The sequence below is a fragment of the Theropithecus gelada genome, chromosome 3, assembly GCF_003255815.1.
Source record: "Theropithecus gelada isolate Dixy chromosome 3, Tgel_1.0, whole genome shotgun sequence".
Classification (NCBI taxonomy): domain Eukaryota; kingdom Metazoa; phylum Chordata; class Mammalia; order Primates; family Cercopithecidae; genus Theropithecus; species Theropithecus gelada.
This window is the reverse complement of record NC_037670.1, coordinates 55,972,807-56,044,895: the sequence shown is the minus strand read 5'-3', so window position 1 is coordinate 56,044,895 and position 72,089 is coordinate 55,972,807. Positions and strand designations below refer to the sequence as shown.

The following is a 72,089-nucleotide window of genomic DNA, read 5'->3' as shown; positions in this document are numbered from 1 at the left end:
GAGGCAGAGGTTGCAGTGAGCCGAGATCGCACTATTGCACTCCAGCCTGGGTGGCAGAGCAAGACTTCGTTTCAAAACAAAACAAAAAACCTGTAGTACCTCTCCATCTCATTCAGAGTAAAACCCAAAATCCTTTCATGGCTTCACTTATCTCCTGCCTCTGTGCCTGAAACACACCAGGCACACTCCTGCCCCAGGGTGTTGGCACGGACTGTTCTCTCTGACTGGATGCTCTTCCCCTAGATCTCCAGTTGACTACTCCTCTTGTGTAATGCAAGTCTTTAAAAGTCACCTTCAGGCCAAGTGTGCTGGCTCACACCGGTGTAATCCTAGCATTTGGGGAGGCCAAGGTGGAAGGATGCCTTGAGGCCAGGAGTTCCAGACCAGCCTGGGCAACATAGTGAGACCCCATCTTCACAGAAAATAAGGAAAAAAATTAGCTGCGTATGGTGGTGGGTGCCACCTGTGGTCCCATCTACTCGGGAAGCTGTGGCAGGAGGATCCCTTGAGCTCAGGGGGTTGAGGCTGCAGTGAGCTATGATCATTCCATTGCTCTCCAGCTGACAGAGTGAGACCCTTTCTCTAAAATAAATAAAATTTTAAAAACAGTATTAAATAAAAAATAAGTCACCTTCTGACTAAGCCCATCTTCCAGCAGCCTTATAGGATTTTGCAACCCCTCCCCAGGAGCTACCTCTCACTCCTTACCTATACCCACAGCCCCTTACCCAGCTGGATACTTCCTTTTCCCATGATGCTTGGTACCCTCTAGCATGCTGCAGAATCTTTTTTTTGTTTTTGTTTTGTTTTGTTTTGTTTTGAGACAGTCTTGCACTGTCGCCTGGGCTGGAGTGCAGTGGCACATCTCAGCTCACTGCCACCTCCGCCTCCCAGATTCAAGCGATTCTCCTGCCTCAGCTTCCTAAGTAGCTGGGATTACAGGTGCTTACCACCACCCCCGGCTGATTTTTTGTGTTTTTAGCAGAGATGAGCTTTCACTATGTTGGCCAGGCTGGTCTCAAACTCCTGACCTCGTGACCTGCCCCCCTTGGCTTCTCAAAGCGCTGGGATTGCAGGCGTGAGCCACCGCGCTCGGCTGCTGCAGAATCTTTTTAAGCATTATGCTTTCTGTTTACTGGTTCTCTCCCATTGGAACATGAGCCCAGGAAGGAGGGCTGGCTGACTCTACATTGTTGTGTCCCAAGCACCTAGAACACTACCAGGCAGCAAACCCCCTCCCCAGTTGCACAGAATTTTCTTCCTGACACCACAAAACATCTTCTTTCCTAGCAGGGCACACTCTGGTAGCCACTGAGGACAGAGCCTCCACCAAAGCCACGATACTACAGGAGCCAGGAGACAGGACTACAGATGTGACAAGGCAGGCAGAGGAAGGGTTTGCAGCTGATGGTCAAGTCAGGGAGAGGGATCCTGCCCACCAGACACCTCACTCCTACCTTAGACTGGGCTGACATTATTTTTTTTCTTTTTTTCAGATGGGTCTCACTCTGCCACCCAGGCTGGAGTACAGTGGCACAATCATAGCTCACTGCAGCCTTGACCTTCTGGGCTCAACTGATCTTCCCACCGCAGCCTCCCAAGTAGATGGGACTACAGGTGCACACCACCATGCCAGGTTAATTTTTAATATACACTTCTAGAGATGCAGCCTTTCTATGTTACCCAGGCTGGTCTCAAACTTCTGGTCTCAAGTGATCCTCCTGCCTTGGCCTCCCACAGTGCTGGGATTATAGGCATAAGCCACTGCACCCAGCTAGACTGACATTTTTTGATGGAGTGAAGAAAAGGGAAAAAAGAATATAGCATCCACATTAAAACAGACTGAGGGCTCATATCTTGCTTAATCCATTGAAACTCAAGTGATAACCCCAGAAGAGTATATTGTGCTTGCTTTAACCTGAAAAGTAGGAATTTCTGACTCTGGGGGAAGATATTGGGAGCAGAGAGAACAAACGCAGCTTGACCACAAAGTATGTGCCAGGCCCTTTGCCTTCTCTGATTACATTTGCATCACAACCTTACGCTGTGACCCATCTCCCAGGTACGGACCCTGGGGCTCTGGCTGGCAAAATGAAGTACCTAAAGCCACCCAGCCAGTAGCATGAGAAGCTAAGAATTCCAACCCAGAACTCACTCCCCACATACCTGGGGTCTCTCCCCTAAGAGGCAGGCAGTCCCAGAGAGCAGTGTCTTTGTCATCTCCTTGTCGCTGTCCCACAGGCTCCACAGCAGAGTTCCCCTCAGATCCAAGGGCACCAACTTTCACAGAAGCTCATGTTTTATGAGGAAAGACAGGGCCCCATCTCCATGGAATAATTTAATCTCAGAGCAGCATGCCCTTGTCTAAGACGACGTCCAGTTGGCTTGCAACCCAATAAGGTCCTGACAAAATTAGTCTCTCAGGGCGGCAGCCTCGCTGTGTGATTTGGGACCAGGCTGGCAGCTGTGGTGCCAGAATCCCAGCCAGAAAAAGGAAAAGATGAGAAAGAAAGAACAAACAGCCCCATGCGGAGAATTATGGTGGAAGGTCCATGCTAGAGGGGGCTGATTCATCTCAGGAGTGCTGTATCTCTCGGTGGCAAGAGAAAGGACTTCCAGGGTCACGCCTGATTTTAAAACCTGGGTGATAGTGTTTGCCCCATGGGAGGCCCAAAATGTGTGCCTGGCAAAATAGCCTTGGGTGCACATGGACAAGCGGCTTCATCACCTTTACTCTCACTTCTGCTCAAGCCAACCACAGACATAGTACATCCACAGCCACATGCCCACCCCAAGTGAAGGACTGGAGGGTATTTGGAGAAAAATCTTCGAGTCTCATTTCTAGCTATCATGGTGCATGGTGGTGAGGCCAGAGAGCTGTGGTGGGGCACAGGGAGTGGTGGGGCATGGGGGAACTTGACCTTGACCTCTTCCAAATCTGCAAAGCTCTCTGCTCCCTTGGACCAGGCTCATGCCTTTGGTACCTGATGCCATCCCCTGCTGGCTACTAGAGATAAATATTCCCCTAGAACAATGCAAAGTGTGCATGAAACCCCTGTTTTCCCGTTGCCCACTGGAGAAATCTCACTACTTCACAAGACCTCACCAAGTAAGACAGGAATGGCCGAGAAGTAGTTCAGAAACTGTAAACAGCCTCATGTCAAAGTCCCACAGTGACCATAGCCAGTCCTGAGAGGCCACTCCCACCTTGCAGTTCAGCCTGACTCCTGCCAAGAAGACACCAGAGAAACCTGAAAAACTGAATTTTCAGCCATGATAAAAAGGGAGGTTGGACATGTCTCGTTATACCCCCTCCCTCTTGGGATTTAGGCACAACTGGCCAGCATTAACACTAAAATAGAAATCATAAGACTGACGGGACAGACTCTGTGGCAATAAGATCTCAAATTCCAACTTGACTCTGGTATAGCATCACATGACAGATAGTGGACTCTGAAGGACATCAAAATATTTTACCCCAAAATACATTTCTTTGACATATTTTGAAATGGCCCTGCAAAGCCATCTTTGCTGGGGGAAATTTGCATCATTAGAGAATCTCCATTAAAGAAGCCAGGACTTTCCCAGATCTAGGAGAGATCAACTCAGAGTCTGACACCTTTTAAGGTCAGAAAAGGGACATTTTCTACCTCTTCTCTCTGAGGGCTGCCATCCTTCATCTACATAACAAAAGCCTTGGTGTCCACAACGCCTGTGTATCAGTTCATTCTCACACTACTATAAAGAAATACCTGCTGGGAGAGGTGGCTCACGCCTGTAATCCCAACACTATGAGAGGCAAAGGTGGGCAGATCACCTGAGGTCAGTAGCTTAAGACCAGCCTGGCCAAGATGACAGGGTTTCACACCCTGTCACTACTAAAAATACAAAAAATTAGTCAGCCATGGTGGTGGGCGCCTGTAATCCCAGCTACTTGGGAGGCTGAGGCAGGAAAATCACTTGAACCTGGGAGGCAGAGGTTGCAATGAGCCAAGATTGCACCACTGCATTCCTGCCTGGGTGACAGAGTGAGACTGTCTCAAAAAACAAAAAACAAAAAACAAAAGAAAGAAAGTATACCTAAGGGGGTTGAGTTACAGTTGGTTTTATACATTTTAGGGTGGCAGGAATTGTAGGTAAAATTATAATTGGGAATAGGGACCGCTTGAACTCAGGAGGCAACCTCTGCCTCCTGGGTTCAAGTGATTCTTTTACCTCAGCCTCTTGAGTGGTGGGAATACAGGCTCCTGCCACCACACCTGGCTAATTTTTGTATTTTTAGTAGAGGCAGAGTTTCACCATGTTGGACAGTCTGGTCTCGAACTCCTGACCTCCTATGATCCACTATCTTCAGCCTCCCAAAGTGGTGGGATTACAGGCATGAGCACTACACCTGGCCCATAGGTACACTTTCTCAGGACCTTTTGAGGCAGTTCCAAGGGCCATGGTTACTCATACTGGCTTGTAATAAATGTTTTGGAATATTTTACAGGATTTGTTGTGCTTGTTTCTCTTTCTTTCTTTCTTTCTCTCTCTTTCTCTTTCTTTCTTTCCTTTCTTCCTTCCTTCCTTTCTTTTCTTTTCTTTCTTTCTTTCTTTCTTTCTTTCTTTCTTTCTTTCTTTCTTTCTTTCTTTCTTTCTTTCTTTCTTTTTCTCTCTCTCTCTCTTTCTTTCCCTCCCTCCCTCCCTCCCTCCCTCCCTCTGTCTCTCTTTCTCTTTCTCTCTTTCTCTCTTTCTCTCTTTCTTTCTCTCTTTCTTTCTTTCTTTCTCTTTATTTTAGATAGAGTTTCACTCTTATTGCCCAGCCTAGAGTGCACTGGCGCAATCTCAGCTCACTGCAACCTCCACCTCCTGGGTTCAAGCGATTCTCCTGCCTCAGCCTCCCAAGTGTCTGGGATTACAGGCATGTGCCACCATGCCCAGCTCATTTTTTGTATTTAGTAGAGATGGCATTTCACCATGTTAGTCAGGTGGGTCTCGAACTCCTGACCTCAGGTGATCCACCTGCCTCGCCTCCCAAAGTGCTGGGATTACAGGCATGAGCCACCGTGCCTGGCCTATTGGGGTTGCTTTTGAACAGAACTCTACCTGATCATCCACATGGCTGGGGACCTGGGGGCTGGGTGCTGTCTGGGAGATGAATCCATGGCACCTGTGCCCTATCTGCATCACGGGCAGGGGCTGCAGACCTCAAAGGGTGAATCAGAGCATGAGAGAGGTTGGCAGTAAAAGCCAACTGCACCCCAGGGTACGATCAGCCAAATCCAGCCAAGGGGGGCTCTGCAGGACAAATGACCTAGTTTCTTTAAAAAATTAAATTAAATTAAAATGTTAAAACCATAGAGGGTGAACCTATCAAGAGAGATATTTCCTTAGGTCAGGTCCCAGGAAGCAAAGCCTGAGTTGGGAATTGGAAAGGAGAGGACACAATTTATTGATGGAGGCCGGGGCAAGATGGGGCACAGGGGAAGTCCAGAAAGGATGTGACCTCAGGGCACAGCGAGATGGGATTTAAGGGGTCTGTGGTGAGAAAATTGCCCTACAGAGCTGTCCTGCTGTGAAGCAAGGAGTTGAGGAGGGTTTATACCCACAGGCTGCCTCTGGAGTGGAAGGTAACTCTTCCCCTCTACTCCCAGGAGGAAGAGAGGCCCTCGGCCGCCATGGCTGTAGGCACCAGCGCTCAAAGCAGCACCTTCATGCCCACTGATCCCAAAGTATGGCCCCACTGGGGGTTGAACCCAAAAAGACATGTAGAAGTCTCAACCCCCCAAACCTGTGCATGTGATCTTGTTTGGAAATAGGGTCTTTGCAGAGGTCATTAATCAAGTTAAAATGAAGTTGTGTTGGATTAGGGTGAGCTCTAATCTAAGGACTGGTGTCCCCAGAAGAAGAGACACAGAGTCACACACACACAAAGGAGAAGGCCGCTGGAGGTGGAGGCAGAGACTAGAGTGATGCAACACAAACCAAGGAACGCCAAGACCGCCGGCCACCCCAGGAGCTGGAGAGAAGCAGAGGATGACAGTCCCTCAGAGCTTCTAGAAGGAACCAGTCCTGTTGATGCCTGCATTTTGGACTTCTGGCCTCCAGACTGTGAAAGAATCAATTTTTGTTGCCTTAAGCCATCCAGATTGTGGTAATAGGTTACGTTGGCCCTAGGAAGTTTCCTTTTTGGAAGAAGAAGGGGGAGAAAAATGATGTGAATCCTGACAAGTTACTTACCCATATTGGAGATTAACAGATTTTTTTTTAAGTGAGATGATGGTATTGTATTTGTATTTATATTTTCTTAAAAATGCAGTCCTGGCAGGGTATGGTGGCTCGTGCCTCTAATCCCAGCATTTTGCGGGAGGCCAAGGCGGGCACATTACTTAAGCCCAGGAGTTAGAGACCAGCCTGAGTAACACAGCAAGACCTTATTTCTACAAAACATACAAAAAAGTAAATAAATAAGCTGGGCATGGTGGTGCACATCTGTAGTCCCAAATACTTGGGAGACTGAGGCAGGAGGATTGCTTCAGGCTGCAGTAAGCCATGATCGTGCCACTACACTTCAGCCTGGGTGACAGCAAGACCCTGCCTCAAAAAAAAAAAAAAAAAAAAAGCAATCCCTATTCCCAATTGCAGATGAAATGATATATGGATAAGGATTTGTTTCAAAATAGTCCTGGTGGTAGTAGGTAGGGGAGGAGAGGGGATGGGGAACTAATCAATGAACTGTCAACGAACTGTTGAAGCAAGGAGATGAGATCATGGGGCTCCTTCATTAACTACAAGACTCTCTCCTTTATGTGTGGGTTTGTATTTTTGTATAATAAAAAGATAAATATGTCAAAAATATATAGAAAAGGCCAGGCGCGGTGACTCATGCCTGTAATCCCAGCACTTTGGGAGGCCAAGGCAGGCAGATCACCTAAGGTCAAGGGTTCAAGACCAGCCTGGCCAACATGATGAAACTTTGTCTCTACTAAAAACAAAAATTAGCCAGATGTGGTGGCACATGCCTGTAATCCTAGCTACTAGGGAGGCTGAGCCAGGAGAATCACTTGAACCCGGAAGGCGGAGGCTGCAATGAGCTGAGATCATGCCACTGCACTCCAGCCTGAGCAACGAGTGAGACCCTGTCTCAAAAACAAAACAAAACAAACAAACAATATATATATATGTGTGTGTGTGTGTGTATATATATATATATATATAGAGAGAGAGAGAGAGAGACAGAGGGAGACAGAAAGAGAGAGAGAGCAGAGGCCATAGAACAGCCTGGGCACAGCTGAGGCAATTTATTAATCCCAGCTGAGCATGGTGGTGCACACCTGCTAGTCCCAGCTACTCAGAAGGTTGAGACAGGAGGATCACTTGAGTCCAGAAGGTTGAGGCTGCAGTGAGCTATAATTGCAACACTGAACTCCAACCTCAGTAATGGAGTGAGATCCTGTCTCAAAAAAAAAATTGGTTCCCCAAGAGCCTGTGCCAGAATGAGGCAGGGGTGGCATTGACCTGTGGCCCATGGAGGCTTCACCCCTAAGAGAAGTCCCCCTAGACCCCATCCACCAGCCTCCCATGGCCCACCAGCCCCCTGCCTTCTCCTATCCATGGACTCCCATGTCCTGGGGCTGCCACAAAAGCTGAGATGACCCTTCGTTGTTTGCAGCCACAGTCTGCCTGAGCCTGATGTTCAGGCTAGGGGTGCACAGGCTGCTCCCATCAGAGGAGATGATGTCCTTCCTCTGAAAGTCCCACTTATTTCCAGCCCAAGTGAAGAAAGTGAATGGGCATCATGGGATTTGCCTGCAGAGAGGGCCACACGCAGGCATATCACTGGGTGTGCAGGGAGCAGATATGACAACGCCTTGGGCTCCACATCAGGGTGCTTCATGCAGCCCCAAGTGTGTAACAGGAATAGGACAACAGAACACCCCCATCCCAGCCCATACCTGTCCCCAGGCCCCACCAGTAACAGAGGGCAGCACTAGGCATCTGGAGGACCAGGTGTACGGGAGGGGGCGAACCTGTTCTGGGGACACTGTGGGGTAGCTTCGGTGTCCCATCGGACTTCACTTACAAGACACAAATGCAAAGATGAAACTAGGAGAATTTCAAGATGGCGACCACAGAGCATTAAACCCCAAGAGAGGGGCCTTTCCAAGCACGGGGCTCCATGAAACTGCACTGGTCACACACCCAACTGAGCCCAGAAATGAGACCCAAGTGCCATCCACACAAACCTGCATGATGGTCAGGTCCTGAGCATGCTGGTCACTTCAAAGGAAGGATGGGGCGAGATCTAAGGGTGAGTGGAGCCACCCCATTATGGTCAGGGCAGCTTCATTCATTGTCAGCTCTGTCTTTGGAGGTGGCCATCTTTCCAGGATGCAGAGATCTTTTCCCACCTGGGAGACCCCGTTTTCCATGCCCATTCTTCTACCTGCACCAGCAGCAGCCCTGAAGCCCTGTCACCAAGTGTTGGCAAAGTCCCCATAGAGCTGGATGCCCCTTCCCTGGATCCTGCAAGTAGGATCCCTACCCCCACCCACAAATACACACACCTCCTCTCCCCAGCCCCAAAGGCATGTCTCCCACCCTCCCTTTCTGGAACACCAAGCACCTCTCTTCTATGATAATAGAGTTTTACAAAGACAGCAATAATGCAATTTTCTACACTGCATTTTGTAAATTCCTCAAAGCCAGGAAATGCAAATAATTTAGTTTGGGTTTCCTGGGGCCACTATAACAAAGTACCATGAACTAGGTGGTTTAAACAACAGAGATTTACTGTCTCACCCTTCTGGAGGCCACAAGGCCAAGATCAAGGTGTGGGCAGGGTTAGTTCCTTCCCAGTGCTGTTAGGGAGAATCTGCTCCGGGCCTCTCTCCTTGGCTCGTATGTAGATGGCTGTCTTCTTTCTGCATCTTCACACCATCTTCCCTCTATGCGTGTCTCTGTGGTCAAATTTCCCCTTTTTATAAGGACACCAGTCATATTGGATTACGGACCGCCCTAATAACCTTGTTTTATCTTGTTGCCTCCGTAAAGACTCTATTTCCAGATGAGTCACTTCCTGAAGTACTGGGAGCTTTCACATATGAATCTGGGGACTCAGGGAGGTGTAGGGCAGGGGTCCCCAGTCCCCCGGCCACAGACAGGTGGCAGTCTGTGGCTGTTAGGAACCGGGCTGCACCCCAGAAGGTGAGTGGCTGGCAAGCAAGAGAAGCTTCATCTGTATTTACAGCCACTCCCCATCACTCACATTATGGCCTGAGCTCTGCCTCCTGCAGATCAGCAGCAGCGTTAGATTCTCGTAGGAGCTCAAACTCCGTTGTGAACTGTGCATGTGAGGGATCTTGGTTGCACCCTCCTTATGAGAATCTAATGGCTGATGATCTGTCACTGTCTCCCATCACCCCACCCCTGACGGGACCATCTAGTTGCAGGAAAACAAACTCAGGGCTCCTACTGATTCTACATGATGGTGAGTTGTACAATTACTTCATTATCTATTACAATGTAATAATAGTAGAAATAAAGTGCACAATAAATGGAATGGGCTTGAGTCGTCCCACAACCATCTCTTGCCTCTGCCTGTGGAAAAATTGTCTTCCCCTAAGCCGGTCCCTCAAAAAGGTTGGGGATCACTGATACAGAGGACACAGGTAAACTTATAATGGAACCTGCAGGAAAAAACATATGGCAAATGCACACACAAATTAGGATCCCAATAGGTGATCCATTGTCTGTGAGTACCTCCCCTGCCTCAGTTTGGACAAAGACATGCTGATTAATTGTGTTCAAAGGGCAAACTCAAGGAGAGTGGGGACCCCCACCCCAAAAGTGAAGAGTACACAGATCATAAAAGAAATGGATGCTTGTTGATTACCAACCTGCTTGTTTTGCCACTAACAAAGTGAATTTCATGGCTCATTGGCCCTTAGAACTAAGCTTTTGCTATCAGTGACTTCACACATCCTGAGACACCAAAGCTTGACTTATGTAACTCTGCTTCCTCTCCGGGGAGGTAAAAGAAAACTATTGAGCTAGTTAGGCAAGGAGATAAAAGATCCCTTTCTGTTTGCCTTTTGCATTAGCTAATATTTGTATTCCTGGAAAAGTTGTTGGTCAATTGATTTTGCTAAATGGAATCATTTTAAATGCAGCAGGGAAGTCTGTGACTTAAAGGGAACCACACTGAGTTATTTGGAAAATTGGGGTGCTCAGTTGGGGTGGCTGTGTTTGTTCAGAGGGTGCAAGGTGTGGGAGAGAAATCCCACCGTGGGCCCCAAAAGTGATGGGAGCTGATACATATGGGACACTGAGCACAACGCATAACACATAGCAAACTGTCAGTGACTACCAAAGGTCATTGCCATGTTATGCTCAGTCTTCCCTTTCTGGCTACCCAATGATTCTCCACCCCTCTGCTATGGACTGAATGTTTCTGCACCTCCAAAATTTATAGGGTGAAGCCCTATCTCACGATATAATGGCATCTGGAAGTGGGGCCTTTGGGAGATAATTAGGGTTTGATGAGGTCTTGGGGTAGGGTCCCCATGATGGGATTAGTATCCTTACAAGACCAGCAAGCTCTCTCTCTCCCTCTCTCCCCACCTTGAGGACACAATGAGAAAGTGGCTGCTTGCAAGCCAGGAAAAGAGCTCTCAACAGAAGCTGTACCCTAATCTTGGACTTCCATCCTCCAGAACCATGAGAAGACAAATTTCAGTTGTTCAAGTCACCCAGACTATGCTATTTTGTTATGGCAGCCTGAGCTGACTAAGACACCCCTGTTTGGGGTGTTTGTGCATGCAGACCCCTGAAGGCATCTCCCAGGACTTGGGGATCCTCCTTTTTCCTCTTTTGAAAGGCTGTGTGCCAGGCACCATGTGAGTAACCCACAGGCAGCTTTCCGTTTGATCTGCATGAGGTGACGGTTGCTGATGAGGAGACTGGGGCAAAGGACTTTTCCATCTTATGCAACTGACAAGCAGCAAAGCTAGATTCTAGGTTCAGAAGCCATGGCCTCTCCCTGACCACACTTTCACACTTTCTCCCACAGCCCCCGTTTGTCCTCCCATTACCAGTCTTCCAACCACATGCATGTCCCTGCACACCCCTATCCAGGGCACCATCCAACTCCTCTCAAAGCACCACCATTTCTCATCCAGAGCCCTGCCCGCCCCCAGCCAGAGACCCACCCACTCTCATCCAGAGCCCCACCCAATCCAGTCAGGCCGTGTGAATCCTCATTCAGAGCCACGCCCATTATCATCCAGGGCACCACCAATACTTATCCAGAGCCCTGCCCACCCTATCCAGAGCTCCAGTCATCCCCATTCTGGGCCTTGTGCATCCTCATCCAGATCCACACCCACTCCCAGCCATAGCCCCACCCATTCTCATTCAGAGTCCCACCCACCCTATTAGAGCTCCACCCATTGCCAGCCAGGCCCTGTGCATCTCCATCCAGAGCCCTGCCCACTCTCATCCAGAGCCCCGCCCCTCACAGTCAGGCCCCACCCACGGAAAGCTGACAGTTTTCCTGTTCACACTCAAGGTGCCTCTGCATCACTAAGTGGGTGTTCCCAGGCCAACACTTTCAGCTTGATTCAATGTAGGATACCTCATTGCATTTCCTTGCCTTTCCTTCTCCCTCCCTTCCTCCTTCTTTTGACAGGGCCTCATTCTGTTGCCCAGACTGGATGGAGTACAGTGGCGTGATCTCGGCTCACTGTAGTCTGTACCTCCTGGGTTCTAACAATTCTCCTGCCTCAGCCTCCTGCGTACCTGGGATTACAGGTGACTGCCACCAGTCCCAACTAATTTTTGTATTTTTTTTTTTTAGTAGAGATGGTTTCGCCATGTTGGCCAGGCTGGTCTCAAATTCCTAACCTCAGTTGATCTGCCTGCTTCGGCCACCCAAAGTGCTGGGATTATAGGCGTGAGCAACCATGCCAGGCCCCTCATTGCATTTAGTTGTCATTTCTCCTTGATCTCCATGGAGTTCCACACAGCTCCTCAGTGTTGAACGGTTCCACTCTTCTCTTTCAACATAATTTCTCAGTATTTGCCTTTCATGACATTGGCAGTTTTAAAGAATCCTCATCCTTTATTTTGTAGAATGTCCCTGAAATTGGTTTTTAAGAAAATTTTTGTAGAGACAGGTTCTCACCGTGTTGCCCAAATTGGTTCAAACTCTTTGCCTCAAAGGACCCTCCCACCCTAGCCTCCCAGTGTGCTAGGGTTACAGGCGTGAGCTACTGTGCCTGGCTACTGAAATTGGGCTTGTTTGGTACTTCCTCATGATTAAATTTAGGATATGCATGTTTGGCAGTAATCCACAGGAGCCATCCTCTGTGTATCATGTCAGAAAAATCACATTACCTGGGTTAACTTTGATCTCTTGGCTTAAGGGTTTTGTAGAAATCCTTGGCCAGGTTTCACCTCTGTAAAACTGCTGTTTCTCTTTGTAATTAACAAATATTAATATATTGTGGGGAGATACTTGGAGACTACGTAAGTCTTTTAATCGTATTTAGCGTCTACTTTGCCTCCAACACTTATTAATGTGGTGTTTACCAAATGGCCATTTTATGTTTCTACCATTCCTTTTACATCTATTAATGAAAATTCTACTGTAAAAAAAAGTGCTGTCATTTTGTCCCATTCATTCAATTATTTGTTATATTAGTATGAACTTATAGCTATTTATTTTATTCTATGGGCTCTAAACTATTACTGACAGATATATGAAAGGTTAAAGAAGAGTGTTTTTGACTTGACATCTCAGGTTTTAAGGAATGAAAATAGGACTGTTGGATAGAGGGGAGGAGGAAACAGCCTACTACATACTGTTTCGAGGTAGTTTCTTATTACTTTGGGTACTTGTAAAGGTTGAGGAATCACTTAATAGAGTTAACAGAGTCCACCCCTCGCATCGGTAGGTGGACTCGGTGCCTTTGAGGTCTCTTCTATCTTTGAACTGCTCTCAATGGCTTAAGCAGAAAACACAGATGGCCACTTCATAACTAACTTAACAACTAAGCTTGCATAGTCAGGGTTAGCCTCTGGTGTATCAGTCACAAAATTAGTAAAATCCAGCAAGAACACCAGGCAAATAGGCAAGGCGTATAGAACTTCAGTGTAAATGATCGAAATAGGTCATTCCTGACTGAGGCAGGCGGACCACCTGAGGTGAGGAATTCTAGACCAGCCTGGCCAACATGGTGAAATCCTGTCTCTACTAAAAAAATACAAAAATTAACCGGGTGTGGTGGTAAGTGCCTGTAATCCTAGTTACTCAGGAGGCTGAGACAGGAGAATCCCTTGAGACTGGGAGGCAGAGGTTGTAAGGAATGAGACCACTACTACTCCTGCTGCCCTCCTCCCCCCACCCCCACCTTGCCTAGTTCACAAGACAGGAGGAAAGACAGAAGGAAACTAAAGAAGATAAATAACCAGACAACCTTGGCACCACCACCAGGCCCTAGGAATTAAACAAAGTAATAATAATAACATCAACCCCTGGCCTAAACTACTTGTGTTATCTGTAAATTCCAGACATTGTATGAAAAAAAGCATTGTAAAACTTTCTGTTCTGTTAGCTGATGCATGTAGCCCCCAGTCACGTTTCCCATGCTTGCTCGATTTATCACGACCCTTTCACGTGGACCCCTTAAAGTTGTAAGCCTTTAAAAAGGCCAAGTATTTCTTTCTCGGGGAGCTCAGCTCTTAAGATGCGGGTCTGCTGATGCTCCCACCTGAATAAAAAGCCTCTTCCTTCTTTAATCCAGTGTCTGAGGAGTTTTGTCTGCGGCTCCTCCTGCTACATTTCTTGGTTCCCTGACCAGGAAGCAAGGTGATTAACTGACGATTGAGGCAGCCCCTTAGGCAGTTTATGCTTGCCCTGTAGAGCATCCCTGCAGGGGACTCTGGTGAGCTTTAGCAATGCGGATCCTGAGAGCGCTCCCAGGTAGGCATTTGCCCCGGTGGAACACCTCATCATAGCAGTGCACAGCAGGCCCCCGTGGAGGATCAACACAGTGGCTGAACACCAGGAAGGAACTGGCACTTTAAGTCCAGACATCTGAAACTTAGTAAGACTAGTCTTTGGAACTTGCCCACTCCATTTGAGTGGAAGCATGGCCTGATCACCCACGGTGTGCCTGTACCGGCACTTTGGTCTTCGTTTTTGACTTGACTTGAATTGTTTGATACTTTGGTTTTGGTTTTGACCTGGCTCAGATTTCTGGATACTCTGATTTTGGTTTTGATTCTGGTTTGGTAAAAACTGAAAAGGTGTGTGTGCACCCTTTTTACCCGTTCTTTGTTTTGTGGTGTGCGTTTGGTGTGAGCGTGGTGTTTTGTCTCGAGGAAACATGGGTCAGACACAAAGTAAGCCCACTCCGCTAGGAACTATGTTGAAAAATTTTAAGAAGGGATTTAACGGAGACTGTGGGGTTACTATGACACCAGGAAAACTTAGAACTTTGTGTGAAATAGATTGGCCAACATAAGAAGTGGGTTGGCCATCAGAAGGAAGCCTGGACAGGTCCCTTGTTTCTAAGGTATGGCACAAGGTAACTGGTGAGTCAGGACACTCAGACCAGTTCCCATACATAGACATTTGGTTACAGCTGGTGCTAGACCCCCCCACAGTGGCTAAGAGGGCAGGGAGCAGCAGTGCTAGTAGCAAAGGGACAGATAGCCAGGAAGGATCCCGCTCCACTCGCTGAGGGAAATCAACTCCTCAAGTTCTGTTCTACCCAACATCGGAAGATCCATTACAGGAGATGGCACCAGTGATCCCAGTGGTGCCCTCTCCTTACGAGGAAGAAAGGCTCCCCACTCTTGAGCCCAGAGTGCTTGCGCCTCGGCAAGACAAACATATCCCTAGGCCACTCAGAGTAGACAAGAGAGGAGGTGAAGCCTTGGGAGAAACCCCTCCCTTGGCAGCTCGTTTATGACCCAAAACTGGGGTACAAATGCCCCTGAGAGTAACCAGTGTGCTTATTGTAAAGAAATGGGACATTGGAAGAACAAATGCCCTCAGTTAAAAGGAAAACAAGGAGACTCCAAGCACGAGGCCCCAGACAAGGAGGCCTCAACCTGGCAGAAGGGTTATTGGACTGAGGGGGACTGGGCTCAAGTGCGCCCAAAGAGCCTATGGTCAGGATGACTGTCAGGGGTAAAGACATTGATTTTCTTGTAGACACCGGTGCTGAACATTCTGTAGTAACCACCCCAGTCGCCCCCTTATCCAAAAAGACTATTGACATAATTGGAGCCACGGGGGTTTCGGCAAAGCAAGCTTTCTGCTTGCCTTGGACTTGTACTGTAGGAGGACATAAAGTGATTCATCAGTTTTTGTACCTGCCTGACTGTCCCTTTCCCTTGTTGGGAAGGGACTTGCTTAGCAAGCTGAGAGCCACTATCTCTTTTACAGAGCATGGCTCTTTGCTGCTAAACTTACCTGGAACGGGAGTCATTATGACCCTTACGGTATCCCGAGAGGAGGAATGGAAACTTTTCTTAACTGAGCCGGGCCAAGAGATAAGACCAGCTCTGGCTAAGCGGTGGCTAAAAGTGTGGGCGGAAGACAACCCTCCAGGGTTGGCAGTCAACCAAGCCCCCGTACTTATAGAAGTTAAGCCTGGGCACAGCTGGTTAGGCAAAAACAGTACTCGGTCCCCAGAGAAGCTCTTGAAGGTATCCAGGTCCATCTCAAGCACCTAAGAACCTTTGGAATTATAGTTTCATGTCAGTCTCCATGGAATACTCCCCTCCTGCCAGTTCCCAAGCCAGGGACCAAGGACTACAGGCTAGTACAGGATTTGCGCTTGGTTAATCAAGCTACAGTGACTTTACATCCAACAGTACCTAACCCGTACACATTGTTGGGGTTGCTGCCAGTTGAGGACACTTGGTTCACCTGCTTGGACCTGAAAGATGCTTTCTTTAGCATCAGATTAGCCCCTGAGAGCCAGAAGCTGTTTGCCTTTCAGTGGAAAGATCCAGAGTCAGGTGTCACTACTCAGTACACTTGGACCTGGCTTCCCCAAGGGTTCAAGAACTCCCCCACCATCTTCGGGGAGGCATTGGCTGGAGACCTCCAGAAGTTTCCCACCAGAGACCTAGGTTGTGTGTTGCTCCAGTACGTTGATGACCTTCTGCTGGGACACCCCACGGCAGTCGGGTGCACCAAGGGAACGGATGCCCTACTCTGGCACCTGGAGGACTGTGGGTATAAAGTGTCCAAGAAAAAAGCTCAGATCTGCCGACAGCAGGTACATTACCTGGGATTTACTATCCGACAGGGGGAGCGCAGTCTGGGATCAGAAAGAAAGCAGGTCATTTGCAATCTACCGGAACCTAAGAGCAGACGGCAGGTGAGAGAATTCTTAGGAGCTGTGGGATTTTACAGACTGTGGATCCCAAACTTTGCAATATTAGCCAAGCCTTTGTATGAGGTCATAAAGGAGGGGACCAGGAACCTTTTGAATGGGGATCCCAACAACAGCAAGCCTTTCATGAGTTAAAGGAAAAACTTATGTCAGCCCCAGCCTTTGGGCTACCCGATCTGACAAAGCCTTTTACATTGTATGTGTCAAAGAGAGAAAAGATGGCAGTTGGAGTTTTAACCCAAACTGTGGGGCCCTGGCTGAGGCCGGTGGCCTACCTCTCTAAACAACTAGACGGGGTTTCTAAAGGATGGCCCCCATGTTTGAGGGCCTTGACAGCAACTGCCCTGCTAGTACAAGAAGCAGATAAGCTGCTGACTCTTGGGCAAAACTTGAACATAAAGGCCCCCCATGCTGTGGTGACTTTAATGAATACTAAAGGACATCATTGGTTAACGAATGCTAGACTCACCAAGTACCAAAGTTTGCTCTGTGAAAATCCCCGCATAACCATTGAAGTGTGTAATACCCTGAATCCCGCCACCTTGCTCCCAGTATCAGAGAGCCCTGTCAAGCGTGACTGTGTAGAAGTGTTGGACTCAGTTTACTCTAGCAGACCTGACCCCCAGGACCAGCCTTGGGCATCATAGACTGGGAACTACACATGGATGGGAGCAGCTTCATCAACCCACAAGGAGAGAGATGTGCAGGGTATGCAGTGGTAACCCTGGACACTGTTGTTGAAGCCAGATTGTTGCCCCAGGGCACTTCAGCCCAAAAAGCTGAACTTATTGCTTTAATTTGGGCCTTAGAACTCAGTGAAGGTAAGACTGTAAACATTTACACTCTTGGTATGCCTGTTTAACCCTCCAAGTGCATGGAGAATTATATAAAGAAAAGAGTCTGTTAAACTCTAGGAAAAAGGGGGAAAAAAACCACCCAGAGAATGCAACTCAGCTTCAGTGTTTGCAGAGGTACTGAGAAGCACTTCTGCAGAGGCTAAGAGTTGGTAGAAAAAAGCAAGTAATATAAAAAAAGATTCCAGAAATGCTTCAAGGAGCTGACAAAAGCCTAAGTCAGCTTTATAAGAGACTCTATAAAGCATTCTGGCTTTATACCCCATTTAACCCTGAGGCTGCTGAAAATCAGTATATAGTGAATACTTCATTTGTAAAGCAAGCCCAGGTTAACATCAAGCAGAAGCTGCAGGCATGAATACCACCTAGTCTATAAAAGTGGCCACCAAAGTGTATGTTAACTGTAACTAAGGAACAAAACTGGGAAAGACAGGAAAAAAAGAAAAAAAAAGACTAAGAGTAAGTGTAAAAACAGAAAAATTAGCAATGTGAGAGGACATGGATGTGAATGTAAATGTGAAAGAAGTCAAGTTAGGCAAGGATTCAAGAGTCAGACAAGGCTAGAGAGATTAATGTGCGAGATGCAAAAAGAAAGGACACTAAAAGAGTAAAGGTTCAAAAGGCAATAAAGAAAATGGTCAAGGCCATAAGACAAAGAAGCCATCGGCCAAGGGCTGCCGCACCTTGAAGAAACCAAATACTGATCTGATGACTGACAGGAGCTGAAGATTATAAAGACTAGGGCAGACTACGCACCTTCTCATTAGGCTCCCAGGAGCCCATGGTCACATTAGAATTTAAAAGCAGTGAGCGATTCTGCCGTATCTGGATTCCAATTTCACACTGAAGGCTAAGCCACTATATAGAGTTACAAAGGAGGGGTGGGGAGAAGAACCCCTCCTCTAAGAAACTTAAACAGTAAAAAGAGCCATACCTTGTGAAAACTTGCTTATAGACTTTACAGAACTGCCCCGTGCTGGAAACTATTGTACATGCTAGTGCTTGTTTGCTCATTTAAGATAAAATCAGGTTTTTGCTTATGGTCCTCCTCCAAGTCAGGTGCACCCCCACCAAACAAACTAGGTGTTTACCCTATAAGATTTTGTTTGGTCGGCCACCCCCAAATCATAGGTCAAATTAAAGATGACCTCCAGAAACTAAAGAAATTAGCCTTAAGAAAGCAATTACAGGCTTTAAAAATAGCCATACAAAGTATTCATAATTAAATAAATAAATATGCCTATAAGCCTGACACCCCTTTAAACCTAGTGACTCTGTTTAAAGTAAAATCTAATTTTTCTAGGACCCGTATAGGATGGGCTCTATACTGTAACCTTGTGCACTCCCACTGCTGTTAAAGTTGCAGCTGTTGTGTCTTGGATCCACAGTCAGCTAACACTGGCAGTTCAGGACAAGTGAATCAGCCAGCAGGATGCAGATCATCCAACCCAGCTGATCCTGAGATGAGACCAAGCTGCTACTGAAGACAACAGCCCTGTTCTGGTCACTCTGGAGGCTGACCAGTCTATGCACGGCTGAAGCTTGAGGAGATAACAAGTCCTGCTCTAGTCACACACAGGCAGCTGACTAGCCTACGCACAGCCGAAGCTTGAGGACTCGTCAAGCAAGTAAATGTAGTTAAAAATCTTAATAGTTTTCCTGCAATACTAACTGTTTTCCTACTGTTCTGTCACTGTATTCAATCTTTTTCCCAAGTAAGGACCTCTTTTACCCTTGCTGGATATGAATATGCTGTACATTGTTTTGTTGTTGCTACTCCCCATAACTATGCTAGAAGAAATACCTATATAAGGTGTTCCCACTCTACACATACTACTAGGAAACCCAGACTTGTCCAGCCCAGCAACAATTATAAAATAAAATAAAATAAAATAAAAATACAAAAATTAGTCAGGTGTGTTGGTGGACGCCTGTAATCCCAGCTACTCGGGAGGCTGAGGTAAGAGAATGGCTTGAACCCGGGAGGTGGAGGCTGCAGTGAGCCAAGATGGCACCACGGCACTCCAGCCTGGGTGACAAAGCAAAACTCTGTCTCCAACAACAACAACAACAACAACAAAAATAAAATAAAATAAAATAAAAACACAAACATTAGCTGGACGCCTGTAATCCCAGCTACTCAGGAGACTGAGGTAGGAGAATCACTTGAATCCATGAGGCAGAGATTGCAGTGAGCCGAGAATGCACCACTGCACTCCCGCCTAGGTGACAGAGGGAGACGTCTCAAAAAAAAGTTAAAAGAACACCCAATCACCGTTAAGAAATAAAACATTGCCAGCCAGGGGTGGTGGTGCATGCCTGTAGTCCCAGCTACTTTGGAGCCTGAGGTGGGAGGATTGCTTAAGCCTAGCAGGTTGAGGTTGCATCGAGTTGTGATCAGTGATCGGGCCACTGCAATCCACCCAGGTTCACAGAGTGAGACCCTGTCTTAAAACAAACAAAAAACAAAACACACACACAGAAGAAATAGAACATCACCAATATTGTTGAATCCTCTATATATGTCATTGTCCCGTACTGTTTTCTTCCTAATCCATAAGAAACTTCTTTTTTTTTTCTTTTTCTGAGATGAAGTCTCACTCTGTCACTGAGGTTGGAGTGCAGTGGTGTGATCTCTGCTCACTGCAACCTCTGCTCCCGGGTTCAACCTATCCTCCTGCCTCAGCCTCCTGAGTAGCTGGGACTACAGGTGTATGCCACCATGCCTGGCTAATTTTTGTATTTTTAGTAGAGCTAGGGGTTTCACCATGTTGGCCAGGCTGATCTCAAACTCCTGACCTCGTGATCCGCCTTCCTTGGCCTCACAAAGTGCTGGGATTACAGGTGTGAGCCACCATGCCTGGCCTCCCTTACTTCTTCTATATAACGTTTTACCATTTCTTTCTTTTTTCTTTTTTCTTTTTTTTTTTTTTGAGACGGAGTCTCCCTCTGTCACCCAGGCTAGAGTGCGGTGGCTTGATCTCGGCTCACTCCCAGCTCTGCCTACCAGGTTCATACCATCCTCCTGCCTCAGTCTCCCTAGTAGCTGGGACTACAGGTGCCCGCTACCACACCCAGCTAATTTTTTGTATTTTTAATAGAGACAGGGTTTCACCATGTTAGCCCAGATGGTTTCAATCTCGATCTCCTGACCTCGTGATCCGCCCGCCTCGGCCTCCCAATGTGCTGGGATTACAGGCGTGAGCCACCACTCCTGGCTTTTTTTTTTCTTTCTTTCTTTTTTAAGACAGAGTTTCACTTTGTTGCTCAGGCTACAGTGTAGTGGTGATACTCCTGCCTAGGCGGGCGGATCACCTGAGGTCAGGAGTGCGAGACCAGCCTGGACAACATGACAAAAACCCCATCCCTACTAAAAATACAAAAATTAGCTGGGTGTGGTGGTGCGAGCCTGTAATCCCAGCTGCTCGGGTGGCTGAGGTGGGAGAATCACTTGAGCCCGGGATATGGAGGTTGCCATGAGCCGAGATTGCGCCACTGCACTCCACCCGGGGTGACAGAGCAACACTCTGTCTCCAAGATTACTGTTATTATTATTATTATTATTATTATTATTTTAGACAGGGTCTCTGTCACCCAGGCTGCAGTGCAGTGGTCCAACCTCAGCTCACTGCAACCTCAGCGTCCCAGACTCATGTGATTCTCCCACTTCAGCCTCCCAAATAGCTGGGACTACAGGCATGCACCACCAGGGCTGGCTAATTTTTAGTAGAGACAGAAGTTTCACTCTTGTTGCCCAGGCTAGGGTGCAGTGGTGCAATCTTGGCTCACTGCAACCTCTGTTTCTTGGGTTCAAGCGATTCTCCCGCCTCAGCCTCCCGAGTACCTGGGATTACGTACACCACCCTGGCTGGCTAATTTTATATTTTTAGTAGAGATGGGGCTTCTCCATGTTGGTCAGGCTGGTCTCAAACTCCTGACCTCAGGTGATCCACTTGCCTCGGCCTCACAAATTGTTGGGATTATAGGCATTAGCCACTGCGTCTGGCCTCCCATGGGAATATTTTTGTTGAGGAAACTGTTAATGAATAAACTTTACCCACCAATGGATAGCAAAGGGAACTTCGGCAAAGGGACAAACAGGGGCATCAAGTGTGTATAACTGCAAAACTAAGACTAAACAAACCTAGGTTTTGGGGAGAAACAGAATGTAAATGTTATCTACTCTGACAATATAGAAGTGATGCAATAGAAAAACTAGGAGGACAAAGATTACAGAAGAAGTGAAGTAGTAGGGTGAGTTTTTGCAGGCTGTTTCATCTATAATAACAGCATTAAAATATATTATTTAAATCACATTTAATTAACAGTGTAAGAAGATCTTGTTTTCCAAAAGGCCAATGAAGTTTTTACATTATCCTTGGCAAAAATCATGTAAACAAGAGGAGGAACAGACAGGGGAAGCACATATAGTAGCAGGGGTTTGAGAAGAGAGGAATTCAGTTGACTGCCAAGCAACTGATATTTAAAACTGATATTTAAGTTACACATACACTGATTTGAGGTCATTTAGAGAAAACACCTCAAATCAATGTATGTATACATATATAACTTAAATATCAGTTTAAATCAAGTGAACTTTTTCCTATAGAGCTCTAAATTTCATTAAAATCAGGTTTTAGCCAGGTAAATAGCAAAAATTACTGTTTCTTGGCTTTACCAGTCTGAAATTTACATCAAGAGGGAGTTTGGAGATGGGGCATATTTGTTTACTGGAGGTCTAGGGTAATCACTATTTAAAGTTGTTTGTCTCTGAAATGTTTGAATAAACAGTTTCCTTTCTTTCTGAGTATATGTTTTCATTTAACTTAGGAGAGAAGGCTAACCAAACAGAACAAAGAATTGCTATTACACTCTAAATATAAACCCAAATTTTAAATCAGAAGTATACCTGAGTAAGGGACTGAAAACCAACAGCAATAAACATGCATGAGGCCAAACCCAGAAAGTCTTTTAAGACTTTAACCAGGGCCTCCAAAGAGAGCAGAAAGTTTTAGCTCATTCTTAATCAAAACCTCTCCCAAGGACAGCTTACTACAAGTGGGGTGCAATTATTTCTGCAGGCCCTATCTTCTAGAGTCTTTACTTCTCAGCTGACCACAAAAGCCAGACAGAAGACTAAAAGAGACAGTAAAATGGGAAAACAAGGCTGGGTGCAGTGGCTCACACCTGTGATCCCAACACTTCAAGAGGCCAAGGTGGGCAGATCATGAGGTCAAGAGATTGAGACCATCCTGGTCAAAATGGTGAAACCACGTCTCTACTGAAAATATAAAAATTAGCTGGGCATAGTGGCATATGCCTGTAGTCCCAGCTACTTGGGAGGCTGAGGCAGGAGAATCAGTTGAACCCAGGAGGGGGAGGTTGCAGTTAGCCAAGATCATGCTATTGTACTCCAGCCTGATGACAGAGAGAGACTCTGTCTGAAAAAAAAAAAAAAAAGGAAAATAGGCGCTGTTCGTGGGGTTAGAGAAGATCACAAATGAAAAAATGAGTACCCCAAAGACATGGTAAGTCTCCAAGGGATATATTATAAATTTTGCTGCAAAGCCAAACAGACTATTTGAGCTTAAGGGTTTTCTTTTTTTTTATTATTATACTTTAAGTTCTAAGGTACATGAAAACAACGTACAGGTCTGTTACATATGTATACATGTGCCATGTTGGTGTGCTGTACCCATTAACTCGTCATTTACATTAGGTATATCTCCTAATGCTATCCTTCCCCCCTCCCCCCTCCCCACAATAGGACCCAGTGTGTGATGTTCCTCTTCCTGTGTCCAAGTGATCTCATTGTTCAATTCCCACTTATTAGTGAGAACATGCGGTATTTGATTTTCTGTTCTTGCAATAGTTTGCTGAAAATGATGGTTTCCAGCTGCATCCATGTCCCTACAAAGGACACGAGCTCATCCTTTTTTATGGTTGCATAGTATTCCATGGTGTATATGTGCCACATTTTCTTAATCCAGTCTGTCACTGATGGACATTTGGGTTTATTCTAAGTCTTTGCTATTGTGAATAGTGCCACAATAAACATACGTGTGCATGTGTCTTTATAGTGGCATGATTTATAATCCTTTGTGTATATACCCAGTAATGGGATGGCTGGGTCAAATGGTATTTCTAGTTCTAGATCCTTGAGGGATCGCCACACTGTTTTCCACAATGGTTGAATTTGTTTACAGTCCCACCAACAGTGTAAAAGTGTTCCTATTTCTCCACATCCTCTCCAGCACCTGTTGTTTCCTGACTTTTTAATGATCGCCATTCTAACTGGTGTGAGATGGTATCTCATTGTGGTTTTAATTTGCATTTCTCTGATGGCCAGTGATGATGAGCTTTGCAAGTAGGCAGCTCTGCAGCTTCACCACTTAGGGAACAAGAACTGGCAGCTGATGTGGAGTCTTCAACATTCATAGGGAAGAGGGGCCTGATGCCTCAGCTTACAGAGGCAACCGTGAGACTCTCATGAGAGGAGTTTGCCAAGTGCTGAGGTCTGAGGGTGTAGTCCTGCATTCTCTTCTCCCAAGCCTCAGGATCCTGGTTCCAGCCCTGCCCATCCCAGGCTCACTCCCATCCATATAATCCTTTCTGGCAGGGTCTCCCATCACCAGATAACTGGAAAATGTGCCCAGGATGGAGGCAACACCCTGTGCCATCAGGTGGTGATGGGGATGAGTATCTACTTTTGAGTGTCCATTCAAGGCCTGTCCCCTGAAATCTCAGAAGCCCCTGTCTCCTGGACCCTCCTATCCACATCTTCCATTTGAAAAAGCCAAAGACACTCAGCTGCCTCTCCCCAGCTCTCTCCCCTCCTCCTAGCTGGCCTCCAAAATCATGAAGCACCCCCTTGTTAACTCTGTGGTGAGACTCTAACAAGTCACAATGGTCCCCGGCTCCACCATTTCCCAAATCTACTCAGCCCAGCTCTTCCAGGCCTTTACTCTGATTTCACTTATAGAGGCATTTCAGGGACTGTTGCCACAGGAGGAAAGGGCTGGGAGAGAAAGGCCCCTTGCTCTTTTGATGTGGAGGCCTCCAGCTGGGAGGGAGGAGCTCTTCCTTCTGACTCCCTGGAGCTCCTCCCCATCACAGGGACACTGTCTTTTTGCAGCTTTAGCGTCATCTGGGCTCTCTGTGGTTTCTTCTCCAGGGTGGCCAACATGGATGTCTTCACCTGCCAGGGTCAACGACAGGGTCAGCGGGACTATGCTCCCTTCATCCAGTTATGCCCAGTTACACTGACCTGGTACCCTGGATAGCTGGTGTGAGTAAGCTGGTCCGGTGCCCCTGCCACCTCCAGTAAGCTCTGATTCTAGATTCACTCCCTGCTCCAACACTCACTGTGTGTGGACCTTGGGCATGCAGCCAGGCCTCCCTGAGACTGTTTCTCAACTTGAAAGTATGATGGGAACTACAGCTACCTCACTGGGCCTCCTGAGGACTCAGTTATATGTAACCGTCACCATTGTTCTCATCATGTCTCAGGAAGAGCCAGGCACAAGCACTCTCAAATTTCTCTTCTCCTTTGAAGCTCATCATTACCCTGTGAGGCTCACCATCCCTCCATTTTTTAGATAAGGAAACAGAGGCCGAAAGAGGGCAGTGACTTGCCCGGGGCCCTACAGAAGAGGCTGGCTCCTTCCCGCACCTGGAGGCCCTGTCCTAGCTGACTTTACCCCACAGCCCAGCACTATCCTAGACTAGGGTCCCATCTTGGTTCTCTATGCTTGTTTAGGTCCTCAGGCAGGCTCAGCTTTGGTGGGAAAGAGACAGGGTGTTTTGGGAGGCCTGGGTGAGTGGCACCTCTAACCAATCTGCTAGGCCCTCACCTCTCAGTCTTACTGAGCCACTCCATTAATTGGAAGCAGACCCAAAATTGCTTCACAGACTGAAGGTGATAATTGTCAGCTGCATCTCCTGGAGGAGTTTGATCTCCTGCAGCTAAAGGGAAAGACAGGATGCTGAGACAAGTCCTGCAGCATACACATAACTATAATTCAGAAAGTGATACACACACACATACGCATGCACACACGTAAATATAATCAGAAAGTGATATAATCTTATAGGTATGGTTAAATACAAATGTCCCTTACGCAGGGCCAGGCCCCTAACACAGGGAGGAGTCTGCTTGAAAATGCAGCAGGCAAAAAGTCGGTCACTCTTACCTCATTCAGCCCAGTATCTGACTACATCTCCTGTCAATCAGGGTCTAAATGGGTGAGGGCAAGAGCCCCAGCCAATCAATGGCGCTAGTGTGAAAATTGTCCAATCCACTGCTCAGCAAGAAATGAAGAGGCGGCCTTTTCAAGATGGCAAGGGTTTTTTCTCCTAACTTCAGGGCTCTGACTCGAGTTCCTGTTTGCACTATTCCACCTTCTCCGATCCTGGAGCTCCTCGGTGACTCTATTCCTGTTATCCCGTGACCTGCAGGTACTGGAAGATTCATAGGGAGGACGACAGAACATCCGGAGGCTGGGAAATGGTGAGTGCGCGGAGTGGGTGTTCCGAGAAGCGGGAAGAGGCTGTTTGAATCCGGCCGGAACCGCAAGCTGCGGTGGGAGGTGGGTCTTCTCGGGGTCGGTTCTGGAGTCTGCAGCTCTGAGTCCCCACGGGCACAGTTCGGTCCTCACTTCCCTCCGTTGCAGATTAGGGGCTGAGCCAACAGCCAGAACCCGAGCGTCTTGTTTTGTCCATCAGCGCGAATTTCTCCCCATCCACGAGCCCTTTTTGGGCACTCTGCGGCAATCTCGAGTCTCCTCCAGATTGTGCGGGGACGATGGGAGAGTCATAAGAGGAGAATCCTCATTTAGGGTCTGGAGTTCCTCCGTGGAAGAAGCAGTGGGCAGTAGGATCCCCAGTCCCTCCTTTCTCCTTTTAAAAATTGTGGGCCGGGCGCGGTGGTTCACGTCAGTAATCCCAGCACTTTCAGAGGCCGAGGAGGGCGGATCACGAGGTCAGGAGATGAGACCATCCTGGCCAACATGGTGAAACCCTGTCTCTACTAAAATACAAAAAAAAATTAGCTGGCCCTGGTGGCGCGTGCCTGTAGCCTCCAGGTACTCGGGAGGCTGAGGCAGAAGAATCGCTTGAACCCGGGAGGCGGAGGTTGCAGTGAGCCGAGATAGCGCCACCGCACTCCAACCTGGGCGACAGAGCGAGACTCCGTCTCAGGAATAAAATACTGTGGCTTGTTTTTATTTTTGTTTTTGTTTTGAGACAGTGTCTCACTCCGTGCCCAAGCTAAAGTGCAGTGGGAAGATTTTGCTTGACTGCAGCCTCGCCCTCCTCAGATGATCCTCCCACTCCAGCCCGGCAAGTAGCTAGGACTGGAGAGGTGCGCTTCCACGCCTGTATTTTTTGTTTGTTTGTTTTGGAGAGACAGGTTTTTGCCATGTTGCTTAGGCTGGTGTCCAACTCCTGAGCTCAGGTGATCCTGCCCGCCTCGGGCCTCCTAAAGTGCCGGGATTACATGCAGGAGCCACCACTCTAGCCTAAATTGAGGCATCTTTAGGATAGTTTGGATGTGTTTTCCAGCCCAAATCTCCTATTTAAATGTAATCTCCCATGTTGGAGGTGGGGCCTGGTGGAAGGTGGTCAGATTATGGGTGCGAATTTCTCTTGAACAATTTAGCACCATTCTTCTCGGTATTGTCCTCTCAATAGTGAGTTCCCTGAAGTTCTTATTTAAAAGTGTGTAGCGACCCCCCTTGCCTTTTCAAGCTCCTGCTTCACCTTCCACCATGATTTTAAGCTTCCTGGGTGGGGCCTCCCCAGAAGCAGGTGTTGGTATTATGCTTTCTGTACAACCTGTGGAACCTAAGCCAGTGAATCCTCTTTCTTATAAATTGCCCAGTTCCGGCATTACTATAATGCCGGAACGGATTAATACAAACAACTTAGTTGCACAAACAGCAATTTATGGATCAGAGAACACCCAGCTATGGTTTGTTGTTTGGGGGCTTAAAGGAGGGACTTGGAACAAAAGGCTTTTGTAAGAGGTATGAGGAAGCAAACTAGATTCAATATTTGATTGATTACAGTTACGTATTGCATTTGCATCCATCCAGTGGAAATGCCCTGGTTATGTAATTAGAGCTTTATTGGCAGCTTGTGGGTGGTTAAGCCTCAGTTTTTTTTTTGTTTTTTTCTCAAAGTTAGTAATTTACAAGAAATTCCTTCGACGTTGTTACGTTTCCTTAGGCAGAATCCCAGAGCACCATGCCCACTTCAGCCTAATTGCCAGCTATTTAGTTATTTTAATGCCCCACAGCGTCGTTGGTTTTCTCTGCAATTTTCAAATGTTTGGCAAGCAGGGTCTCAAATCCAAAACTTCTCCCAGCCTAACTGTTCTAGGGACTGTAGAAAATTCTACGTTTCCAATTTCTTTCCCACATTCCCAAATGCCAACTATCCCTCTCCAAATCACATTATCAGCTATTAGTGCTTTGTTTCATTTTAAAACGGACGTGGCATTTTAATTGTTTATTTTTGTTTAACAGAGCAGTAGGTGGCTCTTTTTAATATATTTGTCTGTTCGTGAACATTTCACATGACAGGAAAGCAAAGAGTAATCACCTGACACTCTGCACATCTCCTCTCATCTTCTCTAGGCACGCGCGCCTTCCCAGAATGTCTTTGGAACCTTTGCAGGGTCATGTGTCCTCAGCCATTCCCTTTTATTTTCCTGGTTCCAGGTGTTACAACTTTCTGGGGATGATGCAAGACACCCACAAGGACCATGTCTCTTGGAGTGTCTAGCAAACACTAGCCCCTGGGCCATCTCCTTTCACAGAAGAGGCAGAGGTACTGGGTGGAGCCTCTCAGGGGAGCAGCTGGATGCCCTTGTGCTGAGAGCAGTTTCCTGATACACCCTTCCTCTAAAAAGCTAACTGCTTTAACATTGTAATTTTTTTTCCTCTCAACCCTGGCTTTGATTTCTTGCAGACACATTGGTGGTCAACCAATCAGGTGCTGGTATTGAGGGGAAAAGGCACAAATGCATCTTGCCCTCTGGTTTCTCTCAGGCTTGTGAAGGAGAATAACTGTCCCAAAGTACAGGAAAGATCCACCCTAGTGAGGGAGTGTATAAATTTGCAAAGCAAAATACACATCCGCCACACAGGGGGCAAGTGCAGTGTCTTTTGGGAGAGTGATGATGAAATACTTTAGTGAGCAGAATGGGGGTGGGAGACTCTCTCGAGTGACTGACACATGAGTCTATTACGTCTGTGTTCTAGTCAGCACTGCTTCTTGTGTTTGTCGCCTTGGAATATATATGTTCACTTATTTCAACTTAGTTTTTCATTAATTGTATAATGGATTTTATCGTTAGAGCTTGAAAGATTAAAAAACACAAATGCTTTCTAAGAGAAAAGAGGCAGATTTCAGGAAAAAAAAGTTTATATTCCATTGGTTAAAAATTCTCATTTACCTTTTGTATTCTGCACAGTGAGTGTAGTAAGATTCTGAGGTCTGTTCTAGTTTAGCATGATTTCAAACAGAATCCCAGGGCTTAGCTTTGGGAATGCTACCTGGGAAAAGACATAGAGGAAATGTCTCTCTCATGATGGCTGCAGAAAAATAAATACATTTTTACAAGAAAATGTGGTAGATTAACGTGTAAATTACAAACATTCATGAAAACACTAGTTTCTCTCTTGTGCAGGGTGGAGAATTTGTGACAGTGGGCAACTCATTATTTTTTAGAAAAATTTCTACTTCATAGGAAGTATTTATGTGTACACAATAAAAAGTTATTTGCCACCATACATACATATCTTTGGTCAGGTAATATGTAACCTAAAGCCATATGATTGTCTAGTATAATCATAGTCAGTGAATCAGTAGCTTTTTTATTTTTTTAAGCTGCAATGGGTGCAACAATTTTATCAGTAATTTTTTCTAATCTTATAAAAATATTTTTAATCATATGTTCATGGGAGGGGACACCTCACCAAGGCAAAAGCATTTTTTCCAGTAAAATGCGTGAAGCTGTTTTTTTTGAAAGCCAAGGAGATAATTAGCAGATTTTTTTCAAATAGAATCTTCATCTAAAACAGATTGGTGGCCAAGCCTGCGGAAGTTAGAATTTGTCCAGTTCTGGGTTTTCTCAGAGCTATGTATAGAGAGGGCGATGACCAAATATTCTAAAAGACATTGGCCTTCAATTTAGCGGCACAGGTATTGGCCTAGAAAATCTAATATGGTTCCTTCCAACCAATTTGGAGTAAATCTTTTTCTTCATAAAAATCTTGTTTAAAAGAGAAAATCAAATTTTATTTTTGTATTATTATTATTAAAGCTAATTTTAAGAAAACCTTATAAACAGATGTATTCAATGTCAATCAGCTTTGACCATACAAGATAAGATTTCTATAAACCCTTTGTAACCCCTTAAAATTTTCTTTATTCTCTTTCTCCAGCTTTCTATATTAAGTTTACCTCATTTTTTTTATCTTTTATTCTTTCAGTTTTATGTATCCTTTAAATAACCTCTAAGCTCAGCAAAATTGCCTTTAAGAAAAAACACATCCTCATGTCTCTTTCTAAAATAAATTTTTTCACCAAGAAACATACATTATTTTCCTGGTACACTCTGTATGTAAAATTCCCTCTTTAACAATAGTTTTAGTTATCATATATTTGCCAGAATTTTAATTTTTAGTAATCTTAATTTATAGTGAAAGCCTGAGAAGTAAGCAATTTTAACTATTAGTCATGTACTAAACATTTAGAAATGTATATATTATAATTTTTAGAAACATAGGATTTTAAATGGAAACATTTTTAGTGTGGAATAGGACATACTTAAACAGATCTAAGTATCTTTGGTTTCTGTGAAGACACCAAAAATGTTTAGCTTAAACTTATATTTAAAAATTAGTATCTTAGCATTTTATCTTATTTGGAGATAATCTAGAAGTTTAACGAATAGCCATTATTTAATGAAGCTTAGAGTTTTCATAAAGATTTGAGAAACTGAACACATTACAAAACAATTAGTATTGTAAGTTTATAAACTTTTGTCCCATTTACATCTGCTTTATTATTAATTGTTTTTGTAAAATCTCATGAAACGTTAGACTAATACCCTCATCTGAAGTTAAACTTTCCATTATCCATTTTTATGTTACTGTGTTGGGCAAGTATCATAAAAGCAATAAACTTAAATATGTACATATTTGCTGAGAGGTCAGAAGACATTGTTTTTTTATTAAACCAACAATTAAACTAGTCATTTACCAAAATATTTACTCAATTCACATATTCTTGAAAAATATTTGGGCTTTTTTTTTTTTTAATTCATGAGCAGTTATCTTTAAGTTAATTCAGTACCACGTAGATAATATACAAACACATTTATAGATATATACATACATATAGACACAACATATAACTTACTCATGTTTGTATCTAAAAGGCCTAGAGAGGGAGTTCATTGTAAAAGGAAGTAGAGCTTCAGATCCCCAGAAAACCTGTTTACCCACAACTTTGGGGGCTTCATGAGGAAAAACAGAGGTACCCCACCAAAGAAGGAGAAGCCTATGGTGCTTTATCTGTGTTCTTCAAGGGGTCCCAGGCTGCTAGAAATTTTCTTTAGGTGTCCTTCCCAGTGACAAAAGGTTTTAAGTGGAAGATGAGACAGATAGAAGTAAATGGAATAATTCTAGAGGAGACAGTTTGAGAAGCAGCCAGTTTTTCGAACAGCCAGTAAAGTTTTACATTATCTTTGGCAAAAATCATGTCAGCAAGCAAAGAAACAGGTACATACAGATACCAGTTTAGGGAGAGAGAAATTCAGTTGACTGAAGACCTTATATGGGAAAACCATAGGCTTCAAATTTATATATATATAATATGTGTGTGTGTGTGTTTGTGTGTGTGTGTGTGTGTGTGTGTGTATATATATATTATATATAGCCTGACTGTCAATTTTAAATAAATGGACTTTTGAGCATAGAGCTTTTACATTTTTTAAAATTAGGTTTTACCCAGGTAAATGGAAAACATTTCTTGTCTTTTTCTTTCTAAAATTTACATCAAGAAGGAATTTTGGAGTTGGGGCATTTTTGTTTACTGGAGGCCTAGGGTAATCATTATTTAAAGCTGTATTTAAAATATTTCATATTAAAAAAATTTCTCTTTGAAATTTTTGAGTAGTTTTGTTTTTTTCCAAATCACAGTATATGGTTTTATTTAATTCCAAAGAGAAGACTAAACAAACAAAACAACAAAATTTCCATTACACTCTAAACATAAACTGAAATTTTAAATTGAAGACACACCTGAACTAGTGACTAAAAACCAACATAAACATTCATGAGGCCAAATCCAGGAAACCCTGTATGGCTTTAAAACTTCAGAGAAAGAACAAAAAAAAACTGTAGCTATTCTATAACGAAAACTTCTCCTAAGAACAACTTACTGCAAATGGGGTGCAATCTATATTTTCAGGCCATATTTTCTAGTATCTTAGCTTCTCAGCTTACCATCTGCTCACAAAGGCCAGACACAAGATTTTAGGAAATGTTTGGTCAAACAGGAGAAGAACAGCTGTCTATGGGAGTAGAAAAGTTTACAAATGTGCACTCCAAAAGGTCAAAAGTAATAATAAAATAATAACAAATTATTATCATGTATATAATTTTTTTTTTTGCTTAAGCTAGAGATATTCACTAAGAAATAACATTTTGAGATTTGGTCTAAAAAACTTCAATTTTTTCCAATTTGATCTCAGCTGGAATGCTGTTTTGCTAATTCTCTGGATGTTAACATTTCAAATACATGGTAAGATTTACATTTCCGAGACTGAGAAAAGACTGGAAAAAGTTAAATTATTGTATTGTAAACCCTGCAGCAAAGTCAAACAGACAGTTTGAACATCTAAAAGGTTTTTGTAGAAAGCAAAAGAGCCCTCTTAAAATTTACTTTGAAATCTCTTATTAGAATTTAGCCAGACAAAACAGAAAGAAGGCCTTTCATTAAATTTCATTCTAAAACCTGCCTTTTCCATTTGTGCATGGGAAGATGTTAATTTAGAAATGTCAAAAGACCTTCATTTTTGTCATTGCATTTTGGGGTCATCTGAAGTCATGTTGGTCCATTTACCTAGGCATTTGCAAGGTGAAGCTCCACAAGTATTATACATAAGTTCAGCTTACGTTTCTAAGGGATGTTACCTAGAAGGAAAAGAATGGTTTTGATGATCAGTGTTCCATAATTTAGAAGCTTTTCAAAGGTGATCATGGCCAGAGCAGTGTGCCAGGTCTAAGTGTGCTGTGTATGAGCATCACTCCTCAAGGTGCAACCCACGAGTTGCTGATGATAGTGCTGGGTGAGCAATGCTTATGTTTACCTTCCAGCTTAGCTAAAAGTCTCTGCAGGTGTTTTTCTTTTGGGACGACCCTGTGAGACTGGTACACATCACTGAAAATCATCCTAACATCTCTACAAAGTCTCTAGTTGCCTAGAGCACCCAAATGAGTCAGATAAAGAAATTGCCTTTTCTCTTTGGGATGAGAAACTTCACTCTCATGCACCTTTTGGTTTGAAGCTAACAGGAATTGGTCACAAAAAGTCAAGTTCAAATTAGAAGCAATAGAAAACAGCTGTTTTTTTAAAAGCATGTTACCTAATTTTAGAACAAAAAAAGTAAAACCACCAGTGCTAGACTGCCAATATTATGACCCAGATTTTCTATCCTGAGACAGAAGCAGAGAAAGCAGTTAAAAAACACTGAAATTGAAATCTCCTACCTTTAGCCAAAAATGGAAATCTTTTTTTCTAGAAAGTGAGGGTTGAAAAGAACAGCTCAAGCAAAATCTAGACCTCATGAACCATTAGGGAGATTTGAATTCAGTAGGACTCACCCCTTACACTCAGTGATGTACGGGGAGAGGGAAGAATACAAGGGCTTCTCATTGGCTAGTTTCTGAGTTCAAGAGGGATGTTGGCTGGCTGGGGGTGTCTCTTTGAATCCTGCTCACAGCACCAGAAATATCAATCTAAAGGAAGAAGCAGGAGCAAACAATAAAATTTTAAAGAATCTATTTGAGCCAAGGTGAGGACAGCTTCCTGAAAGACTCAGATGAATGTTACCTAAGATACGAACTTTGGCCTTTTTAATACGGTTTATAAAGTAAGAAGCAGAATAAGCAGTTGTCCAGTGTTGTCAGGAATTCTCATTAGTTTGCAGAAATAAAATTGATTAGTGATTAGCTGTACATCGTTGAACTACAGTCTATGAATTATGTTGTCTAACATGGCAGAATAGTTAGTTTATAGCTACTCATGGCATCAATAAGTCTAGACTTCACATAGCAAGTNTGTGTCCCCACCCAAATCTCATCTGGAATTCCCACATGTTGTAGGAGGGACCCGGTGGGAGGTAATTGAATCATGGAAGCAAGTATTTTCCATGCTGTTCTCCTGATAGCAAATAAGTCTCATGAGATCTGATAGTTTTAGAAAGAGAAACTCCCCTGCACACATTTTTGTTTTGTTTTGTTTTGCCTGCCACCATCCATGTAAGATGTGACTTGTTCCTCCTTGCATTCCACCGTAATTGTGAAGCCTCCCCAGCCATGTGGAACTGTAAGTCCAATTAAACCTTTTTCTTTTGTAAATTGTCCAGTTTCAGGTGTGTCTTTATCAGCAGCATGAAAACAGACTAATACAGGGAGTGGGCGGGACATGACTGCTTCCTCATTTCTGTGTCTCTGGGCCTAATAATTTAGAGGTTACTCACATGAATCAGATAAAAAAGTTATATCTATTTTCTCATTGTTAATAGATTATGTGTATCCAGCACACGGATGGAAGCAGTAGGGGAAAAAGCTGTTCTGGAACACCCATCTGGGCATAAATACCCTAACCATGAGCTGCCAGGCTCTGTGGAGGAGGCACAGATGTACAGCAGGAATTAGTATATGCAGTGGCTCTCTCAGTAAGTAGGTGTTTTGGGCTGGCTTCTGCTTGCAAGAAAAGCCATGCCCTGGATGCGCGGGTAGCCTTCCCTCAATGGCCACCCATGTCTGAAAGCACACTTCAGTTTCTGGTTGGTCTATGCAGTGAAAGAAAAACTCATCTTCAGGTTTGAGATGAGAAAAGGAGAGAAAGATGAGGTTGCTTAGAATCTCAGGAATTAAACTTGCTGGGGTAGAGACTAATATGTTTCTTGCTGTAATTGCATTCTCACACTGACAACCCTTTAGAGTATGCTATGACCGAGGCGCCATATGGGCACACAGAGATCTCTCTCTTCTGTCTTAATGGCTGCTGAGTGTTCTAATGTAGATGGTGGTGTGAGACTATTCACCCTTTGACCTATAAATAAACATAGCTGCTGTGTTATTTTGCTGTGACAAAGTCACAGGGAATAACCTCAGAAATATTTCTTTGATGCTTATAAAGCTCTGTTGCATGGTATAGTCACAGAATTGAGTTTCCAGGGTTCAAAGTTAATGCTTAGGGCATTTTGTATATTCTCTTCTAATTTGATTACACAAGAGTGTCTGTTTTTTACTGCATCACTGAATATTGTGGAATTTTTATAGCTGAGAGGTAAAAATAGATACATCTTTGTAGTCTTGGTGTACATTTCCATTTTCATATTTTCAAATATATGAGCCAACTGTCTTTTTCATCAACTTTTTGTCTATTGTGTTAAATACCTAAAATTGTGTTAAAATTGATGTCTCTAAGATATTACAAAAATTTTTAGGTGATTTTTGTGTCTTAACGTCTTTTAAGGTTGTTCTTTTATATGTTTTATGTATCTTTTAAAAATTTTCTCCTAGATGTGTTTATTGTAGCATATGTCATCTTCCCCCCCCCATTATATTTGCTAAATTTTCATTGGTTTTCTATATAAAAATTATTTAAAAATAATATTGTGGAAAAATATGCATAACATAGAATTTATCATTTTAATCCATTATTAAGTGTACATAGGCCGGACGCAGTGACTCAGGCCTGTAATCCCAGTGCTTTGAGAGGCTGAGGTGGGCAGATCATGAGGTCAGGAGTTTGAGAACAGCCTGGCCAGTATGGTGAAACCCTGTCTCTACTAAAAAATACCAAAAAAAAAAAAAAAAAAATTAGCTGGGAGTGGTGGCACACACCTGTAGTCCCAGCTACTCTGGAGGCTGAGGCAGGAAAATCACTGGAACTTGGGAGGCAGAGGCTACAGTGAGCCAAGATCATGCCACTGCACTCCTGCCTGGGCAACAGAGTGAGACTCCATCTCAAAAAAAAAAAAAAAGTGTACATAAAGTGACAATAAAGTACATTCACACTGTTTTGCAACCATAACCACCATTAATGTTCATAATTCTTTTTGTCTTGCAAAGTTAAAACTCTTACGTATTTCCCATTCTCCACTGTCTTACAACCAGTGTTCTACTTTCCTTCTCTATGAATTCTACCATTCTCGGTAAACTATGTAAGTGGAATCATACAGTATTTGTTCTTTTGGAATTGATTTGTTTCAGTTAGCATAATGTCCTCAAGGTTCAGCATGTGTCAAATTTATTTTCCCCTCTAAGACTTAATAATATTTCCTTGCATGTAAATACCACATTTTGTTTTTTCATTGCTGAAGATGTGGGCTGCTTCCAGCTTTTGGCTATTGTGAATAGTGCTACCATAAACACAAGCATACAAATATTTCTTCAGTCCCCTGCTTTTAATTCTTTTGGATATATATTTAGTAATGAAATAGCTGGATCATATAATTCTATATTCTAAACAGAAGAATGTTCATGTTATGTTTGTTTTTTTCAAGAAATGTCCACATTGTTTTTATAGTGACTGCACCATTTTACATTTGCACCAGGAGTTAAAAAGCATTCTAATTTCCCCCTCTTCTTTATACCACTTGCTCTTTTAGGGATTATGTTGTTTTTTGTGTAATAGCCATTGTCATGTGTGTGAAATGGTATCTCAATATGATAGAACATTGATTTGTATATTTATTTTATAAACAGGTTTATTTTATATCCTGCCACTATGCTAAATCTTGGTATTTGTTGAATCTCTTGGCATTCTAGGTGTATTATATCATCTGCAAATAGAAATTATGTTTTTATTTTTTTCCTTTGGGAATTACATTTGATCATGCTATGTACAATATGCTAGGCACTGTTCTAAGAAGTATTAAGATAGTAACTCGTGACATCAAAATACAGTGTGAGCAGGAGTGAAGACAGACATTTCCAGAATTATGACTGAGAATGTGACAAAAGACATCTAATAGAGAAGGAAGTTGGCTAAAAAAGGGCCTGAAACTTAACCCCACAATTAAAGAGTCAACTTTTGTGAGTTACATAGGCTCTTTGTGTCTCACAGCTCATTTGTGAAACAGAAATAATAACAGATTATTTATTTTATTGTTGAGTATGTTAAGAGACAGTAATATCCTGACTTGAAAATTAAAATATTTATCACTATAGTTAACTGAGATAACAGTAATAAGAATATGTCAATTATTGGAATAGATTAAATAATAGTTCATTTAGTAGGAGCATCAGCATTTTAATCCTGCAAAAAATGTACGTCTTTCTGTTTACTCTTTACAAGCTGCTTAGTCACTCTTTACTAATTACTAAAAACCTCCTAATTCTTAGTAAGGCCTTTCTAGGGCCACCTAATCTTAGTCATTACCCACATTGTTTATCAGGAATCCCTTCTTTAGCTCCTTCTTTTTTTCCTTATCTTGCCTGGTGCAAACCACAGTTTTGCTCTGGTTTTCTGTCATATATGTTTGGTTAAAGACATCTGCCTTTATGTAAATTCTAACCAATTATAGCTGTGACATTTTCCTTGAAACATGTAAATTCTGTGAGTTCTTTCTTATTTGAAATCTATATCTTTACCATATTATGGTCACTCATTTGAAGTAATAAACATTTTTAAAAAATACTAGATAAGAAATTTTGAAACACAGCCAACAAAGAGTTATTTATAACAAATATTAAACTACAGTTGTTTGTTGAGCATGAAACACTTATGATTACATTTCAATAGGTTCAGTGCTCTCAAAGTATGTTTTTACAGTGTATTTTTAATTAACCTTAAGCAGTATACTGTTTTAAAAAGTAAAACAAAAAAACTATTCACAATGGCAAAGACATGGAATTAACCCAAATGCCTTTCAAGAGTGGACTGGATAAAGAAAATGTGGTACATGTGTACCATGGAATACCATGCAGCTGTAAGAAGGAAAAAGATCATGTCCTTGACAAGGACATGGATGGAGCTAGAAGCTGCTATTCTCAGCAAACTAACACAGGAGCAGAAAACCAAACACTGCATGCTCTCATACTAGTAAGTGGAAGCTGAATGGTGAGATTCATGGACACACTGGGGGAACAACACACCCTGGGTCCTGGCAGGGGGCAGGGAGAGTATCAGGAAGAACAGCTAATGGGTGCTGAGCTTAAGACCTGGATGATAGGTTGATCTGTGCAGCAAACTACCATGACATACATCTACCTATGTAACAAACCTGCCTATCTGTATATGTGACCCGGAACTTAAAAGTTCATTAAAAAAAAAAAAAAGTAAATAAATACCTAAAAGTGGGTGTATTTGTAGTACAAATATTCATAATAAACACATACACACAAACTATTTGAAAACATAATCTGATTTCTTAATGCAGTTATATTCTACTTTATTCCTTATATATTATAAAATATGGATTCATGGCATAATTGTCAAAGGCTTCCATGTATTCCTACCACATATCCATTATGGTGATTTGTTAATTTTTTTTTTTTTTTTTTTTTTTGAGACCGAGTCTCGCTCTGTCCCCTAGGCTGCAGTGCAGTGGCGCCATCTCAGCTCACTGTAAGCTCCGCCTCCTGGGTTCACACTATTCTCCTGCCTCAGCCTCCCGAGTAGCTGGACTACTGGCATCGGTCACCACTCCCAGCTAATTTTTTGTATTTTTTGTAGAGTTGGGGTTTCACTGTGTTAGCCTGGATGGGTTTTTTTTTTTTTTAATTTGTTAATTTTCCAACAAATCTGGGATAAAAACATCTTCATGCTCATGCTATTATAACTTCTGACAGTATGCCCTGGGTTACTCAAAAGAAAATGGAGTTGTTTTGCTCATGTTTTTGACACTTGGGTCAGTCATCTACAACAAATAAGAGGAGCCAAGGACATGTGCTGCCTGTGAGTCACTCAGCATGTGTCAGGCAGGCCCTGGGCTGAAGGGAGGCTCCAGGTGTCTCAGAAAAGGGAGGTTCTGTTCTACTGCACACAGACTGTCACACTGTGAATTGTTTCTGAGATTGCATGTCTCTCCCAAGATCAACAGGAACTGAGGACACATAGGAAATGAGTGATGAGGGCAGACTCTGTCTCCCATTTAGCTACCAGTATGCGATTCTGCCTCCCGGACACATGGACACTACATAATAATGTGCTCACACCCCTCTTAGGACCAATCTCCATGCTCACGAATTGCAACTACATTTTCTTTGTTCCTAGAGTTTTCAGCCAAACACAAGTGCCTAGAGGACTTTAAACTTTTCCCTGTCCCCAGACCCTAAATTTGTGGCAACACCCTAGTCCATCCACTCAACTGGGCTTCTGAGTCACCTGAACGTAGTCTCTTCTACTTGCACCGATGCAGAAATAAACCAGAGCATAACCCTTTCTAAGCCACTATCTGTAGCACAAATTAGTCTTTCTACTAACTCTGGACTGTCCCCTGCCCATAGGTCCTGTAAAACTAAATAATTCAAAATTTAGGCTGTTTGATACTCTAAATTATTCCAGGCCTTAAAGGAATGTAAATACAAGATCTGGGTAATATGACAGGCAGCTGTAACAAGGCAGCTGTCACCTTTGTTTTTCTGTCTATGGATTATACCTACTTCCACATCTGTATTCTTTTGTCAGGTGTTGTAAATGGCTGAAGTGCCCCATGGAAGACCTTTTTTCTTTTCACTATTGACTTTCATTATAGATTAACCTATTACCTATGGCTATTGTATTACCTTTGTTTTTTTTTTGAGTTGGAGTCTCACTCTGTCACCCAGGCCAGAGTTTAGTGGTATGATCTTGGCTCACTGCAACCTCTGCCTCCTGGGTTCAAGCGATTCTCCTGCCTCAGCCTCCTGAGTAGCTAGGATTACAGGCGCGTGCTGCCACGCCTGGCTAATTTTTGTATATTTAGTAGAGATGGGATTTCACCATGTTGGTCAGGCTGGTCTTTAATTTCTGAACTCATGATCTGCCTACCTCAGCCTCCCAAAGTGCTGGGATTACAGGCGTGAGCCACCGCACCCAGCCGGCTCTTGCATTGTCTTAAGGTGAAATGTGAAATACACTCTTAGGTTGAAAAGGAAAGAAAAACCAGTTGTAAAAGAAAAGTAGGAAAAAGACACTGTAACTGATGAATCTTTTGTAAATCTTAAACCAGCCTTGTATAGAAAACATTGTAATCTTGTTAAATTTCTTTGTTTTTTTGCCCGTAGAAATAAGAACTCAAGTTTCAGCTATGAAGCACTCATCTCATTTCACTAGAGCCTTTGTCTCCTGGGTGACTGTTTCTAGCTTTTCACTTGAATAAACTCTAGAACTGGATGTTGAGGGTTTATTGATTTTTCAAATTATTTCAGATTAACAGTTCTTCATAGCATCTTTCTTCTGCCTTGACTTCCTTACCAAACCCTCTTTCATGTGAAAAATTGTTCCCAATGCCACTCCTCAGGTGCCTGATTCAAATACCTACTGGAAATCAGATGTCCATGAGTTGAAGGTCATGGCCTTAGACTTGGCTGTTGTAAGGGCAAATACAAATTAGAAATACCAGACTTAATTATCCAACTTGAAGATAAAAGAAGACATTTTGTTCTCCTTTTTAAAACTATTTTAAACAATTTTTATACATAAATTTATTTTGTGTCTCGATTAAATACATGTAAATCATTTACATAGGTAAATAGGACTTTGTCAGTCTTTTTAACTTAGAAATGTGTTTCTCTAGGACCTGGGAACCATTGCTTTGAAATATAAATGGTTTATGTTTCTGTTGGACAGTAGGTAACTTCATAAAATATTATGAAGCCAAGGAAAGCTTATTTTGCTTTTGAATATAGCCAATTTAAATTTTCATTGAATATACACAATGTACAGATAGCCTTCTCAATTACCAGTTTAATTTAGGATAAACTATATATGACAGATTATGCTGTTAAGTCTTCTACTTAAAGACTAAATATGGTGATTTTTATTTCTGCTTTTGTAATCTCAGCAGATTGCCTATGATACATATCACATTCTGGTTTAATTATGTAATGAAACAATTTTCTTCTACCATTTTAGTGTGTCTCTGAGGTTGGAGATAATTTTGTTTTCAATTATGCTTTAAAAACACTGTACAGAATTACCCAACAGAATATAAACATAGGATGTACGCACAAGGCTTTAGTTCAGAGAGGCTTTTCTCTCTTTGGCTTGCCCAAAAGTCTGCAGGCAGAATATTTCTCTGCCTATTTGTGATATACAGTCCCTTCCAGAGCAGTTCAGCCAGATTTCTAGAAAAATAGTTTCACAGCAGAGCAATCAACCATTCCAGCTCCATCTTTCAATGCACTTGGCATTTTCAGATCTGAAAGTAATTCCAACACCATGGGACCCTGAGTCTCAAACCTTTCGCCAATAGGCTAACATTTTGCAAATTTTGTTTATCTTTTCAAAAAACTAACTTTTTATTATGTTTATCTTTTCATATTTTGTTTTATATTCATTTATTTCTGTTACAATTTTTCTGCTAATTTTGGGTTTGGTTTGCTCTTTTCTAGTTCTATACAATACATCAATAGTTTATTTGGAGATTTTTTTAAAAACTTTTTTTGATGTAGGCACTTATAGCTATAAACCTAAGTACTTCTTTCACTCTATTCATAGTGTTATTATGTTTTTATTTTCATTTTTTTCAAGAACATTTAAATTTTTTCATAATTTCTGTATTAGCCCACCAGTCACTCAGGAGCATGTTTTAATTTCTGTATGTTTGTATAGTTTCCAAAGTTTTTTCTGTGATTTCTAGTTTTATTCTATTATCGTCAGAGAAAATACCTGATATAATTTTATTTGTGGGGAGATTATTTTAAGAGTTATTTTGTGACCTAACATATGGTCTATCCTTGAGAATAACCCAGGGTCTGAGGTGTAGAATTTGTATTCTGTAGCTTCTTGATGAAATGCTTTGTAAATATCTATGAAGTCTGTTTGGTTCACAGTGCAGATTAAGTCTAATGTTTGTTTGTTGGTTTTATTATCTGGTTGATCTGTCCACTGCTGAAAGTGGGTTGTTGAAGTCTCTAGCTATTATTGTATTGGGATTGATCTCTCTTTAGCTCTAATATTTACTTCATATATCTGAGTTCTTCAGTGTTAGGTGCGTATAAATTTGCAATTGTTATATTCTCTTGCTGAATTGACTACTTTATTATAATAACTTTTATTGTCTCTTTTTATGGTTTTTTTTCCTTGAAATCTGTTTTGTTTAATATAGGTATAGCTATTCCTGCTCTTTTTTGGTTTTCATTTGCATGGAATATCTTTTTCTATCCCTTCATTTTCAGTCTTTCTTCGTCTTTATAGGTGAAGTGTGTGTCTTGTAGGAAACAGATTGTTGGGTCTTGTTTTTATTTTTACACACTTGGCCAATCTATGTCTTTTGATTGGGTAGTTAAATTAATTTACATTCAGTGTTAATGAGTAGAGACTTACGTCTGCCATTCTGTTATCAGATTTCTTGTTGTGGTATTTTCTCTTTTTCTCTCCTTTTCTCCCATTTGTCCTTTCTTTTGGTAAAGATGATTTTATCTAGTGGTATGTTTTATTTATTGATATTCTGTATGTGTGTCTATTGTAAGTTTTTTGATTTGAGGTTACCACGAGGCTTGCAAATAACATCTTATAACCCATTATTTTAAACTGATGGCAACTTAACACTTGCTGTAAAAATGAACAAACAAGCAAAGAGAAAAACTAATAAAAAATACAGTTTAACTTTTTCTCCCAACTTTTTAACATTTTGTTGTTTCTGTTTATATCTTATTATACTGTCTATATTTTAAACTTGTGGTAGTTAGTATTTTGAATATAACAGCCTCAAAAGTAGAAATATAAGAGTGATGGCCTTAAAAAGGAGGTAAAGAAAGAGTTATTTTTAATAATTTTAAGTATAGACTAATCTTTTAGTCTTCTCAAAATATGAATAGTTTACACACCACATTTACAGTGCTAGAAAATTTTGTGTTTGTCTGTGTCCTTCATATTACCAGTGAGTTTTCTACCAGATGTTTTCTTGTTGCTCATTAATGTCCTATTCTTTTAGACTGAAGAACTGCCTTTAGCATTTTTTGTAGGACAGGTCTGGGGCTGTTAATAAAATCTCTCAGCTTGTTTATCAGTTTTCTTTTTTAAAAAATAGTTGAAATATATTTTTGATGGATGTATTATTCTAGGATAAAAGATTTTTCCTTCAGTATGTTAAGTATGTCATGTCACCATCTCCTGGCCTGTAGGATTTCCACTGAAGAGTCCACGGTCAAACATGTTGGTACTTGTTTGAATGTTGTTTCTTTTCTCTTGCTGCTTTCAGAATCCTTTATCTTTGACCTTTGAGAGTTTTATTATTAAAGACCTTCAGGTAGTCATATGTAAGTGAATTGTGCTTAGTATTCTATAAGCTTCTTATACTTGAATATTAATTTTTTAGGTATGGGAAGTTCTCGTTATACCTTTGAATAGACTTTCCACCCAGAACTTTTTCTCTACCTCTTGCAGGCCATAACTCTTAGCCCTCTTGAGGCTATTCTTTTCAAATAACCTGTGTTCAAACTCACTAATTCTTTCTTCTGCTTGATCAGTTCTGCTGTAGAGAGACTCTGATGCATTCTTCAATGTCATTTGAATTTTCAGCACCAGAATTTTTGCTTGATACTTCAAAATGATTTTAATCAATTTGTTAAGTTTATTGGATCAGATTCTGAATTTTTTTTGTTGTTATTTTGAATTTTGCTGAGCTTTTTCAAAACAGCTGTTTTGAATTTCCTATCTGAAAGGTTACATATGTCTGTCTCTCAGGATTTACACACTAGTGCCTTATTTAGTTTTAATGAGGTTGTGTTTTCCTGAATAGTCTTAATTTTTGTGGATGTTCGTTGATGTCTGGGCATTAATGAGTTAGGTATTTATTTTAATCTTTGCAGTCTGGGCTTTTTAATACTTTCTTAGAAAGGCTTTCCAATTATTCAAAGGGAATTGAGTGTTATAGTCTAAGTCTTTGATCATTGCAGTCATATCTGCATTAGGGGACACCCCAACCTAAATAACACGGTGATGCTTGGAGACTTGTAGAGGTACCACCTTGGTGGTCTTAGGTAAGAACCAAGAGAGTCTCTGGGTTACCAGGCCGACTCTTTTTCTGTTTTTTTACTTTCTGTCAAATAAATGGAATTTCTGTCTCCGTGCTGAGCTGCCTGGAGCTGGGGTGGGTGTAACACAAGCACCCCTGTGGCCACCATTACTAAGACTACACTAAGTCAGACCCAGAGCCAGCAAAGGACTGGCTCTCACATAAGGCCCAGAGTGACCACTACCTAGCTACCGCTGATATTCACTCCAGATCCAAGTTCTCTTCAGTCAGTAGGTGGTGAATCCAGCCAGTCTCATGTCCTTTCCTTCAGAGCGGTGAGCTCTGTTACCCACCCTGGGCTGGGGAGAGCAAAATGCCATTTGGTAGGAAGAACATGGAGTCAGAAACCTTAGGAATCTACTTGGTGCCTTATTCTGCTGCGGCTTAGCTGGCACTGAGGCCATGAGACAACATCCTTCCTACTCTTTTCTCTCCTTTCTCAAGCATAAGAAGCCACTCCCCATGGTCACTACCACCCAGAGCCCATAGCAAGTACTGCTAGGCTACTGTTGATATCCAGTGAGGACCCAGGGGCTCTTCAGTCAGCTTGTGGTGAGCTCTGCCCGGCCTGCTTCTTTTGCTTCAGGGCAGTGGGTTCTTCTCTGGCCCAGGGTAGTTCCAGAAATGTCATCCAGGAGCCAAGGCCTGAAATCAGAGACCTCAAGAGCTATCTTGTTACTGCTACCTCACTATGGCCGAGCTGGTAATCAAGCTTCAAGACAAAGTCTCTTTTCTCTTCCCTCTCTTTTCCTCAAGCAGGAGTCTCTCCTCAAGCAGGAGGCTGCCACAGCTTGGATTGCACTGCACTGGGTCTCACCACCCAGGGGCTGCAGCAAATACTACTTGGTTACTGCTGATGTTTATTCGTGGCCCAAGGTGATGAATCTGCCAGAACTGGTATCTTCCCTTTAAGGCAGTGTGTTTTCTTCTGGCCCAGGCTATGTCTAGAACTGTCACCCAGGAACTAAGTCCTAGAATGGGGGCCCTCAGGGCTTTTTCTGGTCCTGTATTCTACTGTGGCTGAGATGATGTCCAAGTTGCAGGACAAAGTCTTCTTTACTCTTCTTTCACCTCTCCTCAAGTAGAAAGAAAGATTTTCTCCTGGAGCTGTGAACTGCACTGCCTGTGCCTGGGGTAAGGATGATGCAGGCACTTTCTTGGCCATCGCAATTGGCATCTCACAAAACACCAGGATTTGCCCAGAAATTGCAGTCCCAGTGGCTTACACTGCCTTTCAAGTTTATTTAGAACCCCAGAGTGCTTTAGCCCATGGTGATGGGGCTACCCGAAACCCAGGTTTTGATTACTGAAATTGACACTTCCTCTCTGACTATGGCTAGTCTGAGTGCTTCATCCGTAGGCTCTGGTTGAATTCTGTCCTATGTTGCTTTCTGCTGTGACATGCAGCACTGAGTTTTACTGCAGAGTCTCACAATCACTGTGCTCTCTCTTCTGTAAGCCCATGGATTTTTCTCTCTTTGCCAAGCTGCACTGCCCGGGAATGGAGGGGGGCTGCTGTTGGCAATGAATGGCTTTCTTGTCTACCCTCTTGAGTGCCTCTTTCATGTGATGCTAAAGCTAAAACTAGGTCCTGTGACCACTCCCCAGAGTTTTGCTCTTATGAAGATGCTTATTTTGGTAGTCATTCTATTTGGTGTTTTATTCCGGGGGTGGTTGCTGGAGGGTGCTATTTAGTCATCTTGCTCCACTTCCCCTCTGCAGCCATGTTGTTTGAATTAAGTGCTGCGTGTGAGGCTAAGGTGAGCCCAGGGTCAACCATGAGTGCTTTCAGATACATTCATGAGAGGTGAGTTTAGTTTTAGTCCCAATAAAGATCATAGAGACTGCTCTGCTTGGGTTTGATAGAGGCAGGTCAATGTGGCCCATATTCCCATTGCTGCAGTAGAAATTGCTGGCATCTATGGCAGAGAAGGGCAGTGAGTATTGGAAAGGGGGAACTCACATTTTGTTTTTATACAGGAGTTTACTGGTTCTGAACCTCTCGTGCGATAAAGGACAAACAAAGGCAGACTTTATCTGCAATTCTAGGTCCTTCTGCCTGTGGGTGTAGTGGTTTCAAAGGAAGGAATTTCACTGATGCTTCAAAAGTGTATTCTCAAGAAACGGGTTTAATTTGTGCAGATAATCACACCTGGAAGGGATCACAGAGAAGGAGGAGAAAAAGAAATGGCTTATTCTGAGGTGACTGTGTGTCAGGTCAGAGACTATGTCCACTTTTTCTTCTGAAATATCATGTGTGTAGAACTTGCAAATGTTTACTTCTCTACTTGTGATATTCTTGCCTAATCAGTTTAACTCCTTTTTCACTTTTTATTCTCATACTAGTCAAGGGGCTCTGAGAAATACTATTTTCTTATATACTAGAGCCTTCTCTTTATTCCACACATCCCAGGTCTTAATAAGCCATGAAAAAATTGTTACCATGAATTTAGCCTGCAACATTACAAATGTTCCTTTTGTGGCTGTAGAACCTGGAAAGGTGTGGATGCCCAAGATTCTTGTTTGAGATGGGATCAGGTCCTTGGTTATCAGTGAAGGAGACCATATACTGTTTAGCTTCCATTAAATTTATGCAAAACGGCTTATAAAAATATACACTTAATGAGAATGTTCTTTACTGCCCAGGATAACTCAGAAAGTTCTGAATAAAAAAAATTAGAGGAGACTTCTTCTCTAGTATGCTAAAACAAGGAAATAAGAGAGGACACAAACAAATAGAAAAAAATTCCATGCTCATGGATTGGAAAAATCAATATCGTGAAAATGACCCTACTGTCCAAAGTAATTTGTAGATTAAATGCTATTCCCATCAAGCTACCTATGACTTTCTTTGCAGAATTAGAAAAAAATACTTTAAATTTCATATAGAACCAAAAAAGCCCATATAGCCAACACAATCCTAAGCAAAAAGTACAAAGCTGGAGGCATCACACTACCTGACTTCAAACTATACTACAAGGCTACAGTACCCAAAATAGCATGGTACTTGTACCAAAACAGATAATATAGACCAATGGAACAGAACAGAGGCCTCAGAAATAATACCACACATCTACAACCATCTGATCTTCGACAAACCTGATGAAAACAAGCAATGGGAAAAGGATTCCCTGTGTAATAAATGGTGCTGGGAAAACTGTTTAGCCATAATGCAGAAAACAAACTGGACCTTTTCCTTACACCTTATACAAAAATTAAGTCAAGATGGATTAAAGACTTAAATGTAAAACCATAAAAACCTTAGAAGAAAACCTAGGCTTCAGGACATAGGCATAGGCAAAGACTTCATGACTGAAATACCAAAAGCAATAGCAACAAGAGCCAAAATTGACAAATGGGATCTAATTAAAGAGCTTCTGCACAGCAAAATAAACTGTCATCAGAGTGAACATGCAGCCTAAAGAATGAGAGAAAATTTTTGCAATCTATCCATCTGACAAAAGGCTAATATCCAGAATCTACAAGGAACTTAAACAAATTTACAAGAAAAAAAAAACCCCATCAAAAAGTAGGCAAAGGATATGAACAGACACTTCTCAAAAGAAGACATTTATGCAGCCAACAAACATGAAAAAAAGCTCATCATCACTGGTCATTAGAGAAATGCAAATCAAAACTGCAGTGAGATAGTATCTCATGCCAGTTAGAATGGTGATCATTAAAAAGTCAGGAAACAGATGATGGCGAGGATGTGGAGATATAGGAACACTTTTTTGCTATTCTTGGGAATGCAAATTAGTTCAACCATTGTGGAGGACAGTGTGGCAATTCCTTAAGGATCTAGAATCAGAAATACCATTTGACCCAGCAATCCTGTGATTGGATTATAAATCATTCTATAAAGACACAAACACATGTATGTTTATTGCAGCACTATTTATAATAGCAAAGATTTGGAACCAGCCCACATGCCTATCAATGATAGACTGGATAAAGAAAATGTGGCACATAAACACTATGGGATACTATGCAGCCATAGAAAAGAGTGTTCTTTGCTGGGATATGAATGAAGCTGGAAACCATCATTCTCAACAGACTAACACAGGAACAGAAAACCAAACACCACATGTTCTCACTCATAAGTGGGAGTTGAACAATGAGAACACATGGACACAGGAAGGGGAATATCACACACCAAGGGCTGTCAGGGGATTGGGGACAAGGGGAGGGAGAGCATTAGGACAAATACCTAACACATGTGGAACTTAAAACGTAGATGACAGGTTGATGGGTGCAGCAAACCACCTGGACACATGTATACCTATGTAACAAAACTACACGTCTGCACGTGTATCCCAGAACTTAAAAAAAAAAGAAGTTTAACCAAAAAAGACAAAGACTTATTTATACACACCATTAGAGATTACAGAACATGGGAGATATTTGTAGCTTAAGTTTTTGCTTAAAACTGATGTTTCTTCATGACTAGACTCAGATTAAGTTGATCCTTTTTTGTGTTAATAATAGCACAGTAGTGTCATATCCTTCTTTGTTAATCAGCACGTGAAACAAATTTCTTTTAATATAGTTGATCTTCATTTATTTACTTGGTAAATATGCTCTTTGACTTTTTTTTTCACTCTAGAGTTAATTATTTTACTATTTATTTTTAATAGGTACTTTGGGGAGTTTTAGCAAGTGATGTGCAAGAACAAGATTAAACCACATTTAGTCTGATAGCTCTTCTTACCTTCTCTTTGCACATAGCTTCCTATGGAAAATGAAGCCTCTCATCTTTCTTTATTGGCCAAATAAACTAAAAACCTAGGCTGTGCCACTTAGTGAATTTTTGACAAAATATTTTCCTTGGGCCAGAAGCAGTGATACCACTGGCAAACTATTTATCAATTCAGAAACTCAAGCTTTACCCTAGATCTTCAGAGTCAAAATCTACATTTTAACAAGATCTCCTGTTCATTGATTTGAGAATAAGATTTGAGAAGTATGCTTTTAACTCACCATGAAGTTTCCATATGGGAAGTATAGACAACTCATCTTGTATTATGTAAATATGGCATTAAGAAATGTACATGCCTGTGTTAATGTCCTTTATTTTATACAGTATCATCAAGAAAAGTGTTATATATCCACTGGTTTCATGATCTTATGCCATCTTTTCTCAGAGTTAAAAATACATTAGAGAATATTTCCGTGCTAGAAAGTATCCTATTAGATAACTTCGGTAACTCATGTAAGTCAGAACCAGCTCTCTTTACTCTCATTTTACCTGATGTCAAATCAAGAATTCTTTCTATGGTCACTTGGTAAATATGTTTTGTTTTTCAGGGAGTGTTAACATTCAGGGATGTGGCCATAGAATTCTCCCCAGAAGAGTGGAAATGCCTGGACTCTGCTCAGCAGCATTTGTATAGGGATGTGATGTTAGAGAACTACAGAAACCTGGTCTCCTTGGGTGAGAATAACTTCAATATACAACTCACATTCTACATTAAATATTTTATTGTTCTTTTTGTTTTTGTTTTTTTGGGTTTTTTTGGAAGTTCTGCTTTGCATAAGTGAGTTCCAGAATCCTGCTTCAAAAAGAAAAAAATTGGGTATCTGTTCAGGTAGAAAATACAAGCTTTAAGTTGTTTCATCTTAACATTAATCTTTCCCTTTTTTGAGCTCATCTGTATACTTCAGTCTAAATTAGTGGTAATATCAGAAATTTAATAGCATAAAATATTGTTACCCACACTTAAAAATGCAATTTTCACAACTGACTTTTGATTCAGTATTACTGGGTAATAGAGCTGAGAACTCACACATTTAAAATGCTTTCTAAATATTCTAAAGTTTATATTACGAAACAGTAAATTGGAATTAATTTTCTAGAGTCTTCTATAATATTCTTTCTTCTCTACTGAGCATAGCACAGTACAAGATTGGTAATCGGATTATCCTAGCAAGAGTCATGTTATTTTTTTCTATTAAAACAGGTCTTGCTATCTTTAAGCCAGACTTGATTACCTGTCTGGAGCAAAGAAAGCCCTGGAATGTGAAGAGACAGAAGACAGTAGCCAAACACCCAGGTAGGTGGGAGTGAATGAAGCAAATGACACAAATGACAGAACCCAATGTCAAGGAGGAAGCCAGACCTTTAAACATGCTTCCAGAAACTCTGCTCCAGTGGAAATAGTTTCTGAGAAGCCTTCATTTCTTTCTCTCGCTTTAACATAGGGGAATTTTTTGTCCCGTTCTTGTGAATTTTCCAAGCACTCTACTTCCCCTTCAGTAATGTGCTTTGTTGTTGTTGCTGTTTTTTTTTTTTTCTTTCAGTTTACAGTGTTAATGAAAGTCTTTTTCATGGCTTAAAAGAAAATGTGTCATTTGACTGCTTTTCCATTGCTTGGGAGAAACAGCAATATCTGTATTTTTGAGAAACTCTATATTAAACCATTTTTTAAGTTCTCTTTTTGGATAATGTCTAAATATATAAGTTTTGGTGATAATTGCAGTTTGGATCAGAAATCCCAGGAACACCACAAAAAGATGTATGCTTGCTGGTTTATAATTTTCTATTCTGTGGAGGCTTCAAATGTGATTTTATGGAAATTTATACTCAGTAATTATATCAAAACAGTAAGCATCTCCCTAAATGAAACAACTCTAAAATTGTGTTACTTCAAATATTATTCTTTTCATATAAACAAATATTGGTAAATGTGGCCAAAGTCCTCAACTGTAATATAGTTCAGTGTATCTACTTCATACATTTATTAAATATACTATGTCATTGGGGAGCTTGAAACATTGCTGAGTACGTATTAAACTCTCAATTTTAACTTTATTTTAAATAACATCGTTTTGTGATTTTATTTAGTATAAAGCTTACTGTGACTCATTCATATGTGTATATATTTATAAACACATTTATGTATGTGTATGACACACATGTATATAATCTCAGTAACAAAGTTTTTTCACAAATAATCGAATACCTATATATTGTATACAGTGTATTGATTTTATATCTGTATACATAATGAAATGATTAATACAATCAAATTAGTGAACAAACACATTTATGAACTTACATACTTACCTTTTTGTAGTGAGAACAATTAAGATCTCTCAGCAAATTTTCAGCATACCTAACAGTATTACTTTCTATAGTCATAAAGCTGTACATTAGGCTACCATAACTTATTTGTCTTTAACTGACCATTTGTACCATTTGAACAACATGTCCCACTTTCCCCACCTCCAGGGCCTAGCACTCACCTCTGTACTCTCTTCTTCTAGGAGTCCAACCTTATATTCTCCATAGAAGTGAGATTATACTTTGTGTTTCTTTCATGTTTCACTTAGCATAATGTCATCTAGGTCCATCCATGTTGTGGAAATGGCAGGGTTTTCGTACTTTTTATGGCTGAATACTATTCTGTTTTGTATATATACCATGTTTTCTTTGTGCAGTCAGTTTCCACAAACACTTTAGATTGCTTTCCTATCTTGACAATTGCGAAAAATGCTTCGATGAACACGGAGGTGCTGGTATTTCTTTGAGATAGTAAATTTATTGTATATGCAGACATGAGATAGCTAAATTGTACAGTTACAGTAGTACTATTTAAAAAAATTTTTAAAGAACCTTCATAGTGGTTTTCATAATGTCTCTGAAAAATTACACATCACCATGAAGGTAAAGCATTTCTTTTCTTTAATATATTCTTGTCAACACTTGTTACAAATCTTCTTTTTGATATTAGCAATCCTGACAGATATAAAGTAGTATCTCACCATGAATTTAATTTGCATCTGCCAGATTGGTGACATTGAGCACCTTTCTATATACCTGTTGCCCAATTAAATGTTTTCATTAATAAACATTTAGTCCTTGGCTTATCTTTTACATCTTGTTATTATTACTATTATTAGTATAGTTGTTACCTTTTATTTGTATGAGTTTCTTATATATTTTTGATTCTAAGCACTTATCAGATATGGTTTTCTTATTCTATTTTTTTCTTGGTTGTGCAGAAGTGTTTCAGTTTGATGCAGCTTAATTTGTCTGTATTTGCTTTTATTGCTGTGCTTTTGCTGTCGTATCCCAAAATTTATTCTGAAGACCAATATTAAGGTTTTTTAATATGTTTTCTTTTAAGATTATTAAGAATTTTGTCATACATTAGAGTCCTTATTTTATATTTAGTTAATTTTTAAATACAGTGTAAGAAAAATGGTCTAATTTTATTCTTTTACTTGTGGGTATTCCCTTTTCCCAGCCCTAAGCATGGAAGAGACTGTACTTTCTGCATAGTGTATTCTCAGTGCCTCAGTGTCAAAGATTGGTTGATCTTACAAGGATGGATTTGTTTCTGGGCTCTCCATTTTGCTCCACTGATATCAATGTGCATTTTTATGCACAGATCATGCTGTTTTTATTACAATAGTCTTCAAATGTAGTTTAAAATCAGAAAGTATAATGTCCCTAGCTTTGTTTTTAATTCTCAGAACTGCTTTGGCTACTCAAAGTTTCTTGTAATTCCATATAAATTTTAAGATTGCATTTTCTATTACTTTGAAAAATTTTACTAAAATTTTAATAAGGGATTTATTGAATCTAAATTTTCCAATTTTATAGACTTATTTCAGCAGATAAAAATCTTTTCTTGGGTCAATTAGCTGATAGAATCTTTTTGGGTATGCAGTACAGAGGGATTATACGTGGGTCACATGGCTACTTCTTGTTCTGTTGTGGAGTTTGCCTTTTGTGGGTTTGTTACCAGGAGCCTGGGTAGTTGTTAATCATGTGTTATTTCTTGGCAGACTGAATTGTGTTTAGGACTTTGATCTGTAGGGCTAGCTCTAGGGCAATGTTGTGCTTTAGGGTTGGTATGTGGTGGGCCTGATGTGTGTTTCTTACTGAGTATGTGGCCGGATTTCCCCAGGTCACTCTCTGTGTACGTAGGTTGGCAGAACTGGCCACAAACTGTGACTATCCATGCTGAAACTGAGTCACTGAACTGTTTGAGAGAGCACAGTAAAGGCCAAGGTCTGCAGACCTACCACTGTAACCACAAATAGGCATCCTTCTCTGGGACCCTGGATGTGCAGAACCATTCCTAGACTATGGATGGAAGGAACTGGAGATAGTTATGGAGTCACGGCAGAGTTTTAACTGGGGTCAAAATGGGTGACCCATTTCTTAGTCTGCAGCCAAGACCAAGGGTTTTCACGTTTGCCACCTGAATGAGGGCCTGCCTTTTCGAAATGACTCCAATCAATCTTTAGCCCTAGCAGGTTTTAAAACCCTCTCCCTGAAAAACAAAATTATTATGATGGTCTCTTCTTTGAGAAGGGGTCTCACCATATCACCCAGGCTGGTCTCAAACTCCTGGCCTAAAATGATGCTGCTTCTGCCTTAGCCTACAAAGTTGTTAGGATTACAGGTGTGAACCACCATGACTGTCAACATAATGGACTCCGTGTAGTATTTCTTATAAGACTCTTCTAAGGGTAACAAACACCCTTACCTTTTGTTCATATTAGAAAGTCTTTATTTTTTTCTTATTGTTAAAGTAAATTTCTCCCAGATTAAGTATCCTTGGTTGGTAGCATTTTTTTTTCATCACCTTGAAATTTGGGAAGTTCTTAGTTGCTTTTTTCTTCAAATAACCTCTCTACCTACGACTTTCCCCCTGCATTCTTCTTCAAAGAATCCTTTCATGAATATATTGGTCTCCTTAATGATATCTAATAAGTTACATATTCCATGTTGATGTTTTTCAATTTTTTTTGTTTTTGTTTTTCATGACTCAATATTTATAAATAACATGTCTTTAGTTTTCTGATTTTTGTTTTCTGGTCAATTATTCTGTTGTGACTCTACAGAGTTTTTCAACAATTATTTCTCTGTTCCACAATTTCTTCTGGGTTCTTTTGTTTTTGTTCTTATTGAGCATACTTAGTATCATTATTTTGATGTCTTTGTCAGATAATGCAAAGATCTTCTTTTCTTAAGGATTGAGTTTTGGAAATTTATTTCTTCAAATGGGGTATATTTTCTTTTTTTATGTCATGTGATCCTTTTATGAAATTTGGAAACTTGAAAATAATCTAATATTTAAAGACTTGTTTAAAGACTGGCTACAGCAGTGAGCCAGGCTTGACAAACATGTTCTCATTTGTGTCTTTGGACTTTTGTGTGTAATTTCTAAGTTAAGGAGATTTTTTTTCTCATTTTCTTTTCAGATTCTATAATTTTTTGCTTCCCTGGTTGACTGTGGCATTGCAGTTCCTCTACTATTGCAACAAGCATTCATCTTTCATCTAATACATGCAAGCTATAATTCTCATTACTCCAGCAGTTTCATATTAAGGGAGACAGACTCTTATTGATTAGACCATCTCCTATAATTTCAGAACTTTAAACAGACCCACTGTTCTAGATCTCTCCTGAGGGTAATACTGGGAGTTGATTGTGCTTTACTTAGCCCAGTTGCTGTTGAGGGAAAGAAAGGTTGTGCTGGAAAGTCTTTAAGCTAGACCTGGTTACCTTCTGCAGCATAGAAAATATTACTGGAATTTGAGAAGAGTGGAGAGAATAGCCATACACTCAGATAGATATGAATGATTTAGCAGATAACATATGTGAAATGTCCAAAGGTGAAGGAGAAAACAAGAGTTTAAAATGTGGATTGGGAAGCTGTTCTCCAATGGAATTGATTCTTGAAAAGCCTCTTACTGTCATGGAAGAAAATCGTTTGATGTATGCTTATTAGGCTTTTGAATTCTCTTAAGTCTTCAGTTCATTTAATAATGTGCTGGTGCATTCACAGTGAGAGACAAACTCCTCTTTTTATGTTGTGAGGTTCTAAATGATCTAACTGCTCTTCTGTTTCTTTGAGGGATCTGGAAAATTTGTGCAAATTTTTGGAGACCACTATGTTAAGCTGTTTTTAAAAATCTGTTTGTGTCTTATGTTAGACATCTGTGAGAGAAGTAGGAAGACTTTGAGATTTGGTCAAGAGATTTGAGAGAGGCTAGGGACAGATGTCATATGTTTTCTGCTTTATAATTTCCAGTCAATTCATTATACGGAAAATGAAAGTGAGAACTTTTATCAGAGCCTAAAGCATCTGATTAAGTATAAGAAAATCTAAACACCTATTTCACTTTGAAAGTATCTTTTTTAAAGCAGGAACTAAGTTTAGAAATTTAAATGCTATATGGCAAATACCTCTACTGTGGAATAGTTGATTTTATCTACCCAGCTCACAGAATTCCTAAAAACACTAATACCATAGGTTACTTAGAACACTGTCCAGCATATAATTTCCAAATTGTTACCTATTAATAACTATTATTTTTTAAATTTTATCTTTACTATGAAGATTACTAGGGCTGTGTCCTATATATGTATTTTTTCTTTCTGGTTTGCTGTATACCAACTATGCCTGTAATTTCACAAGTTCTGAGCTAATGTGCTTAAATATATGTTATATGAAAAGTGAATTAGATAATAGGCACACCACATATATTAAAATCTTTTTTTATATGTTTATGTTTACTACATACAAAAAGTTATCAGTATTTTCATCAACTTTTCTCAAACTTTGTCTACATAATTATATAAACTTATTTCTAATTGTTCATTTTATTTTATATCATATTGTACTATATTTATGTTGTTTATATTATTTAGTAATGTAATGCTTTGCTTTGCTTCCAAAGGTCACCTTATTGCCTTTACATTTTGTGCTAAAATAGCAGCTATATATTAATGACATAATAGATATGTCCAGTGTTAAGGGCCTATTTCTTCATATTTTCTCATCGAAGTTTTTTATGAATGATTGTAATGCATTTTCTTTAAAATGTTATTGCTTTCACTATGTACTAGTGATTCAAACTTTATTGTCTTCAATAGCAATGACATGAAATCAATCTAGTTGTCCATCAGTGGTGGATTGGATAAATATGTGTTACCTATATGCTGTGAAATACTACACAGTCAAAAAAAGTTATGTTCTTTGTTGTAACATTGATGCAGCCGAAAGCCATTATCTGAAGTAAATTAATGCAAAAATAGAAAGCCAAATACAGCATGTTCTTACTTATAAGTGAGAGCTAAATATTGGGTATACATGGATATAAAGATGGAAACAATAGCTGGGGACCACTAGAGGAGGAAGAGAGTAAAGAGACAAGACCTGAAAAGCTACCTATTGGGTACTGTGCTATCTACCTGAGTAGTAGCAGCAATATCCCAACTTAGCAGTGCATAATATACCAATCTGAATCAGTCATCCATATATTGCCAATATAATTATTTCTGTGTTTATTTGCCTGTGTAAAACATTGCCCCCATTTTATGACTTGTGTATTTGCTTTTTGTTGCTGTTATTGTTATTAGTCAATGATTGCTTTGTTGTTAATTGTGAAAAATACAAGGGCCAGGTGTGGTGGCTCACACCTGTAATTGCTGCACTTTGGTAGGTCAAGGAGGGTGGATCATCCGAGGTCAGAAGTTCAAGACTAGCCTGGCCAACATGGTGAAACCCTATCTCTAGTAAAAATACAAAATTAGCCAGGTGTGGTACTATGTGCCTGTAATCCCAGCTACTCCGGAGGCTGAGGCAGGAGAATCGCCTGGACCCGGGAGGCAGAGGTTGCAGTTAGCCGAGATTGTGCCACTGCACTCCAGTCTAGGCATCAGTTTCATCTAAGATGAAACTCCATCTTAAAAAAAAATATATATATATATATATATATATATAGAGAGAGAGAGAGAGAGAGAGAGAGAGAGAGAAAGAGAGAGAAAGCACATTTATAATCTTTAATGTTTTCAATTATGTAGTTCAGCTTTGTTAAGTATATTGACTTTGTTAGCAACATATCTTTAGAGCATTTTTGTTTTTATAAAAGAAATATGCTATACTCATGAATCCACTACTGATTTTTCCCATTGTCTGGACCTTTACAAACATCATTCTATTTTCTATTTTTAAGAATGTAACTATTTTAGATATTCCATGTAAGTAGATTCATACAGTATTTGTGTGTGTGTGTGTGTGTCTGGCTTATTAAATTTAGCATGATGTCTTCAAAATTTGTCTTTATAATAGATATTAGAAGATTTCTTGCTTTTTTAAAAGCTAATTAATATTCCTTTTTTTGTATTTTAAATTATATTTATCCATTTGGTAAGGAAAGTTTAAACTAATTTTACTTATTGGCTTTTGTGAATAATGCTTCAGTGTAGTGTGCAAATAACTCACTTGACAGTATATTCCAGAGTTTATGTCTGTGCTGCATTTTGTTTCATTACTTTGGTGTTCTACCTTTATACCAATTGGTGTTCTACCTTTATACCAATACCAAAGTGCTTTGATTACTATAGGTTCGTTTTGTGTTTGAAAATTATTAAGTGTAATGCTTCCAATATTTGTCTTCTATTTAAAGATTGTCAGGCTTTTCATGGTCCCTTGAGATCTTGTGTAATTTTGTGAGGTTTTTTTTTTCTATTTTTGGAAAAGTAAAATTTAGAATTGAAAAGCGGTGTGTTGAATGTGTGGGTCACTTTAAGCAGCATGGACATCTTCACAATATTATGTCTTCCAACCCTTGAAAAAGAGCATGCTCAGAAGTATGTTGCTGGCTGGGTGTGGTGGCTCATGCCTGTAATCCCAGCACTTTGGGAGGCCAAGGTGGGCAGATCATGAAGTCAGGAGATTGAGACCATCCTGGCCAACCTGGTGAAACCCTGTCTTTACTAAAATACCAAAAACTTAGCTGGGCATGGGAGTGCATGTCTGTAGTCCCAGCTACTTGGGAGGCTGGGGCAGGGGAATCACTTGAACCTGGGAAGTGGAGGTTGCAGTGAGCCGAGATCATGTCACTGCACCTCCAGCCTGGTGGTAGAGTGAGACTCCATCTCAAAACAAAAAAAGAAAAGCAAAAGAGTATGTGTTTTAATTTTTATATATTTTTAAATGTTTCAGCATTTCTTCTGTTACTTCTAGTTTCATTCCACTTAGGCCATAAATAATTGTAAAATTTCAATTAAAAAATTGTTAAGATTTCTTTTGTGGTGTCACAGGTGGTCTATCTAGGAAAATGTTTCATGAGTAATTGAAAAGAATGTGTATTTTGCTGTCTGTACATTTGTTAGGTGTAATTATTTTGTAGTGCATTCAAGTTTTTTGTTCCTTTATTGATATTCTGTCTTTATTATTTATTCCTGAAAGTGAGGTATTGATGTATCCTTCCATTATTATATTGCTGTCTAATTTTGCTTAAATTCTGTCAATGTTTGCTCTATGTGTCTGTGAAAACTGTCAGATATATTTATAGATTCTGAGTGAATGAACCCTCCTACTATAATTGAATGTCCTACTTTCTCTCTTGTGACTTTTGACTTCAATTATATGAAATATGAGAGTTTTCGAGTTAATAAATTGTTACCTCTTCTCCTCTCATTTGGTTAACACTTGCATGGAATGTGTTTTTCATCGAGACATTTTCAGTCTATTTTTTTTGTTAGCTCTGAAGTGAGTCTCTTGAAGACATGACATAATTAGGTCTTGATATAGATCATCATATGGTTAGATTTTTTTTTTTCATTTTGAAGGACACTTTTGCTGGATATAGTATTCTTGCTTAGAATTTTGTTGTTGTAATCTTAGATTCTAATTTGTATAATAAAAAGCCACATGTCAAGATCTTTATTAAGTGGCTTTTGTCTGGGGGAATATGATACCAGTTTTTTAGGCTGGAGATTCTTGGAGTCTGTCAAGCTGGTACTATGGATATTTTCTCTGGGAATGTGTTTTTAGTTAAAAAAGATTTCCCTTTTTTTTTTTTTTTCAGTCAGAGTTTCACTCTTGTTGCCCAGGCTGGAGTGCAACGGCGTGATCTTGGCTAACTGCAACCCACACCTCCTGAGTTAAAGTAATTCTCCTGCCTCAGCCTTCTGAGTAGCTGGGATTACAGGCACCTGCCACAACACTCAGCTAATTTTTGTATTTTTAGTAGAGATGAGTTTCACCATGTTGACCTGGCTGGTCTTGAACTTCTGACCTCAAGTGGTCTGCCCGCCTCAGCCTCCCAAAGTGCTGGGATTACAGGCATGAGCCACTACTCCTGGCCATTCCTCATGTTTCTTATTGAGATCCTGTAGTCACTTGCTATATCCATTGTCTGTCTGTGATACTGAAGTCATTCCTCTCTTGTAACAGTCATTTACCTTTGGTCTCCGCTGTCCGAAACTGTCAAAGTATACCACCTTTCCTTTCAACACTGTCATGGAATACAGAAATTAGTCTTTGGTAAAGTCTCAAAAAGCCAGAAGCATGGACATAGGTATCACTATTTTATTTAGTTTTGGAGGGGGAAGACAGGAGTTGGGAGTGTATATTTAAGGTCATCAGGGGATGAAGAAAGGCTGTGGTGGGTAAATATGAAATACTTTTATTACACTTCTGTGTGGTTCTTTGCATTTTGCTCACTTGGGGTGCTTCTTAGACTTCTCACAAAGGCATGTTGGTCAGTATATTTCTGTTAAGTTTATACGTCTATAAAGGAATTAACAGACTGTGATATTTTATTGTGTCACCTTGTTAATGTGCTTTGTGTAGTTCTATATTTGTAAAGTGTATTCACCTGAGTGAAATGAGGGAGAAATTTTGTTCTTTTTTTTTTCCAACTGGCTCTTTTCATTTTACTGCAGAGGTATTGCCAGAGCATGACATAAAAGATTCATTTGAAAAGGTGATTCTTAGAAAGCATGGAAGCTGTGACCTTAATACTTTACATTTAAAGAAAGACTACCAAAGTGTGGGTAATTGCAAGGGGCAGAAAAGCAGTTACAATGGTGTTGATCAATGTTTGTCAACTACCCATAGCAAAACCTGTCAATGTAATAAATGTTGCAAAGCTTTTGAGATGTGCTCAATCTTCACTGAACATAAGAAAATTTTTAGCAGAGAGAAATGTTACAAATGTGAAGAATGTGGCAAAGACTGTAGGTTGTCAGATTTTACCATACAGAAGAGAATCCATACTGCAGAGAGATGCTACAAATGTGAAGAATGTGCTAAAGTTCTTAAAAAGTTCTCAAACCTTACTAAACATAATAGAGTTCATACTGAAGAGAAACCCTACAAATGTGAAGAATGTGGCAAAACCTTTACCTGCTCCTTAACCCTTATTAAACACAAGAGAATTCATACTGGAGACAGACCCTACAAATGTGAAGAATGTCACAAAGCCTACAGGTGGTTCTCACACCTTGCTAAACATAAGATAATTCATACTGGAGAGAAACCCTACAAATGTAATGAATGTGGAAAAGCTTTTATGTGGATCTCAGCCATTAGTCGACATAAGAAAATTCATACTGGAGAGAAACCCTACACCTGTGAAGGATGTGGCAAAACCTTTACATGCTTCTTAGACCTTACTAAACATAAGAGAATTCACACTGGAGAGAAACCCTACAAATGTAATGAATGTGGAAACACTTTTACATGTATCTCGGCCCTTAGTCAACATAAGAGAATTCATAGTGGAGAGAAACCCTACATCTGTGAAGAATGTGGCAAAGCCTTTATGCGCTCCTCAACTCTTAATAGCCACAAGAGAATTCATACGGAAGACAGACCCTACAAATGTGAGGAATGTAACAAAGCCTACAGGTGATTCTCACACCTTGCTAAACATAAGATCATTCATACTGGAAAGAAACCCTACAAATGTAATGAATGTGGAAAAGCTTTTACATGGCTCGCTTCCCTTAGTCAACATAAGAGAATTCATACTGGAGAGAAACCCTACAAATGTAATGAATGTGGAAAGGCTTTTACGAGTATCTCGGCCCTTAGTCATCATAAGAGAATTCATACTGGAGAGAAACCCTACATCTGTGAAGAATGTGGCAAAGCCTTTACCGGCTCCTCAACCCTTAATAGCCACAAGAGAATTCATAAGGAAGAGAGACCCTACAAATGTGAAGAATGTAACAAACCCTAAAGGTGGTTCTCACACCTTGCTCGACATAAGAGAATTCATACTGGAGAGAAACCCTACAAATGTAATGAATGTGGAAAAGCTTTTACATCGATCTTCTCCCTTAGTCAACATAAGAGAATTCATATTGGAGAGAAACCCTACAAATGTAATGAATGTGGAAAGGCTTTTATGTGTATCTTGGCCCTTAGTCAACATAAGAGAATTCATACTGGAGAGAAACCCTACATCTGTAAAGAATGTGGCAAAGCCTTTACCGGCTCCTCAACCCTTACTAACCACAAGAGAATTCATATGGAAGAGAGACCTTACAAATGTGAAGAATGTGGCAAAACCTTTAAGAGCTTCCCAGTCCTTACTAATCATAAGATAATTCACTCTGGAGAGAAATCCTACAAATGAGAAGAATGTGGCAAAGCATTGAGCTCGTTCTCACACTTCATTAGACATAAGAGAATTCATACTAGAGAGAAGCTCCACAGTGTTAAAAATGTGGAGAAGGCTTTAATAAGTCATCATAGTGTGTTCAACATCAGAGGCTTAATGCTGAGCAAATGCAGTATAAATGTAATGACTGTTGAAGAACATTCAACATCTTGGAGGGTCTCTAAGAACTTGCTTTATAATCTGGGTGCTTTTGTGTTGTGCGCATATATACCCCTTTACTATTATGTAATGCCCTTCTTTGTCTTTTTTTTTTTTTTTTTTAATCTGTGTAGACTTAAAGTTTCTTTTTCCAGAAACTAGGATTGGAATCCCTGCTCTTTTTCTGTTTTCTATTTGCTTGGTAGATTTTTCTTTTTCCCTTTCTTTTGAGCTTATTTGAGAAGGGTGTCTTGATTACAGCATACCGTTAGATCTTGATTCTTTATTCAGCTTGCTACTCTGTTTTTTAATTGGAGTGTTTAGCCCATTTACATTTAGGGTTAGTATTCATATGTGTAGATTTGATTCTGTCAGTATGATCTTGGCTGGCTATTTTGCACATTTTTTTATGTGGTGGCTTTATCGTGTCAGCAGTTTGTGTACTTTAGTATGTTTTTGTAGTGACTAGTAATAGTCTTTCTTATTTAGTGCTTTCTTCAGAAGCTCTTGTAAGTCAGGTCTTGTGGTAACAGATTTCCTCAGCTGTTGGTTACCTGAATATGATCATATTTATTTTTTCATTCTGAAGGTTACTTTGGCTGGATATGAACTTCTGAGTTAGAATTCTTTTTTAAGAATGCTGAATATTGGCCCTTAATCTCTTCTGACTTGTAGGATTTTGGCTGAAAGGTTCATTGTTGTCTGATGGGCATCTTTTTAGTGGTGACCTGGCCTTTCTCTCTAGCTGCCTTTAACATATTTTTTCTTTGACTTTCACCTTGGAGAATCTCATGAGTATGTATCTTGGGGATGACCACCTTGTGGGGTATCTCACCAGGGTTCTCCATATTTTTTGCCTTTGAATGTTGGCCTCTGTGTCTAGGTTAGGGAAGTTCTCATGGATGTTATCCTGAAATAGTATTTCAAGTTGTTTTCATACTCCCCATTGCTTTCAGGCACTCTCTTTAATCATAGATTTAGTTTCTTCACATAATCCCATATTTCTTAGAGGTTTTGTTCTTTCTGCTTTCTGCTTTCTTCACTATTCTTGTCTGTCTTATTTCAGAAAGCCAGTCTTGAGGCTCTGAGATTCTTCCCTTTGCCTGGCATATTCTTCTATTAATACTTGCGATTACATTTTAAAGGTTTTGTATTGTGTTTTTCAGCTCTATTACTTTGGCCATATTTTTCTCTAGACTGGTTGTTTTTTCCGTCAGTTCCTGCAATTTTGTCCTTCATTGCATTGGATTGCAACTTACTTTTGTAGCTCAATGAAGTTTGTTTCTATCCATATTCTGAATTTTGCTTCTGTCATCTTAGGCCATGCTGGAAATGTAATTTGGTCATTTGGATGAAAGAAGTCACTCTGGTTTTTTGTGTTTTCAACATTTTTGCACTGATTTTCTCTCATCCATGTGGGAATATCTTTGAAGTTGCTGAACCTTGAATGGGGTTTTGGTTTTCTGGATCCTATTTGATGGTCTTGAGTATTTGATTGTGGTAAAAGTGGATTCAGCCAACAAGCTTTGCTACTGGGAGTTGTTTTTTTTGGTGGAGAGGAGGCAATGCTCAGCTCACAACTCAGAGTCTGTATGCTCTAACTCTGGGGGACTTGTATTGAGCCCCAGCTGTGTTCTGTGACTCCTTGTGATTTGGAATCTGCCACTCTCTGGAACTAAGATGCCACAGCTGTAGCAGAGTGCTGGTGGATATGGGGTTTCTGCCTGTCTTTGGGTATTCACCTCAGTGACAGGAGCAAAGCAGCTGGGAGGGGAGTCGGGGTTACCTGGGAGAGACTGTGTGTGCTGTTGCACTAAGGGTGATGTTGGCTAGGGGCAGGATGCTGGCCAGTGAAGTTTTTGATGCCTTCTCTGTGTCCCCCAAGAAGCAGTGATTGTTCAGAGTGTGGGAAGATACCCTGTTCTCCACACAGTGTTACCACAAAGGCCAGAGTGGGACTTTCTAGCTCTCTACTCACCAAAGCTTCATCTACAATGGCAATTGCTGGGGGTTGCAGGGGCATATTGCATTTCCATTTGATGGTGGGACAAGCAAAGCCAAACTCACCTTTGCAGACATGTGCCAGCAAAGTCATATAGGGAGTTACCATGGTCTTGGGAAGTTGCAGCATGGGGAAGAAACACATGGGCTGGTGCAGTCATAGGGGCTGCCTTGCTGGAGCTCTTCATGGGTCAGGCATGGCCCACCAGTGCATGTGCTCTGGTCTGGGCTCCTAATGTACCTGAGACTGCTCTGTAAGCAGCTGTGGCCAGACTGGGTCCCTGGGAGAGGCCAGCAGACCAAGGAGTGCTCAGTTGGACCAGCTTCTTCAGATTTGCAAGACCATCCTGCAGAAATTAGGTCCAACAGTTCTAAGATAAAGACTCTTATGGGAGAAAGTTGAGCCTGGAGATACGGCCATCAGTGGCCATACTTTATTACAGATGCTCTTGCGCTCAACCCTCTGGGCACCACATGAGTTGGTTTGCTGCCCCACCTCTTTGTTTGACTTCTGGGGGATGCATCTCAGAGATGTGTAGGCCAGCAACCACTCAGTGCAGTCCACCCAGGATGGAGGATCTGTGCTTTTGGCCAAGTCAGTTGTTCACTGTTTGGTGATGAGCAGTGTGTTGTTTGTGGGACCCATGGAGGACGGACTGGCCTCCTCTTCTTGGGTAAACTGCAGGTTGTTTGAGGTGTGAGTAAGGCACTTAGGGTTTTGGATTTTTCATGAGTCTGAGGGTATCAAGGACAGTTCTACTGCAGAGGCAGTGGCAGAAATATTTTCAGTTGCCCCTGGAGGCTCTGTCCCGGGAGTTGCTAAGTTGCTACTGGCTCAATAGCTCTGGAAAAAATTGGCTAGTGGCCCAGGCCTGGAGAACCTGCCTGGTGAGAATATATGAGAAAAGGCACTCACGTCACAGTCTGGCCACTTTTCTGAAGGGCTGCTGCAGTGTGCTGGTGTCCACTGCAGTTTCTAGTCACCTCAGATTTTCCAGTACCTGACTTTAACACCACTGAATTCTGCAAAACAGCAACAACGGCAGCATGCCCTTTTCTCTAAGAGCTCCATCCCAGGGAGGTATAGACCTGTTTCCAGCCCCAAAGCACCTGTAGGAGGTACTGGGAAACCCTTGTTGAAAAGTCTTAGCCAGTGAGGAGAACACGATTGGGGACCCACTTAAGAAAGCACTGTAGGCTGGGTGCAGTGGCTCACGCCTGTAATCCTAGCACCTTGGTAGGCCGAGGCAGGTGCATTGCCTGAGCTCAGGAGTTCAAGACCAGCCTGGGCAACATGGTGAAATTCCATCTCTACTAAAATACAAAAAAAGAAAATTATCCAGGTGTGGTGGCATGCACCTGTAGTCTCAGCTACTTGGGAGGCTGAGGCAGGAGAATTGCTTGAATCCAGGAGGCAGAGGTTCCAGTGAGCCAAGATCATGCCACTGCACTCCAGCCTATCAACAGAGTGAGACTCCGTCTCAAAAAAAAAAAAAAAAAGCAGTCTAGCCATGTTTTTGTAGGATAGCTCTGCTGTGCAGAGGTGCCACTTTCACCCCCAGTTTATTTGGACTCTCCAAAGCCAGAAGACTGGAACAGCTAAGTCACACAAACAGCAATGGCAGCTCACTCTTCCTTCTAGGAACTGTATCCCAAAGATGATTCAAAACTCCATTGACCAAAGAGCACCGGTGGTGGTAGCTGGAGACCCTGGTTGGGAAGTACTTTGCGGTGAGGAGGAACAAGATTGGGGAACTGCTTTAACAGATAGTCTGGCCATGTCTTTTTAGAGCACCTGTACTGTGCTAGGAGATCCTTTCTGCCCCCAGTCAGCTTGGGCTCTTCAAAGCATAAAGGCTGGAATGGCTAAGTTGCCCAAGAAGCAAAGATGGTGGCCCACTCCTCTTTCTGGTAGCTCCATCCCTGGGGGGTGCAGTGCTGCTACCAGTGGTTGGCTGGAATTCTAAGCCAGTAGGTCTTACCCTGTGAGGCACTGTGGAAGTGGGTCCTACATACCATCACTGCTCAGCCATCTAGGTTCCAACATTTTCCTATGGGTATGTACAGGTGTGTAACCTCCTGCTTTGCTGGAGTTGGCAGCTACTTTTTCTGGGAAGCCTGGAAAGCCAGAGTATCTAAAACTCTGGAGTCTATGTTCAGGCCTCAGTGGCTGCTCTGCTGAGACTCCATGTAGCTCTGTCTGTTAAACTGAAGGCTTTAGTAAAATGGGTTCATAAGGGTATCTTCTCACCTGAAGGTTGCAAAGATCTGTGGGGGAATCATGGGTTCCTAGGGTCACACATGCACTCACTGCTCTACTGGGTGGGGAGGTTCCCTTGGCTCCATGTTGTTCCCGGGTGGCCCATTGTCCTGCCTTGCTTTACTCCATTCTCTGTAAGTTGTTTCTTTCATTATTCCAATGCAAGTACCTGGATGTTTCAGTTGAAGGTGCTGTATCTACGCATACCTTGCATTCCTCTCTCTGAGAGCTATACAGTCTAGCTCCTTCTACTTTTTTATGTTAAAAGAATTTAATATATTTTCAAAAGCAAATATTAATATAATTTAACTCATATTTGATGCTATGTCGTCATTCTAGAATTTATGTGAAAGAGCATGGTCAATGGTTGCTGCACCAGAGTTAGGAGAAGTTCTTCCATATTAGATAGACAGATTTATATACTTTGCCATGAAAGATTAAGGAAACAAATCTAAGATACATGAAGAAATTCTAAGTAGAAAGGCCACTTAGTGGTTGGTTTATAACAGTATTATAAGTGACAGGGTGATAGAAGTGTGGTGATTAGGATAATATTCTGCATAGTAAGAAACAATTTGTATTTTAGAAGAAAATCGCTTTACCATTTGCAAACTAAGGTAATGAAAATACAGTGAATTTCAAAATGCCTTTTTAATGACAATGTGTGAACTTGTTATAATAAACTAAAATTGTTATTACCGTGTTAAGGCTATTTTACATTAAATGTGTATGTTGCCACTGATGTTAACTTATCCCATCTTACCCAAGGTTGTAGGTTAACAGATGTTAATAATATACTATTGTATGACTGTGGAATAACATCTCTAGTGATTCCTTTGTCAGTGGTCTTTAACTTAACATAATTTGGACAATATGATTCCTACAACTTAACATTTTTGTTTTTCTTGTAACTACAGGTTATTATGATGGTTGTAATGAAGATTATATGAGTATAATGGAGCTGTATGTTTCTGAATTCTGAACAACTAGTTACAAAATATTCTACTTTTTTTCTGTTGAACTGTGATGTATCTGGTCTGCTAAACAGATACAGACCTTTAGTTTTCATTTATATGGATTTAAATATACAGATGTATTACTGTAAAATAAACTTCAGATATAACAGATTTATAGAGAAAGTAATCATTTGTTTATGGTTGTATACCTATTTTGCAAAGAAAAGAAAAATATTAGAATTAAATATAATTGCACAAGGGTTGATATCTTACCAGCAAACCAGAAATTTCAAAGATTTTGAAAGCAAATCTATTTTCTGTGCTTTGTATTCGTTTATCTAAAATGTTATTGCTCCTGGCTTAGAATCATTTTGTGCAAATTCTCTTTTTCTTTTTTTGGTTTGTCTGTTTGCCTGTTGCTCACCATAGACATAATATATAATCTTCTGTTCATCTAGTTTCATAAAACATTCTTTGTATAATCCCCTCAGAGATTATGAAAGTGGTAAAATTTAATGGTGTTCACTAAATAATTTTCACATGTGAGTAATTTCACACTGAGTGTATTGTGTGTTATTTATTTAGTACATTTTATATTTTGTTTAAATTAGAGAATGCTATTTAATCCAATTTTCATTTAGCTATTGATCATTTTACTTTATAAAATTGATTTATTAAATACATTGGGTCAATTCAGGTAAACAGTTGATCATTTAATTTTGGCATATACATGAAGTTAACCAACAAAAACAATACTAGCTATGTAATAGAAACTACATAATTAGAAATCAATATTCTCTTTGAAATTAGTTTGTGGTCTCAAGTGAAAAATTGAAAATATTTATAATAGTGACATTAATTCTGCATATGAAGAGAGCATAATTGTACCTATGGTGCACAACTGACTCTCCCAATTTAAACAAGATGAAGAGATGGACATTTTAGCAAAACTAAGTGAAAACCTTGGAAAGTTTTCAGATTATGTTTCTACATTTAAACATCTATTGTGGGAGTTAGAGGGAAAGTCTATGCTGTCAAATCTGGAATTGCTGACACATGTTAAGAGTATGCTCCACAGGTTTGAAATCGAAAATGCCCTGAACTCTTTTCACTTAGGTTAACAAAATAGGGTTTTAGTCTTCCTCCTCTATATTCTGGCTTAGACAGAATTATCAAGCCATTTCAAGTAGATTTTATTGCAGATCTTTTTTTTTTTTTTTTTCCTGAAATGGAGTCTCGCTTTGTCACCCAGGCTGGTGTCCCATGTCACAATCTCGGCTCACTGCAACCTCCACCTTCCAGGTTCAAGCAATTCTTTTGCCTCAGCCTCCTGAGTAGCTGGGACTACAGGCAACCCCCACACATGCCTGACTAATTTTTTGTACTTTTAGTAGGAACGGGTTTTCACTGTGTTAGCCAGGATGGTCTTGATCTCCTAACCTCGTGATCTGCCTATCTCAGGTTCCCAGAGTACTGGTATTACAGGCATGAGCCACTGCACCTGGCCTTGGTTCTAGATCTTGACATAGCACATCTTCAATTTACTGTCTCCAAAGATAGAAAAGATACGGAAGAACAAAACCAAACATTTGTTATAACCCAACGAGATTTTATTTCTGTCCTGCTGTCCTGGGCTTTCAGAAATGTAGTTCTGGCAGACATTACTGGAAGGTAGAAGTGAGAAACAAGCCTAAATGAAAATCGGGTGTGTGTCAAGACTGTTGTCTTAGGAACTGGCAGGATCAGCCTTCCGTTTTCGGTAGATTTTGGGCAACTGAGTGATATATAAAGAGTGGTTTTGTTGCATCAGATCCTAAGACAACCCAGCTTCTGCTAGTAGTAACACCCAGTAAGATTGCTATTGTTTTGGACTATGAATTGGGTGATTTTTCAAAATAATAATAATTTAAAAAATCTGTCAATTTTGAATTGCATACCTAGCTAAAATTTTTTTAAGATTGAAGATAAGATGTAAAATAATTCATCCAAGTAATATAAACTAAGTTTTCTTAAATTACTTAAGAAATCTAATTACATTTTAAATAAATTGCTGTCAACCATTAGTATTTGTGAGGCATTTTTTTTTTTTTAAGATTTTTGCCTCTAAAACCGGTAACAATTTGAACAATGAGGAAAACAGAAATTCAATAATTGGCATAAAAATTCATGAAAACAAAAGGTTTGTATGATGACCTAATTAAAATAATATAAAGAATCAACATGTTAATATTTGTTTTTACACATTATTGGACAAAAGTAGCCCTGAGATATTAATGTGCAGAAAATACTGTTAATTATATTCTTGAGACTCTCTTACTGACTTTGGCACTTTGAGAGACTCCAGCACAGGCCCAGGATTCCCTAGGCATTTCTTTTAAGAGAACATCTCATGGATATGAAGCAGAAGGCCATGTCCACAAAGAGAAATGGATGCTCACCTCCTAGAGTCCAGTGGGTGCAGGTTGCAGAAAGAATAGGCCCTTCTTGGAGGTCCAGAAAGGGGCTATTGGAACCATCCTAGAAAAGGGGCCTGGAGCTCCACTGAGCCCTCCTGCCTGCAAGAACCTCCGAGGGCCCTGGGGGAGGCCAGCCAAGGTGCTCTGTCCTGTCCCTGGCCCTCGAGTCCTGCCTCACCTGCTAGCTTTTTCCAACAGGAAATCAGGATGGCAATCCCCAATGCAGGCCCACTAGCAGAAGGAGATCAAGAGTGTCCAGGCCCACACCCATCTTGGCACATTAAGTGACTTACTGAATAACTAGTCAATAAGTTGGAGAGAATGTGCTGCTGTGATCCCCTGAGATTACATTCTAGGAGGAAACCTGGGTGGCACCTGCCTAAGGCTATGCATTGGGGGAAGGATGGTCAGGTCAACTGGGCTTCAGTGAGCATGTGCCCCCAGCCAACCCAGGGAGACTTGGGCTTGCCAAGAGCAGGCAATAAAGGTGTCATACTGCAGGCATGGTGAGCTGTCAGGTGGGCACAGAGGGGTAGGTATGGGGGCAGGGGGGTCCATGAGTGGGAGAACCCTCTCACTGCCCTGAACTCAGTCCACAGATCCCCCAGCCTTTTGAAGCACAGGCTGTACCTGGAGCTGCAGAGGGGGGCACTGCACAGTGGACTGGTAAAAGCGGGGTGAGCAGCCAGTCACTGAGGGGCTTTCATTGCCCATTTTTCTGATAAGCCACTGCACCCGGCCCCCAAAGCCACAAGCCAAGAGGGCCAAAAGCACTGAACTGAGGCATCACCTTTTTTCTTCACTGGCTCCCATAAGCCTCAGACCTCCCTGGCGTGTCTTGAGGATGAAGATCTCTCTTCCTTGTGCATGTAGGAACAGAAGCAACCAGTCATGTGTGCTAAGCCCACTCATAATGACTTTTGTGGACCTCCTCACTCCACTGACCTGTGAAACCCAACTGGAATTCCAGGGTCCGGAATTCACATTTGGTTCTAGAACCAGAGTTCAGCACCCAGGCCACAGCAGAAGTGGGCCTGTTAATTTCACGGCACAAGGCCCAAATCAGAAAACTTGCTTGACTATTCAGCTGCACCCAGGCAGTGTGTGTACTGTTCCAAGCAAGTCCCATTCTCTTCCTGCCTCCAATTACTTCCCCTGCAACTTGTCATTTGTACCAGCTTTTTCTCTACCCCCGACATCCTATGGTTTTTGAAATTCCTCTGAAGACTGCATGAGCTAAGCTGTAAGGGTCACAGTACTCTAGCCTACTCAGGCTGTGCCAGGAAGAGAGATCTCTCAACCTACCTTGACTCTTAAGAGTCATGTATAAATAGTACCAACTCTAGCAGGAGGGCTGTCACATACTCAGATTCTTTCTGGTCTCCATATCAAAAGATACATTAGAATGACAAGGAAAATAAGACACAGACATAGCAGTTCTGCCTTTTAAAGAGCAGCCTCAGCCTGGTCACCCTGAACCACAATTTCAGGGTCTGTTTTAGCATGTCCTGCCTTCGAAAATAGTGGAACGGAGCCCCAGAATAGTCAGGGTCCAATGAAAAAGTGGAGAAGGGGCACCTCAGCAGCCTGTCATCCTATAACAGAAACAGACCCTATCAACTAAGAAGCCATCTCATAAACTTAGACAACCATACTAGCAATGTGCACACACATTGGGCCTTTTAGTAAACAACCCAACAATTGAAGAAAAAAGCTTTTGAATTGAGTCTCAAGACGAACCTCCACTGCCTGAACCAGCCTGTATGATGCATGCAACTGACAGTGTTAACTTTACTTGGGCATACCTGGAGACTGACCCTGTATTAAAAAAGGCTTCTGAGTGTTCAGAGTTCCAAGCTAAAAACTCTAGTAGGGGTCAATCTGGAGATTATTTTTTACCTTTGAGGAACATCTGAGCCCCTGGTCTGTCCCATTCTGTGGCATGGAATACAGGCCTCACAGGGGATTGAGGCCATTCATTTTGTGTGAAATGAAGGCTGATAGGTGAAAGGTTGTTCAGAAAAAAAAATGTGCTAAATAAAAATGCTATACAAACTGCATGCTTTTTGCAAGTGGGTGTGGTTATCCTGCTAAGCCCACTGACACTGGAGATTCTCCCCTTTATGTAAGTCCCCAGTAAAACTCCATCTCATTCACTGGTTCTGAGTCTCTTCTTTGACATCTTGAACCTGGTGCCATTTCCATGGGAGTGGAATTTGACACAACTTACCCCATAGTGAGGAAGGATTTAAGACTCTGCTCAATGTGCTTCAAAGCTCACCAAGGCATCAGCCATAGAAGGATGCAGTTGTTCTCTTTACTGCTCTTATCCAGGCCTCTTAGATGCACAGTCAGTGGAATACCAAAAAACATGACTAAGAAACACATCGTGGTCAGAAGCAAGAGTAATGCCAGAATAAGCAGTGACCACTTGGAAAACAAAAGGGAGCATTTTACTTTCTCCTTTGGCAGCCCTCAGCTTCTGTCATCACATTCTGGCTTCAGTGATGGTTTTTAAGCTCATCCTGCCTCTAGAGGAACCATGGGCCCTGGGTGGTAAACATCTTCACTTAATCCTCGTGCAACAAAGCTTTCTCTTGACAAATATGACCTCTGTGATCATGAGCTTCTAAGCAATCTGAACAATGCACAACCTGAAAATCTATGAAAGGGAGATGAGTAGGTCTGAGGGAAACTATTTTCCACTTTTTTTCCTTGGCAATTCTAAAAATTGTGATGGTAGACAAATGTGCAGAAGAGGACAGCATAGTATAACACCTCATCATGTGAGTTTACAACCAAGAGGTTTAAATCCCAACTGTGAGAGCTCCAAATGAAAACCAGAAGTTACCTCACTGCATCTGTCAATGACTGATTGCACAACATTTTGTCTATCATACTGAGGAGTCTTCACTGAGGATTTTCCCATTGAAAATATAGAGATAAAGACAGGTGGGGCGGAGCAAGATGGCCGAATAGGAACAGCTCCAGTCTCCAACTCCCAGCGCGAGCGACACAGAAGACCACTGATTTCTGCATTTTCAACTGAGGTACTGGGTTCATCTCACTAGGGAGTGCCGGACAATCGGTGCTGGTCAGCTGCTGCAGCCCG

The 72,089-nt window shown here is 41.2% G+C and overlaps 1 protein-coding gene across 1 annotated transcript; it reads left to right on the top strand.

Annotated features, from left to right (window-relative positions):
• The first annotated feature begins 24,435 nt into the window (after positions 1 to 24,435).
• Positions 24,436 to 61,121, top strand: LOC112621609 (zinc finger protein 736-like). Its single transcript, XM_025381056.1, is given in 8 exon segments — positions 24,436 to 24,521; positions 25,709 to 25,760; positions 40,005 to 40,076; positions 49,032 to 49,158; positions 49,685 to 49,777; positions 59,398 to 60,069; positions 60,148 to 60,708; positions 60,802 to 61,121. Coding segments are annotated over 8 exon segments (1,983 nt in total).
• The last annotated feature ends 10,968 nt before the right edge of the window (positions 61,122 to 72,089 follow it).